Source organism: Dermacentor variabilis, chromosome 9 (assembly GCF_050947875.1).
Source record: "Dermacentor variabilis isolate Ectoservices chromosome 9, ASM5094787v1, whole genome shotgun sequence".
Taxonomy (NCBI): Eukaryota; Metazoa; Arthropoda; class Arachnida; order Ixodida; family Ixodidae; genus Dermacentor; species Dermacentor variabilis.
The window spans coordinates 73,846,394-73,918,482 of NC_134576.1; the positions used below are offsets into that span (position 1 = coordinate 73,846,394).

The 72,089-nt window shown below is 45.6% G+C and overlaps 2 protein-coding genes across 3 annotated transcripts; both read right to left on the reverse strand.

Moving 5' to 3' along the window:
* Positions 1-7,458: 7,458 nt before the first annotated feature.
* On the reverse strand, positions 7,459-9,018 carry LOC142558407 (major centromere autoantigen B-like). Its single transcript, XM_075670543.1, has one exon. The coding sequence runs from the start codon at positions 9,016-9,018 to the stop codon at positions 7,459-7,461; it is 1,560 nt and encodes a 519-aa protein (XP_075526658.1).
* A 37,950-nt stretch (positions 9,019-46,968) lies between these two features.
* LOC142592801 (uncharacterized) lies at positions 46,969-55,454 on the reverse strand. Of its 2 annotated transcripts, none has more exons than XM_075704479.1 (13): positions 55,014-55,454; positions 53,807-53,909; positions 53,641-53,697; positions 53,444-53,539; positions 52,837-52,947; positions 52,618-52,725; positions 52,410-52,526; positions 52,204-52,305; positions 52,011-52,115; positions 51,864-51,917; positions 51,636-51,749; positions 51,077-51,327; positions 46,969-50,978 (listed from the first exon to the last, which is right to left on the reverse strand). In XM_075704479.1, the coding sequence occupies exons 1-13, from the start codon at positions 55,167-55,169 to the stop codon at positions 49,245-49,247; spliced, it is 3,108 nt and encodes a 1,035-aa protein (XP_075560594.1). In that variant the 5' UTR covers positions 55,170-55,454; the 3' UTR covers positions 46,969-49,244. The 2 variants fall into 2 exon arrangements, with proteins under 2 accessions (XP_075560594.1, XP_075560593.1); XM_075704478.1 differs by having other exon boundaries at positions 52,204-52,320.
* Positions 55,455-72,089: the final 16,635 nt, after the last annotated feature.

Below are 72,089 nucleotides of genomic sequence, written 5' to 3' on the forward strand. Positions count from 1 at the left end.
AGAACAAAAGCCAACATAAAACATTACTGTGATTACAGCTGTATGCACAGAGAAATACAAATGATATCAGCCTACATTTAAGGATTCTGCACCTCTGGTCCCAGAGTGGCACATACACATTGTAAAACGATTGGCCACGAATGGGCTACACACCTTGAGGTACATTCCGAATGGCTAAATCCAAGAAATATAAAATCAATCAATCGATTCACTGAATACAATGTGATATTTCATTAAGGGGTCAGTCTGCTTTATAAATACTTAGTATATGACAAGGTCTACGCAGAAATTTATTTTTTTCACTATGCAGAACAGAGGTACACTTACTCGCAAGGGTGTGTGGATAGTATTTTTTTAGACCAAATCGAATCTTACTATATGCAAATCAGATACTTTTTGAATAGGTTTCAAATAATGAAGAGCTGTTGTTGCTACGACTATAAAACAACATTTACATCCTATATTCACAACGTTAGCAAGTTTCTGTATTACATTGAACATGATGAAGCATTCTTTATTGAAAGCATAAATGACAGATTAGCAGCACATAAGCAGTTTGTTTCATACACAGTATTCTACAGAGAGTTAGAATAATTGCTGTATAGCCAGCAAAGTCTCGCTGCTTGAGAGATGTAGCCTGTTCCACTATACGCATGTTCTCATGTTTTATGTAAATACTATGCCCACAGAGATGAAATGTATTGTACATTTGCTTCAATTTTATGTTCACACAATGTTGGTGTCTTGGAATATTCTGCAGCTATATGAAAAAATATAGTACTCGTATTTGCTAATAGTGCCTATTCGATCCGAAGACTGAATCGAATAGGACACTATTCAATTGATTATTCAAACATTTCAAAGAGTCACACACCTCTACTTCCTCGCACTACATTGTCGGTCAGAATACAGAAGGGATAGTATGCCTATTTGCTGGTACTAGCACTCGGTGCACATACAAACTTCATGCATACTGTTCTGTGAGAAATAAACAAAAATATGATAATTGTGAATGACATCCCAGTTTCACAAACTATATGACCTGTAGTTCGTCTGATAATGCCTGTGCGGTGCACCCAATGGGTGGGCGTATGAGAACAATCCTCACACAATGCAGGAGCTACAAACAGCCACTGCCCAGCGCACTGCCCCGACAACTCCAGCAACCCTCCACCGAGTGCTTACCGATAGACAGCGTCACGTGCCGACGTGTCTTCCAAGATGGTGGCGGACATTTTCAGCAACTTGTGTAGTGACCACTCCACTACCATAAGTAAAACTCGAAATTTTAAGACCATCATTTCCACTGCAAAGTTACTTTTCGGACACCCAGTATATATCTGGAGGGTGTAGGATTGGCTTTGTTGACAGAATGCAGTCTATGCTCCTGATAGACGGCGCAACAAAAACAGAGAGGAAAGAGGAGCGAACATAGCGCTGAACTACACTTTGCTCACTTCTCTGTATCCTGCTTTTGCATAGGATTGCCTGGCACCAATGTTTGTGAACACAAGAATGACCTAATACAGCTACGCTTCTTTTATAAACAGTCAATATGTTCTTGGAAAACACAATCTTTTGGCACCAACATTCAGCACATCTCCAAACTGCGATCACACAATTTTCTACAGCTGCTAGATTCCGCGTGAACAAGAAATGGCACAAGACATGCGATCAAGAGCAGTAGGTGCCTGCATTACCCTTGCAACATTTCTGCAGTACTCGCCTGCTCATGTCAAGTGGAAACACCGACATGCACTCACTTTCCTCTTTCAGTGCAAGCAAACCTCCAAATCACCTTACGGGTCCTCACATTCACGCCAAACCCTGCTCCGATAAGCATGTTCACCTTCACAGCACATTGGCAGAGTGCCATTGCAAAGCGTACAGCATGCTTTCAATAGGCGATAACCCAAAAGTGCCGCCGCTCCTTGCAGCAGGCGACGCAAAGTGAGTGTCATGTTTCGCACTGGCGGCATCGTATTCTGCCGATGTCTACCAGCACAATTTTCCATCACAATCTTGAAATACTGTGCAATAGAAAAATGACAATGCACATCTCCACCAGCTTGCCGTGCATCAGCATCTCATGGTGTAACGATTCCCGCAATAATTCGCATTACGAAAATGCTATATCAAGGGTTGTAATACAAGGCATGACAACCACATATTAATCTGTCAATTTTTTTAGGGATTTCAGGCTGTATGGTTAGCCTGTTAATACGTTTTTATCGTGTTTTTCCACAAAACATACGTACGAGGTTCTACTTATATCTGCAGAGAAACCAGCCAACCTAGCATCAGTGCCCACATCAAAACCTGGAGAGAAGGCAAAGAAAGCTCTTCTTTACAACTAATGTTACTCCCACACACTGTGTGAATCGGCTGCAAAGCTTTGGCAAGCAGGCAAGTTGAAACAACATATCATGATCAGAGACCCACCGTGGACAAACGCAACTTGCAACTATCCTAAGCCACGGGGGCAGATCTTACAGAAACGGAATATAGCACAACCACCGACCACAGCACCTAAACATATTGGCACCTCAAAGAAAGCTCCACTAAACACAGCCTCCCAGCCACAGCCAGCTTTGTCCCACTGAAGTTGTAGAATTTGGATTCAGCAAATATGGTTGCGAATTAATGACAGTTCAACTTCATGGGCCTCTTTCTCTGATGTGTTCTACCTGAATTCTGTGCTAGCAGAACTGATGCTCTCACTTTTATAATTAAAATGTTGCTATGAAACGCAACTCACACGAGAATAGTCTAGCTAGCATGAGGAAAGTTGATTAGTGTGTTTAACTGTTAGCATGTCTATGCATGCGTCTGTAGTGTGATCGGCACACCATCAGGCTGGCACGCTTGGGGACCTGCGTTCAAAGCCCACCGTCGAATGCATAATTGTTTAGCGACACCTTTAGTGACAGTGAGCAAGACAGCCAACGACAACATGCAGAACCCCGGGGACATAGGAAAAGAAACCTTCACTTCAAAAATGGAATGCTTTACCACATGTAGGAAACTGCCTTTGAAGAAACCTGGTGGAGATGGTTTTCATGTCTGAGCGTTGAGTATTGGAGCCTATACTAAACACAAGTACAGCTGCCAGCAAACGGTTCTTAGTACAACGCCCTGGGTGAAGAGCTTCCTTCACGAATGTCAAAAGAGCACCGATCTTTGATGGGAAGGCCCTCTTTACGTTCAGAAGATATGAGAAAGTGAAGCAGTGTGGCTCAAGAAGACGCAGTCAGTTATTGCACGCGCAGTGCAATAACTGACTCTGCGCTCATATGACGTGCAGGCTGCGCACGTGCCCTCCCGGATTGCATCAAATGCCTTGGCTGAACACTGCACAACCACATCACATACGATTAACTGGGAGAAATCTCGCGTGATTTGCAAGGAATGAAATCATTCTTCGCATCTTTATCTTGAGTCCCTAGTCATCCAAACCACAGCACACACTCTTAATCGAAACAAAGGCAACCTGTTGCCCATGTATGCCAGATTCCTGAGTCATGTTTTGAGCCACACATAAGAAAGGGGCGCCAGCTCTGCCGCTTGTTTCATTGTGAACAAGGCTCTCGTGGAGGAGCTCAAACGTAAATAACTATTTTAAACCATTTTGGTCGGTGTCCAGACCTTTTCCTTTTAATTAGTCAGTTATTTCGTAATGATATCCATCACCCTGTCTGATTGCAAAACACCTAAGAAAACATTATGCATATGGGACTTTCATCCTATCTTGTACAAAGAAGGCATTGTTTGCATCAAAACTTGGCTCAACAATGCAACGACTTCAGAAAACGTGGAAAACTCTACACTGCCACCACCACATCAGCATTGCACAAACCCTAGTAAACAATGTAAGAAGTTATCAAGGCCTTCTTCAAGGTAGCTTTAGAGTTACTCTCACTGAGCTGCAAGAAGGGTTCTGGTTATTAGACGTCGCTGTTGTTGCAAGAAAATGCTTAGTAAATGTGGTGTGTGTGGTGTTTGTGCATGGTTCAAAGTTAGGGGGCTTAAGCTCCAATAGAGAGAGATAGCGTCCAGGTCCAATATGGTGCAAGTCACCACCACCGACTTTGCTGGCGCTGCGTTTGTGAAAGGATACTTTGTCGTGAAAGCCTATATTGTTTTACCATGCGTTGTCATGAGAGCACTACACATAGGTTTATGCAATGACATGACTGTTCATTCCTTTTCGTACAGGTTGCGAACGCAAGTCCATGTACCAGCTTCTATAAGACACAAAAAACCCGGGAACTCTCACACGACCAGCCATATAACATGAATATTCATTGGTAAGCGTGCTTCGTTGTGGGGAGGCTTTTGAGAAAGATTGATACATAGTGTTAAGAGCCACCTTAAAAGGATGTTTTAACTTTGAGGAACTTCGCAGGTTACTAGGAGAGATGGAAACAGTTGTAAACTCAGAACTATTAGCGTATGTTTCTGCCGACTCTGCCAAAATTAAAGTACTTATCCCTTCTCACTATTTGGAATTTAGCTTCCTCACAGCCTTTCCTCATTATGAAGTTCCAGGAATGCCAGGAGACTCGCACAGATACACTGCACCTTAGCAGGGACCTGCAACACAAGCCAACTGAGCTAACAAGTAATCTTGTTAGCTGTCAGAAGTGCACTCTTCAGGAAGGAGACACCAAACAGTAATAAATTAAAAAGTGATAGCATTGTAATCGTACACAATGACAAGGTGCCTGCAACATTCTAGAAACTGGGAAAGATTTCTAAGTTACAAGTAATAATAGACATGTTAGAGGATGCAGAGTGCGATTAGCAAACAATACTGAGGTCATGAGACTGGTACAACTTCCTCTGCTAGAACTGTGCGAGCGAAACGGTCAGGGCGGCAGATGTTGGAAATTGCCACGTGTCAGAGGCAGGACAATGAAGGAGGTGTAAGTACGCGCCTTCAGCTAGCAAGTCTTAGACTGTGGTGCTTGCCGTGCTTTAAGTTTCACACTTGTCGCCAATAAAGCCTGCAGAAGGAATTTCCCCCCACCATGGTCTACAGCCTCTGATTAGTCGTTGCCAAGAACCCTAGGTGCCCGGCTCATGCCTGTAACCATCAATACTACTTGCTACTGCACAGCCAATGGAAACGCTCACTCGTGTGGCCCTGCAACTCTGTCTGCAACAAGTGCCAGCTGTCCAGATTGGTTTCACCTTAACAATGTGCCACCCGCAGTAATACTACTCTCTCTGCACAGAACTCGATGAGCCCCTTCCTTTGAGTCTAAACTCAACAAAACAATGGCATTAAGGTTGCACGCAGATAGAACACTACCCAAAACATTGCCATTCCATCTGGACAGAACCAAAGCAGTTATCTTACTAGCTGCCTGAAGGGTGCAAACACGTGCACATGCGATGTGTAGCGCACAAAGAAAGGAGACAGAAAAACTGAGTGCTCCATTTGTCTCTCTTTTGTAAGCTATAGGGGCATTTGGGGCTGGTCAAGCTGCCATGAGCAGCATCTTCCCCCTGCAATACTGTTTTGTTTTGTGGAAATAAAGCATACGTACATATACGTCTGACCACCAGGATGGTGGTCAGATTGTTCTAGAGAAACTGGCCACCCTGTATACGCAATGCCTCATAACCTCGAGCGTACCGGAATCTTGGAAGAACGCTAACATAATCCTAATCCATAAGAAAGGGGACGCCAAAGACTTGAAAAATTATAGACCGATCAGCTTACTGTCCGTTGCCTACAAAGTATTTACTAAGGTAATCGCAAATAGAATCAGGAACACCTTAGACTTCTGTCAACCAAAGGACCAGGCAGGATTCCGTAAAGGCTACTCAACAATAGACCATATTCACACTGTCAATCAAGTGATAGAGAAATGTGCAGAATATAACCAACCCTTATATATAGCTTTCATTGATTACGAGAAAGCGTTTGATTCAGTCGAAACCTCAGCAGTCATGGAGGCATTACGGAATCAGGGTGTAGATGAGCCATATGTAAAAATACTGGAAGATATCTATAGCGGCTCCACAGCCACCGTAGTCCTCCACAAAGAAAGTAACAAAATCCCTATAAAGAAAGGCGTCAGACAGGGAGATACGATATCTCCAATGCTATTCACAGCATGTTTACAGGAGGTATTCAGAGGCCTGGAGTGGGAAGAATTGGGGATAAAAGTTGATGGAGAATACCTTAGCAACTTGCGATTCGCTGATGATATTGCCTTGCTTAGTAACTCAGGGGACCAATTGCAATGCATGCTCACTAACCTGAAGAGGCAAAGCAGAAGGGTGGGTCTAAAAATTAATCTTCAGAAAACTAAAGTAATATTTAACCGTCTCGGAAGAGAACAGCAGTTTACGATAGGTAGCGAGGCACTGGAAGTGATAAAGGAATGCATCTACTTAGGACAGGTAGTGACCGCGGATCCGGATCATGAGACTGCAATAATCAGAAGAATAAGAATGGGCTGGGGTGCGTTTGGCAGGCATTCTCAGGACATGAACAGCAGGTTTCCATTATCCGTCAAGGGAAAAGTGTATAACAGCTTTGTCTTACCAGCCCTCACATACGGGGCAGAAACCTGGAGGCTTACGAAAAGGGTTCTACTTAAATTGAGGACGACGCAACGAGCTATGGAAAGAAGAATGATGGGTGTAACGTTAAGGGACAAGAAAGAGCAGAGTGGGTGAGGGAACAAACGCGAGTTAATGACATCTTAGTTGAAAATCAAGAAAAACAAATGGGCATGGGCAGGACGCGTAATGAGGAGGGAAGATAACCGATGATCATTAAGGTTTACGAACTGAATTCCAAGGGAAGGGACGCGTAGCAGGGGACGGCAGAAAGTTAGGTGGGCGGATGAAATTAAGATGTTTGCAGGGACACCATGGCCACAATTAGTCCATGACCGGGGTAGTTGGAGAAGTATGGGAGAGGCCTTTGCCCTGCAGTGGGCGTAACTAGGCTGATGATGATGATGATGATGACATATACGTTATATGTCATTTCACCCTTCAGGATGTCATTAAGATGTATCAACTTCCCCAAGACTATAGCAGTTTTGTTCTGTCAAATGAAACGCTAGAAAGATATTACCTACTAGTAATTTTTTTAGCACCACCACCTTGCACTTACATGGCTAATGCTGCAAATTTTTCTCTTTAGTCATGCACTTTGGCAAGTGCATGTGCTGCAATATCTACATCCAGCCCTACAACCTACCACAGCTGCTGCGATTACTGCTAATGGCCACACACAAAGAAATGAATATTTTTTCTAAGAAGCTTTGTGGCCTAAGATATTTATTTTATTATTTTGAATCTTCTTACATATTGAAGCAATATGCTCTAAACTATTAGAGCCTAAAAGTCCCACATGGCTTAGAATGATGCTGTCCTTCAATTGCAACATGTGTTTTGACAAAAACAATGTTTCAGGTTTTTGCTGCTCACAACTCACTTGAAGAGGGTGTTGTAGAATGTGCACTCAAGAGCACGATATGCTTTCAACGCCTGTTCACCACACTCATTTTGGCAGAGAAAGAGGCGGATAGTGTCGAGTGCTTTCAGAGCATCGCGCTCTGTGACAACCCTTTGTGTTTCGCCTTCGTCGCCAACCTGTGGCTCATCCAAGGCAGAGGTCTCGTCCACAGCTTCGGCAGGCTCGATTTTCACTTCCACACCACCGTACATAAGCTCTTCATCTGCCTGGACATACACAGCATCGCATGGCTCGCTTTTGACTTCTACCTCATCGAACACAAGCTCTTCATCTGCTTGGACATAGTTATCTGGGGGCCCGTTGTCAGCGTCCGCATCCCTTTCCGGTTCGCCGGTGGCCAAGTGTGACAGAATGCACCCTCGGAACCCGCAAGCCTTGAACGCAGCTCGAACGACATCTTGCTCGAGTGAGTCCCAGGACGTTGCGACAAGCGACATGGCGACAAGGAGCGTGGGCCTCGCTTCCTCTGGCTGATCGGCCAGTATCGTCAGCCTCTTGAGCAGGAACGTTCGGTAAAGCTCCTTGAATCGCCTCAGTATTCCCACGTGCAGTGGATTCTGGTCGCTGGTGGCCAAGTCTCCGCGGGCGAGTGAGTACAAGCGAATGTTCGTGAAGTCGCACCTGACGGCGGCCGCTTCGGCCAGGTCCCGGGCCAGGAAGACGGCGACGATGCGTTTCTCGGACCGCATGCGGCTGTCCACGCTGACTAGGTACTGCTCCAACGCGTCGATGGGGAACCGCGACAGATCCTCCGCACTGGCAAGGTAATTGCAGGGCGGGTTGCAAACGCCTCGCAGGTTCCTGGGATTCAAGCGGCGGCCGACGACCCACGGTGCTAGTTTGTCTGTGCAGTCTTCGTTTACGCCCAGAATGACGCCAACTCGGTTCTCACGGCGTGGAACTGTCGCGTGGTTCGTGTCGAGGCCCAGCAGCGCGCCGCCCGTCTCCGGCTGCGCAAGGTCTGAAGGCAGGAGTGCGTAGTAGAGTTGCGACCAGCCGACGACGTAGACGTTGCGCGGGTGGTACTGCTCTCTGACATGGAGAAACGCGACGAGGTCGTCTGGTTCGCCCCTCTGCCTAGAGGAAGAGGCACGACGCTGGGCTGACGGCCTCTTTTTGCAGCGCGCAAAGCCGTGGCGCTTTTTGAAGCGGCACAGCCAGCCAGTACTGGCCGTGAAGCCGTCGATGCCCATGCTGCTTGCCACCGCTTCGGCCATCTCTCGCATTTCTTCGAGGCTCGGTCTCGCTCCTGCGTCGGACACCTCACTCATCCAGGAGAACATGAAGTCGTCGAGCTTCTTGTGTCGTCCCGACCTTGTCGCGCGGCACGAAGGATCGAAGCGCTGGACATTGGCCTCGATGCTCTCCCGCCTTTCGACGAGGGTGCATAGCGTCGACATGGGGATGTCGAGTTCCCGGGCGAGTACTCTGCGCTTGGCTGTCGGGTTCTCATCGACGAACTTTAGTATCTTGATCTTTTCGTCGAGGGTCAGGGAACGTCGCTTGCGCGACATTGTGGATCCTTCGTGGCGAACGATGCAAGTTGCGATAGCGAACTTCCCAAATCGCGCGCAACAACGTTTCTACAGCCCCTTGCTGGCTTCTTCTAATGGATTGCCTTGGATTGGTTTTACCTTTATTTTTGTCACTGGATTGCAGTGTGTTTTCAGCCAAGTCGTTCGCCGGTTCAGTTCATGGATTCAAGTTTCGGCGGTTCGCTGCTCATTCTACGCTCGTGGAAAATTCCAGGGTAATGATTTCTCTTTAAAAACCTGCGATTGCTTCAGCGCACGCATACAGTGACAGAGAGGGGATGTGTTATTAGAATCCGTGTTATGTACGTGTAGTTGTTGCACGCGAGGATAGACACTGAAGAGGTTTGTTTGACATTTCTGGTACAAACAGCGTGCGTTCCGCGCTTCAGCTATTCGCAAGCGCAGTGTATCGCCTACCGCTCACATTCTCGTCTTAACGCTTGTTGACTCATCTTTCCCCGACACTAGTTGCTGTGCGACACGGGTGTCAGAGACATCGTAGTGTTTAGGGCACTGTTTCGACGCATTGGGGAAGAACAAAAACTAAAAATAGATTACCAGACACTAGTGCAATGAAAGTGCACCGAGCAAATCTGGGCCGAAAGAACAAAAGCATATATTTGTTGTTGCCTTTTGTATTCATGGACGAGCATTTTTTATCTTACAGACGTACAAAAATGATTTTGCGCTTACCGCTGCTCTTTTCTTACTGAAATTTTGCAGAGAAATTCCATCTTTTGGTTCGGATTGTTCAGTATAATGGCACAGTTACATGTCTTGTTTTTCGGAAGAATAAATTTCAAAGTTGCTTCCGACTACAGGAAAGCTTGCGGCTGCGATGCCGGCGCAAGCATTACTTTAGCATACTTAAGCCAACATTAAAACTGGATGTATGGATATATGCTCTGAGCGTCCCCATTGAAAAGGCTAGTTGGTTTTTTTTTTCTTTCTGTTTATTTGATTCATTGCATACACACAATACTGTTTGCACCCATAGCCTTGGCTGCTAGTTTGGGGTCCAGTAACAAAATAGACATAAGAAGAACAGCGCACTTGTTGTATGAGACAACTTAAACACGTTACTAAAGCATTTTTACAGGGAAAATATAGGATAAACAAAAAACGATGTTATGACAACAGGGGATACAAATGGAAAGACGCTGTCAGCATTCATGAAAGAAGATTTTTAAACATTGTTCAAAGTTCTGGCTAGTCTTTACACTGTGTGGGAGTGTGTTCCATATTATAGCACCGTTGAACACCACGAGTCTCTGTCAGTATACATTGTGACACGGTTGGTTGGTTGCACTACCAAGCACTCTTTCTTATTTTACTAAACGTCTTGCCTATCCTATTATTTATTTATTTTTTCACTGTCAGGAAGTGCCCAGCATAAGTTTTTCTGAACCACTGTTGCGAACTTTATTTGCAGTGTCCCTACTTTTCTGCCTCCAATCATCATTTACTAATCTGTTACGAACATGTAATCCCTGCCATCCCTGAACCCATAGAGTTTCGTACAATAATTACTAGAGGGAACTCAGGCACTGGTGTCTACTGGAGCAAGGGAATGATAGGTAGTACACGGATTTACCTAAACTTCGTCCCTCTGGCTTCAAACAAATTTGCGACTGTGTAAACTCATTATTTTCAACAAAGTACTGTGTAATAAACGATTAAATATCTTTATTAAAAATTGTCCACTGACAGGATTCGAATGCAGGACCTCTAGCACAGAAGCCCAATATTGAAACCATTACGGCATGGACGCATACATCGAAAAGCAGCATAAGACGCCTTTATGAATTTCTTGTGGGCAAGCCAGTGCCTTGAGGTGTTTGTCGTGTTTTGACTTGGCCATCCCGACAAGCTGAACTATTGCAATTAGTAGGGATTGTGCATGTTTGCAGTCTTCTGCAAACATGCACATATAAATTGCTCAGAAATTTACAACAATAAAGGCAGATAAAGCAAAATAAACCAAGCCACAAGAACGTCTGAATCCACAAGTACGAATATCAGACAAATCCATCATTCCTATGGTGGCTGAACGATTGCAGTGCCAAAGTTCCGTCTAGTAACTATTGCAGGAAACTATATATGCCTGCACCAAAGGGCTTCAAGGAGGCCAGCGGAGCCTAAACTGACAGCTGGGCAAATATCTTCACGTTCCAATAAAGCATGCTCCATAATTTCCCTAGCTTTACCGCAGCAAACACATGCTTCTTCTTTCTTTGTGTACGTCACTTTATAACTATGCATTTTAAGGCAATCTGATCTCGCTGCGAAAAGTGAAGAGCTTCCCTAAAAGTTATCATAAATTGTTTCTTTCCCGATTTCATTTTTACCTCACTCATAGCTGCCATTTGATTGCCATCAAGTCCTGATTGTGCCTCTGACTTCAAGCAAGCATCCACATTTCCATATGTAAGTCCTGGAACCATTACACCTTTCCACATACCCTGGAGCACCTTGTACCTATTGTATACCCATAGTGCTCTGTGTTTCATTATGGCTGCATATCTCTTCCCCTTTGCCATAATTGTTTTTCCCTGTGGTTCTATGTATCCATTTTCCTCGTTTGTCCATACACCAAGGTATTTCCTTGCCTTGTATTTACACTGTCTGCTCGCTGTTTTTATTGAATACCATAGGACCTGGCTTTCTGACGCTAAATTTCAGTCCTAAATTCTCGCGTTCCTGTCCAGAAGTATTATCTAGATGTTGCATACTGCTTCGGCCTGGGAGCTGCTGCTCAACTATCATGTTCGCCAGAGATTAAACCTGATACTGATTCCTTCTAGCACCCTTTCCATCTTTACCATGTACATCACAAACAAAGGAGATAAACAGTACCCCTGCCTCAGTCCCTTCATGATATCAACTTTCTCCTTGCTCCTCATCCCTTCCCATTCAATGCAGACGGTATTTTCTAGGTGAATCTTCCTCAAAAGCTCTATACCGTCATTGCCTAAGCCTTCCCCTTCCAGAATATCCCACAGAAATGTTGCAGTTCACATTGTGATACACTACAGTAATGTCTAAAATCCACATATGATAGTCTCCTTTCTTCATCGTCATTATCATTTATTGTCTCAATCGCCACTTCCGATTATGTGTTCTAGGTGCCTCCCTCCCCAAAAAAAAGCTCCTGGCTGCCAACTGCAAAAATCAAGTTCTCATGCCATGTATCCGAGGCATCACAAACCACCTGTACTAAGTGGCTGCTATAGGAAAAGGTGATGAAGAGCCTGTCGTCAGCATGTGGAGGGGTCCCTTCAACCAAGTGTGTGACAAACACGACAGCCACAATGGTCTTGAGGATAGGGAACGGATGAAGTCAAGTAAGCATTACTGTAAATTTTATACGTCCCCTCCGCAGCATTTCTTAGAAGATCACATCTTTAGATAAAATAGCTGAACAAAAATGATAAATGTCAAATTTATCTGTTCCAGCATCACCTGCATTTGTTCAGCTAAAGACCATTATAAACAGTCCAAAGTTCCAAGGCAAAGATGACTCCACTGCACATCAGTATAGGGGTGTTGTCCTTGCCTTGTTCTCCATTCAGTACGCACAGTTTTTTTTTTTTTTTTTCCCATAATGATGCACCGACAAGCCCAGTTTGACAGTGATTTTGGCAATTTGGAACAGATACTGAATCAGCGTAGCTTCCACGTGCAATGATCTTGTATTTGGCCAAACATAAGGGAGAAAGGCAGGAAAAATGAACAACCTTTAACACTTAGTTGTGTATTTGTACATAGTGTTGTATGCAGCCTACAGTTAATTATAGTACTATGCACAATGCATAGTGTTTAAAATGCGATAAGTGGTCCACATGGCAGGTAGTGCAATTGCACCACTGGTGGGCACTGGAGACACCGAGATGATGTGGTGTACTATACTATGAAAGTGAGGGCCTTTGTGATGCATTATGACTCTGCTTAGTCCCCCAGCGATCCCCCCACATTCACTGATGGGGCACAAAATGCCGACCGCCATGTGGGCTGATTGTCACGTTTGTATCTCTGAGGACTGTACGTGTGTAAATACATTTTTCTGTTATTGCTTTTTTCACCCAGATTTGGCTTGCTCATTGCTTAGTGAGGAATTAGACCCCCGCAATCTTTATGTCTTCATGTGGCGTGTGAGGGCGTCGGCCAAGTTGCCTGCTCCTAACGGCGCATCCTTGCGCTTCACTTGTCATGTGTTCTTTGTCTTCCACTAACTTTGTGCGTCGCTGCGCCTGTCACAGTGCAACAGAACGATGAAGCTACACCAGCTAGGTCCTTTTCAAGCGCTGCTTACTTTCCTAAAATAACATCTTACAGGAGCACCTGGACTTGTCAGAGTGCAGAAAGTCCCACCCATGGCAACCTTTTTTCATCTACTTTCGTTTCTCTTTACCTTTTCATTTCCACATTTCAATGAAAACAAGTAATTTTCCCTATGCTTTCCTTGGTTTCATTGTCTGTCGGCTTCGTATGATTGTGACTAACAGAAATTAAGCCCCTTGGTTTCCCTTCTCGTTTATTACACAGCAACGACTCCGGCAGCATTGATGCATTTAGCTAGTGTACGAGTGTTTACTGGCCAGCTGCCTTCTCCCAAGTCTGTGCTGTGTCCCAGGATTGCACTAGAAAGGTTGCTCAGCATACCTCTTTTTCGGTGTGATTGGTGGCACTGGCTAACACTCCCAGTGCTATATCTAGTACACATGTAACAAAGAATGTAGACAAAGGAAGGAGGGGGCAGTTGCCTCTGCAGGTCAATTGGTGGATGAGCAAGGTATTGCCAATCAGAGTGAAAAGTACTTCTGGCAATTGGTGAGGCATCGCACCCATCTTGCAGAATGTGTAGATTCGGCTCCCATCAGCAGCAAGTTGCTTTTTCTTCTTTTCATTTTCCTTGATCATTTCTATGCTTCAATTTTAAGGCAAGAAATGTCCCAAAAAAAAGGTATTAAAGTATCACATGAAAGCAAAGCATTTTTTGATGCATTAAGTATAAACCCCATGCAAGCGATCTTGCACGCGAGAGCGACAAGCGATGCGATGGAGATAGCTGTCGCGTTCACTCGTCGCCTGCAAGTCGTACCCCATGCAAGCGACAACTTCGAGCGACGTCTCCCCAGTGTTTCCGGTATGAGGGCAGCAATATAGGCGCCGAAACTAGCGTGACGCATTGACGCATGCTTCATTAACTTAAGTTGATGTGTTTTACTGTACAAAGTGGCATAAAATATTTCTGAGGGTCTTCCAGTAGGTTCTTATCTTTGAATGTATAAAGATTCAATCGTTTGCGTGTCCAGTGCGACAATTGCAAGCACTTGAGTTATGTACATCAAGTTCCGGCTTCGCGCTATTGGCTAGTCGCTCATAGCACTTCCGGGCGATGAGCGACAAATTCTAGATTTGCAGGACCAAGCGATCACGCGACAAGACTGAGCGATCTGTTCACACGACGGCCCGTTCCGTCGCTCAAAGCCGTTGCTTGTCGCTGTCGCGCACAAAATCGCGCTCATGGGTTTTAGCCTTTAGAGAGTCAAAGCGCAAAAAAAGTGTATGTGCGTTTATATATATATATATATATATATATATATATATATATATATATATATATATATATATATATATATATATATATATATATATATTATAAGAAGTCAACAAACATTGACACCAAGGAGAACATAGGGGAAATTACTTGTACTTGCAAAATGAATTAAGGAAATTATAGATTAATGGAAATGAAAGTAGAAGAAAAAATTTCATTTCACTTTCATTTCCATTAATTTATAATTTCTTTAATTTATTTATTAAGCACGAGTAAATTCCCCTATGTTGTCCTTGGTATCAATGGCTGTTGGCTTCTTACGATATGACAATAAAAATCGGGCCCCTTGGTTAACCCCCTTACCTCTCGTTTATATACATAATGCAATTGATGGTGGTCTGTCCTAGACCACCATCAGTTGCACTTTGCACCTTAAAGAGGCAGGACGTGTGTCAAGTGAGCTTCTAAACAACACTTTGCAACGTGGTAAAAGCAGTTTAGATCGTGAACCTGAGACCTCAAAGAAGTGCAATGTAAGCGCTAACAAATTTCTGTTACATTTACTGCTAAATCACCACAAAGATATTTCTTTTTAATGGGCACTGCAGCTTTCTCACGCCAGGCACGGTGCGCCTCCGCAGTCTTGTCAGCGTTTTCACTCTGCCTCAGCCTCGTGTTCCCGCACTGCCGCATCTCGACACCTCCAGTGCTGAGCTGCTGCATTCATTGCACACAGGGCTGCTAGCGTTATGTCGCTTTGGCTCGCCTGCAAGTCATTGCATTGGGCTCACGTACAAGGAGGCTGTAACTTGAGAAAGAGTGCGGGCGGTGGGAAATGGGGTTCACTGCATGGCGCAAACATTATCACTCTTATTCTTTTTCGCACACCACCCGAAGCCGGGACATGACGCCAACGCCACGAATGCGACTGCAGTATTTGTATGATTGCCACCACCAGAAAGGTTGAGCACTTTCGTTCACTCGATTTGCCTCGCTCATAGCAGCAGATAGGCCCTTTAGGAAACATTAAATAGTCCAAAAACAAGTTCTGCTAATTAGTTTACATTTTGCAAAGTATTTCTGAAGGTCTGCAGTGGCTTGCAATAAAATTCAACTATATATCTGTGCTAAGTTTAATGTTGCAATCCTTGCTCTTTTGTTTACAGGTTGTGATAACAGGTGTCTCTGCTGCTGCAAACACCATTGGCACAGCAATGTTGCAGCTTGAGGTAAAGCAGGGAAGCAGTGGCTCTGGCAAGTGAGCCAGGGCTTGGACAGTTCCATAAGGTACACTTTCAAAATTGTTCTTTTTCCATAAGGCGTATTAGCGTTCATTGCATTACCCTCTCAATTCCTTTTGTGTCTCCCGTATCTGTTCTGGCACTTCAAATTTTCACCATAGATCTGTGTCCCTCATGCCTTTGCAATGTTTGTTCCTCACCAAACCGTTATTTTTTGTATCGTTGCTGCTTTAGTCTCTTTGTCGACTTTGTGATGTGTTCAAATTGCCATATTTACCCTATCCTAATGCCCCCCTGAATCTAAGATGCCCCAGTTTTTGCAGGCGTAAAATAAATAAAAAGAAAGGAGTGCACGTTAACGTAACATTGCCCCAATTTGTAAAAGAAAAATCAAACATATAGATCGCTACATTCACGATGAGAAAAAAAAAATGAGACATGCAGAACTTCGTTCACAGAAGGGAATACTTTATTTTAAATGACATTTCATAATGAAAATGGTGCATTGTCGTCACCAATATTGCTTTACTGGCCATAGATACCATGCACACAAGAGCAATATTCTCTAGCGGTCACTTTTGTGAGATTTTACGTGACTGCATTGAACTCATCAAAGTATGCGGCTGACTGCGTTCTTGGAACTGTGCACAGATAGCGAGCTCGGTACAGAATCAGAATCACTGGCAGCTGTATACGCTAACGCATTCGGTGCCAAATTGCGCAGAACCTCACAAAAGTGATTCATCGAGAATGCTGCTGCAGATCGTAGTAAGCACAATACTATAAACCCACAGAAACCTTCGCTGAAGACCTTTTTTTTTTCGTATTTGCCCGAGTGTTGTGCGCATGTAGGAGTTTATGAGAGGCATCTGGGGTCTTTCGCTTTTCGGAATCTGCCCTTCCCTAGGTGCTACAGTACCACGGAGGAGACTGCACCTTTGCTCCATTTGTCCCTATACGAGAAAAAAGAGAAAAACTGTCATGAAGTTTCACTAGCTTCATGAAAATATGGTGGCTAGATGGGGAGGTGTGCGAAACTGCGCGCCAGAGAGGAAGCAGTACTTAAGCCAGCGGTGCTTCTGTCGGCACCGACATGCGAAAGGGGCGCGCACAGTCGCCTCCGCTGTGAGAATCTCAAGACGGATATGGAGAATTACTGTAGAGTAATTCTCGAGAATGATTGTGTGTAAGCCACAGAGTTTACCTGCTACTACATACACTTTCACTAGTTAAGATGTTCGCGCGCATCTAATACTATCTCGACATCGAGATTATATGATGGGTATAAAACACATATTCTGGTATTTACACGCGGCCCCTTTTTCTCTCCGTCTGTTGACTTTATGCACCAGGGCTGTGGCCTCACGGTAGTATTTTAAGGGGGCAAGAATGCACGTTAGCTATTAAAAGCTGACTGTGTGCAAGTTATCAGAAAATTGAGTTTTAGACTGGCTGCCTTAGCATTCTGTCTGAAAAACACAGTGAGCAGCATATCCACGCACAAGAACTCAGGGCAGTGCCATGCTCAAAACGAATATTTATTCAAGAAAGTTGATTAATTTTTTTACAAAGTACAAATATGTGCAATAAAAAATTATGTACAAGTATACAAAACATGCTAATCAATGCAGCTAGACAATTAACTGTAGCAAAACATCATAACTGTACATTTGAACCAGGTGAGAGAATTGAAATGCATAGTATGGAATGGCGAGTGTCCCTGAGCAACAAAAAGTTTAGGTGATTAGCTCTTCCAGCTGATTTGAGATAAGACAGAAAGCTTACGCAGCTTCCATTAGTAGTTCAAGGCTGGAGTCAACAGCAGAACTGTGATAACCTAGCTTTTACGTGGCGTAGGTTGTAGGCTTGTAGGTTTTGCGAGGTTATGCTAGGTTTTGCTAAGTTGTTGGTAGGCTTGGCTAAGTCATTTCTAGGTTTTACGGGGTTATGCTAGGTTTGACTGATTTGTTGTCTCTGCAGGCTTGATGCTGCAAGTTTTCGAGCAGTCGCAGACCGGGATCACTTTCTTGGCGACGTTCGAGTGTTCAAGAGCCTACTCTCCCATTCTCTGGACTGAAACTTGGGATCCTCGACTCCCATCGCCTCATCGCGGCCGCAGCTTCGGCGCAGTGTTCCAGATCAGCTCGGCAGCGACGCATCGCTTCTCGCTTGGCAGTAGGGCGCTCTTCCTGGTAAGCCACTTCTTCTTCAGGCATCTGGACTTTCTTCGGTCTTCCCATGGCAGCAGCACGTACACACAAAGTAGAGGAGGCGAGAGGTGCGTCGCCGCGCCGGCTGTTCCGAGCTTTTACTTGCCTGTGACGTCACAACTCGTCTTACGCGCGTGGGGTGCGAGGAGGGTACATGGCTCGGTGCTCTCACAGGTGATTGCTAGGCAACACGAGGCGGCGCACAGCTGGGCTGAGTTTTCTGGTAATGCTCCACGGCAGCACTGAAGCTTAAACGGCTCCACTGTTAAAAGTTTCACAAGATGAAAGTTCACAAAATAACTGCAGGGTACTTATGTTGTTTGCCTCATTTTAAGGTGCTTCATCTTGTCTCTTTTACCCTGTCGTGATGCATTCTCACCCATTACAAGAAAATGAAGCCTAGTTAGCACATAAAATCTGAGCACTTCATTTGTAATCTGTACATTGTGCTGTCTACAGCCAACCGTGTTGAGCTTGTTGATAGAGAGGCAGGAGATTAGATCTCTGATACTGTTGCTTTTCAGTTTGTTAAAGCTGAAGCAGTGCCTAAAAGCACCTTCTATTTTTGAAACCAGCTCCTTCAATGTTTGTAATTGGTACAGAAGTCCTCCTCTATCTATGTGACGTATCAAGCAAGTCTCTTTTAGATGCAGGCCCACCTCACAGCAGCAACTCGGCACAGTCACCGCACATCGTTTTCTTTGGCATTTTTCACGCTACATACTCACAAACATAGGTCACACGAGAGTCACTTTTTGCCCCAACATTTGATATTCACCTCGATGTCGGTGAGGGAAACTTGAAAGTGTTGTGGATGTCGCGAAGTCACATTACAGTAGGCAAGGCTGTGACGCTCATTGCAAGGGGTTAACTGTTTATTAAGGTAGAATAGGCTAGCGATAGAATGGAAACTACTTACACAGACATCAGACTACGAGTCAAAAGTTACAATTTTGGTCATCCTTCTCTTAGCCAAATCTCCACCGAATCTCGGGGATTTGCAGTGTTTCAAAGAGAGTGTCCACACTTTTAAACCATGCAGTCACTGTGGGATCCACCTCTGCCTCCTCCTTCTCATCGAGCTCTGCTCTGGACCCTCTGCTGGCCAATCTGCAGCCGCATTATCTGTGGTGATAAACACTCACTTAAAAGTGGCTCTATCCTGCGCTTCTTCATTCAGCTCCTTTTTTGCGCATTCCAGACGTTCATGCACCTCTGGTGTTAACAATGCACCTATCCCTTGTGACAACGCCTTGGTGACTGCACACAGAGTCAACACCTGTTGGTGGCTGCATCCATCCTTTCCAGCTAGAGATAGTGGTACGTAAAGCAAGTCAGCATCAACAACATGACCAAGTATGCCTTTTAACTTCATTTTACCTGAAATCTTGCCCTTACAATCCTCTTGTACCGTCTCTGTCCTTAACACAGTTATCTCTGCACCTGAATCCAGACAAGCCCTGACAGAATTCCCCCCAACTATTAAATCGACCCACTTTAACAGCTCCGACACTGCTTGCTGGTTTCCCTTATCACCTGGCTCCACCTAAGGCCAAAAACTGTCCGATACTATTACAGTAGAACCCGACTATATCAAACCCGTTTACATCAAATTATTCTATGTATCGAACAATTTCTGGTCATGGTATAGTTACAATGAGTATATATAGCAAAAATTACGCTTACATCGAACAAATATTGAAGTGACTCCCGATATATCAAACGTCAAGCAGCGGAAAAGTGCCCCCAGAAGTTGGCTTTCTCTCGCGGTAGCGGCGAAACCCGGAGGCGCGGCTCCATCCAACCGCTCTCCCTACCGTGACCGCGCTGCCTCGGGCTGTTCGGGCGAGCCGTCGACACTCCCCCTGTCGCGCATAGTGGAGTCTATTAGGCCACATCCTCCCTCTTTATCATCTTTAACTTCCCATTCCCTCTCCCCTGACGACACTTCGCCGTGCTCCCTCACGGGTTGCAGAATCAAGCGTCCTTCCTTTCTTTATATCACTATCTATCGACACTCCCCAGCAAAAAATTATCCTGGCCCGCCTCAGCGCTTGCTCAGACAGCCAATCAGAGGCTCTTGTGCTCTCTTCATGCAAGATGGCGAAAGTGCGAATTGTCTGGCTGCTTTTCTGGTTAATCGTGCTTGCGCCTTGTGGGCCTTCTCCCGCAGTGTTGCCATGATGAAGCGGCAAAATTTGCCTTTCGTCGTGAAGCTCCAAATCATGAATCGCGTCGAACGCGATGAGAATTTGGATGTCCCCGCAGCGTGCAAGATTCCGAGGAGCACTCTCGGCACGATCAGAGCTAAAGTGGCCAGACTCGCAACCCGGTGCCCATGGCGCCCGACCCGTATGCACGGCCGTGTACGAGGGGTTCTTCATACGTTCCGGTTTCTGCGTGCTCGGCGATGACTGTAAATGCTGATGAATGCGATGAAGCCGTTGCCGGTGTTGCCGAAGTTTGGAGCGAGCTGTCAAAATTTCCGGGACATTCGAATCAACAGTGGACGAGTTTGTGAGTGCAGATGATGGTGTCATGACCACGGTAGAGCCCAGAAACGAAGACTACATCGCCGACATCGTACCGAGCACAAATGAAAGTAGGCACACTGAGGAAAGCAACTACGGTTCTTTGCCCACATCCTCCGAAGTGATTGGTACACTCGCATTAGTCCAGTGCTTCTGCGCGAATGCGGAAGGTTGCAGCCTCAGCTGCTCCGACTCCTTAGACAACGTGGGGTAGTGCGTGCGTCGCAGACAGCGAAATTGCCCAAGCAGAAGAAAATGCAGGACTAATTTATGCGAAACTAAGCTAGTTTCGTCAATAAAGTGACTTTATAAATGGTATGTGCTTTTATGACATCCAATTATTTCGCAGACTTATATCGAATTGTGCTCTATATCGAACTGATAGGCGTTTTTTTGCGAGTTCGATTAGCTGAGTTTGACTGTATCTCCACCCTTGCTATGAATTTGCTGCTCTGCTGCAGGCACTGGTGTGGAAGGGTAAAATGTACCTATTGGACAGCATGAGCAGTTGCTTGCAAAAGAAGTATTTGTGCTTGAGAAGCTCAGACTCGTGGTAGGGATGGAAAAATTTAACTTGCTCAAGTGCGGGCAAAGGCTTTTTTCGGGTATCAAGCTGGGGGAGTATGCGAAAGAACTAAAGGCAGTTCTTGCTCCAATGCCAGAGGTGGATCCCACAGTGCCCACATGGTTTAAAAGCGTGGACACTCTCTTTGAAACACTGCAAATCCCTGAGGATTTCGTGAAGATTCGGCTAAGAAAAAGAAGACCAAAATTGTAACATCGCTGCAACTTTTGACTCGTAGTCTGATGTCTGTGTAAATAGGCTCCATTCTATCGCTTGCCTATTCTATCTTGATAAACAGTTAACCCCTTGCAATCAGCGTCACAGCCTTGCATACTGTAATGTGACTTTGTGACATTCACAACACATTAAAGTTTCCCTCAGCGACATGGAAGCGAACATCAACTCCAACCAAATCACCGTGGTCTGGTAGGGCGTCGCATGTGCTTATAATCTAATTTATCTAATTGAGATGTCCGACATCTAACATGTCATCGAGCTTATTTTGCACAAACTCTAGGTCACAACTGTTGTGGGGATCAAGAAGGCTGTTTAAGGGGGGACACGAGTCTTAGAGGTCAAAAAATTGCGGAAAATCACCTTTTTGAAAACATTACTTTTGGATTCTACAGTATCTTATGCATCATCTCAGAAATTTTCACACATCGTGGACCAATATTTTGGTCATAATGACGTTTTATATCACTTTAACGAGTTGTATTTTTACTGACAAACACACAAAGACGGCCTTTTTCTGTGATGTGCAGTTGCCCTTCTAAGTTTCCGATCGCAGCCATCTTGGTCTTGTTTGAAAGAGCCACTATTCTCGTTTAGTTTTTGCGCCACCATTACTCTGTGTCATAAATGGCCATGAGGAACCTCTTAAGCACTGCCACATGAAGGTGAACGTGCCAAGCTTTGAAAACTGAGGCAGTTAGTGTAGATTAGGAATTGTGTTAGTGTTGGATGGTCATTACATCCTGACATCTGTCTCAATATGCCGAACAAGTTTTCAATCGGGTCTTGGCTTAATCATGCTGTCAAAAGGTACATGAAGCCTAAAACCGCTGTCACATACTCAAGGAGTGGCAGCGTGCTTGCAAGAGTTGCATGCAAACTTTCAGCTGTAGATGTACTCAAGAACCACAGTTTCACTCCTGAGGATTCCCAACTATCTAGAAATTCTCTAAACTTAATTATGCATTTCACCTGCTCATTACCAGACCTCAGACCCTCTCGGCACTGCTTTTATGTCACTGCAGCAATCAGGTCTCTCATCATTGTAACAAACAGAGAAGTGGCTACCGTGCTCCCAGAGCCAAACTTCCACTCTAATTCCTCTTTATGGAAATAAACCCCTCACAAGACTTCATCACTAAAAAACCTGAAGGCTAGGTTCAAGCGCTGCTTTTCAGCTCCATTTGGGCTACAGACTGCCATGGATACGTGAGGCATCGCTCTCAATGTGACAGTGCTTTGGCTGCCACAGTGTTATGCCTCACTCACATACTCACTACCAATCCTCCTCTCTGGTGTTACGAGTCCTGTAGATGTGACAGCATTTTGAAGAAATTTTGCAAGGTGAGGAAAGTCAGAAACAAAATGGAGATAATGGCTTGAGTCCACTGGGTGTTTCATTTTAATCACGAGCTTTACCAATTTGCCAATGATGCTAAAGATTTGCCACATACTCCTGTTCCAGGAGGCACCATCAGATGTGACAAAGTCCATGAAAAGTCCACAGTTTTCTGCACAAATCACAGCATCCAGGATAATTTTTTACAGCACGTCAGCTTTTGCATTGCTGCAGGAACCAGAAACTCCAAGAATCTGTTGCCATTTGCCAGTTAGTGGCTGAAAAGGGAAGCCAAGGCCATGATCACACACAACACCTTCTTGCTCTAGAGAGGTGTAGGCTCCGAGGTCAACAAAGCCATCAATTAGACCCTTCTTGTTGACAGCCAAGCTTTCCGAAAGTTTTATTTCATCAACAAGTATACCACCACTTTGATGGCAAGGTTCAATGTCTTTGGCCTTCTCGCAAGTGCAGCAAGTAAATTTTCGAAAATGGAAAGCCACCTTTGTACTTCGTGACATATGTCTGCAGACACAATGGGCTTGGCACTACCGTGAGTTTGTGTGCATGAATATGCTGGTACAGCTGCAGACTCTTCGTGTCCGTGATAATACATTCAAGAATCCACCATTTGTCAAACTTCATTCCGTTGGTCGCTTTCCTCTTGGAGGCTTCAAAACATGCCCGCACTTGCATTTGCTGCTTAGTCGTGAGAATTTTCAGTTTGTCCTCAAAGTGTACAGCACTCATGACTTCGTTGTTGCCTTTAATCTTCTCTAGATTTTCTTCAATTTTGATAATGCTGCGCCTGTGCCGTCGAAGTTGGGCTTGCCTTAAGAGGCAGCACAGTAAAGTTGCATCTTGGCGGGAGAAGTTCGATGAAATCTGCAGCTTCAGTGTACGATCCAACCAGTGGAGACGGCAGTTGGAGAAAATCGGTGTGTTCCACAAAGCTTCAGTCTTGGTTTGAGCAAGTAAATGAAGACTCCTCGCAGCATCTGTCCTTGATAAGAGTATAGGAAGTGTCAGGGTTTCTTTATGGGCTCACCGGGCGGCATCATCAGCAAGGTCATTTCCGACGATTCCACAGTGCCCCGGAAGCTATTGGAAGATGATGTCACGTCTGTTTATGAGGGCTTGATGGAGAACCTCTCTGGTCTCAAACACTGGTTGGTCAGGGGTCTTGCATCGTAAGGCTGACTGCAGACTCTGAAGGGCAGTTTTGGAGTTACAAAAAACGACCCACCTTCGAGGTTTGACTTGTGCGATGTAATTAAACAGCAGCACGTAGAGCAGCAAATTCTGTTGCTCTAGAAGTCGTTATATGGGACACTTTGAAAGTAATTGTAATTTGTAAGGCCGGGATGATAACAGCACCCATGGAGCAGGCACGGAGCAAGAAACATTTAGGAGAGGAAACTCCGCTGTTTGCGGCGACCAGAAAGTCACAAGCCCGCGGAGCCGTTATCGTGCTGGCGGCCTGGAAAGAAATTAGCACCGTTGAGAGCGCGCCAGAGCAGCCTGCCCGGGCGCTGTATTTTTTATTTTTTTTTTCGCTGCGGCTTCTACGACACGCCGCATGGCGCCGCCACTGTATATGGCCCCGTCGGCGCATACAACAATTGTGACCTTATCTGGTCGCCCGCGCTCGCCCGCGCTAACGGGAGTTTCACCTCCTAAATGTCTTACTCCGTGGGAGCAGGTGACTGAGACAGATCCATCAGTGTAAATGTGTGTTCTTTGTTCATGTGCCTCGTTCAGTAATGACAGTGTGAACTGACGTAGAGCCACTGTTGAATGACGGGTCTTCTTCGTTATTCCCAGAATCATGAGGTATACTTGTGATTGTCAATAGAGGCCAAGATAGAGGATAGAGGCCAAGGATGACATTGCAAATGGTCGTACCCTGCGTGAGTCGAAGCTAATTTTGAACACCTTCCATGTTTTTTCGCAGATTGTCGAGTAGCCTGAACATGTTGCCACATCCTGTATGGTCGCCGCAGTTATGTGCCAGGCAATGAAAGCGATGCTGAAGTTGCGCGTGGGTAGAAAAACAGAGATGACAACGACATCGCATTGAGTGCTCTGATGAAGTGCTTTTATATGTCCTCTACACTGGCTCTCTCGTATCCTACTAGGCCGTGACATTGGTGGAGGTTGCTGAGTAGGATTGCCTCATGCTTGGCACCCCTTCACGGAGCCATACATAGAATGCGGAATCACCTTCGTTCGTCGAAACTCCTGTTCACCATTACAGTCACTGCCTGCTAGGCCTGATGCCCAAGTTCAACCCTTTGCAGGGCCCTGCAGGAATGTGTCTACCTACTTTCGCCATGGCCACTGCAATTACATCGCAGGTAGTGCTGCAAAATCCCAAGATCCCAGAAAGTTTTCCATGGTGACGCTTTTGAAGACATCCAAGATTGGCGGGACCAATTCGAGCGTGTCGCCAGTTATAATGACTGGGGCTTCCAGCAAAAGCTGGCTAATGTCTATTTTGCTCTTTAAGACAGTGCGCAGACGTGGTTTGTGAACCGGGAGAAGCGTTTTACCACATGGGACGCCTTCTGCACCCAGCTGCTAGACACATTCACTAGTAGCGACAGAAAAGACAACGTGCAGCGCCTTCTCGAATCTCGTACTCAAAAACCAAATGAGAGCGTTGCCATGTTTGCAGAAGATATGGCCCGCCTTTTCCGCAGAGCAGATCCTGAGATGACCGAAGAAAATAAGTTGCACTATCTCTTGCGCGGAGTGAAGGAAGAACTGTTTGCCGGACTCGTGAGGAATCCACCGACGACAGTGGCCGAATTTGCCAAGGAGACTACCGGTATCGAACGGGCGCTACAGCAGCGGTACCGCCAGTGTGACCACAAGAACTCACCGGTGAATGCTTCAATTCTACCTGACAGCTGCGGCACGTCTCTGCGTGAAGTCATCCGAGAGATTGTGCAAGAGGAGATCCGGCAGCTCAGGATTTCTCCCATGGCACCAGCGGTGGCTTCTGTCGCTGATATTGTTTGGGAGGAAGTTCAACAGGCCTTTTCGTCAGCCGACTAGCAGGCGGTGCCGCGACGATTAACCTATGCGGAAGCTGTTTGTCGCCAACCTCCCACCACTTTGATGCTGCTGACACCATCAACCACTACGATCCAGCCATCACCGCCACCCTTGACGCCCTATGTTCGATAGTCACCGCCGCTGCCAGCTACGCTGTATCACCGACAGCCGATCGCTGTGCCTTGGTCTTATGGCAAATCCCCTACCGGTTACCCGCTTCGAAAGACCGATTTGTGGCGCACCGCTGACCGCCAGCTGCTATGCTTTCATTGCGGCGAAGCAGGACATGTTTACTCTGTGTGCCACTACCACACAGCTGGGTATCCAAGATTTCCTAACGGCAATTACCCTTTGTTTGATGCTGCATGTACCTGCGACAGCAATTCTACAAACTTCCATCCGGAAGATTCAGTGGCGCCTTGATCGCGTTCCCCATCTCCAGCTCATTACACCCCACCAACCCATCGCGATTTTCCTGATGCCTCTAGGAGCAGGTCCCCTAGCCCGCGCCGGGGAAACTAGAGGTAGCGACCTCCGGCAGTGAGGTTGCAAACTGTCTAGCTTACCAGGAGCCCCCATCACCGACGATCGACTCTGAAACTCCAATGACTCCAACCACAGCCCCTGTAGCAGACGCCGTCAGCGCCGATATTGTCGTTCGCATTGACAGCCACCAAGTGGCCGCTCTCGTTCACATTTTTCGATAATTCTAAAGCTGGCCGACAGGTAAAGAAAAGTTAAAACGCCATGGGCCGGGCCCAAGATCAGAACTGCCAGCGGGCAGTTGACGCCGATTGGAAAATGTACTGCCAGAATAGTAATCACCGGTTCAGCCTTCGTCGCCACCCCCGTCATTCTCTTTGAGTGCTGCAAAGAACTTATATTGGGCATGGATTTGTTGAAAGAGTGCAGTGCAGTGATTAACGTCCACGACCTCATCGTTACATTTTCTACGAGCTCAGACGACGTTGACCCTGCGGAACACCAGTGACCCCACCTGTGTATTGCCAACGACGACGTCACGCTTCCGCCGTGAAGCTGTTCCCTCGTGCCCGTAATCTGCGACAACTTGCACACCGGGACTGGCGTCGCTGAACACATTGATGCACTGGTACTGAGTCGAGGTGTTTCCATCACCAGGGCTGTAATTAATGTGCTTGACGGACATGCTGAACTCTTACTGACAAATTTTAGCAGGGAACATCAACACATTGTTAAAGGCACGGCTGTTGCTTACTTCGACGAATTTACCCCAATACAAGACCGCATCTCAGTGCAGCACGCGGCATCCATGGTGGCTATGCCTGCCCCTGTGGTTGAAGTCAGTCCCACCTTATTGCTCGTCGAATGCAACAGCCTTCTTGAGCTCATTGATCAGTTTCTGATGAGCTGCTTCTCATCTACGTCACGAGTTAGCCAGACGCCGCTCACTAAGCACCGTATTGTCACCAAAGCCGACGCCAGACCAATTCGGCAGAATCCTTATCGTGTAGCACCGAAAGAGCGCGAAGCAATACAAACGCAAGTGAAGACAATGCTTGAGGACAGGATTATTCGGCCATCTAAGTGTCCTTGGGCATCGCCTGCGTATTGGTGAAAAAGAAGGACGATAGCCTGTGCTTCTGCGTCGACTATCGAAAACTCAGCCAGATCACAAAGAAAGATGTTTATCCGCTACCGCGTATCGATGATTCATTGGACAGACTACAAAACGTGCGTTACTTTTTATCGATGGACTTGAAAAGCGGCTACTGGAAATAGAAGTTGGTGAGAGAGCGTGAGAAAACCACTTTTGTGGTGCCTGACGGACTTTATGAATTTCAGGTGCAACTTCCTTTCCTTTCCCTTCGGTTTGTGTTCTGCGCCAGCAACTTTTCAACGACTGATGGACATGGTATTCTCAGACCTGAAATGACAAACCTGCCTTGTGTACCTCGACGACGTGATTGTCTTCTCCACCACGTTCGAGGAACACTTACAGAGACTAAAGATGGTTTTTGAAGCAATACACTCAGCTGGTGTAGCTTTAAAACCTGAAAAGTGCCATTTTCGTTTTGAAGAGCATCAATTCCTTGGTCACGTTGTTAGCCATGGAGGTGTTTAACCTGACTCTGATAAAATCTCTGCCATCACTAATTTCCCAACGCCATCTGATAAAAAGGCTGTGCGACATTTTCTGGGCCTTCACGCCTACTGCCGACGGTTTATTGCGCAATCACATGGTCATTCAAACGTCGCCCTTCGTGTGGGGCGAAGACCAGCAACAGGCATTTCACAGCTTATGGCTATGGCTGCAGACGCTTCCTGTGCTTGCATGCTTTGATGAAGACACTCCGACGATTCTTCATACCGATGCGAGTAATGTCGGCCTTGGCGCAGTGCTTGTACAGCGGTAGGACGGCACCGAAAGAGTGATTGCTTACACCAGCAGGATGCTATCAAGAACGGAGGCTAACTACTCCACTTCATAAAAAGAATGTCTTGTACTGGTATGAGCCATCCTGAAATTTCGGCCATATTTGTATGGTCGGTGTTTCACCATTGTCAGTGATCATCATGCACTTGCTTGCGCGCTGGAGTCTTCGGCTCCAAGAGTTCGACTTCACGGTTCTCTACAAATCAGGGGAACGACACACCGACGCCGACTGCCTTTCTCGGTCTCCTTTTGAGACTACAGTGCACGACGATGATGACGTGGCTTCTGTAGGCATACTAGATACTGTCGCCGCTTCACGCCAGCAATTTGAAGATGCAGAACTGGTTCCTCTTATCGATTACTTAGAGGGAAGAACCAGCAGTGTGCCGAGGCTATTCGCCAGAGGGCTGCCTTCATTTTGCTTGCACCGTGACGTTCTCTTTAAAAAAAAATTTCTTTACCTAGTGGCAGCAGCTACCTACTCGTCATTCCCGCATCTCTTCGCGACGAACTCCTACATGCCTGTCACAATGAGCCAACCGCTGGTCACTTGGGCTACACCCACACATTGGCAAGAATTAGGCTAAAGTACTATTGGCTGAGACTTGTGGTGCTCGTGAAACGTTACATCCAGACATGCCTGGATTGCCAGTGCCACAAAGCCCTACCCTGCAAGCCAGCTGGAGTGCTGCATCCTGTTTAGATACCGCAAGCGCCGTTCAAACAAACAGGCATGAACCTTTTAGGTCCGTTTCCTCTGTCTACTGCTGGCAATAGATGAATGATCGTCGTCAGAGATTTTACATCGAAGCCGTCATCCTAAAGCATGGCACTCCTGCAGTGATCATAACAGATAGAGGTACTGCGTTCATAGCTGCGCCTCTGGATACCGTTTTGCGACTAAGTGGTACCACTCACCGAAGGACCACGGCTTATCGTCCCCAAACCAATAGGCTGACCGAACATTTTAATAAGGCTGGCAGGCATGACGAGTACCTACATCGTCGTCAACCACAAGAACAGGGATGAAATATTACCGTATGTTACATTTGCATATAACATGGCTCGCCAAGAGACAACACAATGTGACACCTTTCAACCTCATTTACGGCTGGGAAGTGACAACAGTGTTGGACGCAATGCTGCCACACGAGTGCGGTGACAACGAGACCGGTGCCGTGGAGTTTATGCAACATGCAGAGGAAGCCAGGCAGCTTGCGCATTTGAGAATCCAAGAACAACAGGACTGTGATGCCAGACACTACAATCTTCGGCACAGACCCGTCACGTGCAATGTCTGTGACCAGGTGTGGGTCTGGACTCCTGTTTGTCAGCGGGGGCTATGTGAGAAGCTTCTGCGAAGATGCTTCGGGCCGTACACTTCTTCTGTGCTGCATCAGCGATTTGAATTGTGAAGTTGTCTCCGATGGTCATAGCTGCCCCAAACGCAGGCGGCATCTACCCGAGGTGGTGCGCTTGCTTCGTGTAAAGCCATACTTTTCCTAATGACCTCAACTTTGCACCATCTGTGCACTGCTTTCGGAGGTTAGTGCATCGGGATGATGCCTTTCTTTTTCCAAAGGTGGGGCAAATGCCACATCCTATATGGTTGCTGTGGGTATGTTCCAGGCGATGAAAACGACGCTCAAGTAGCACATGGGTAGAAAAACAGACGACAATGACATCACGTTGAGTGCTTTGATAAAGTGCTTTTATACGTCCTCTACACCGGCTTTCCCGTCTTGTACTAGGCCGTGACAATATGATAACAGAAGGTCAGAGATGTCCTTGAATAAATGGAGCCCATTAATATGTCATTAATATGAAACAAAATGTATTGCCCTGCAAGACATGTCAATGCGTATCGCTTTTATGTTAAGGGGGGACACAGGGCAAATAATTGCGATTTTGCGCCAAAAAAGAACTAGTTTCCAGATTATAGCAGTTTCAGGTTCCTTTACTATCTGGATGTGTACTATCTGGCCTGAAATAACTTCACTACTGCCTCTGTGAGTGGTGACATTTTTTGAGGAATCAGGAGTTAAGTTCATGTCTAGAGAGCTTAACAATGCACGCCTTAAGCTGCTTGCCATTTGCTGCTATACTTTAAATATTTCAGTTGTTTTTGTACCTGTGTGCACAGTGTTCAATAGACAGGTGACCATGGGAAAAAATGAGCTGTAGAATGGCATCCATAATGGTTGATACTTTGTAAGAACAGCAGGCTGTGTGTTGGATAACTTGTTTGTGCTGTTTATGTACACGGGATCCTTTCGTTTGTCCAGGAGGAAACCAGCATCAAGGATAAGCTTGCTGACCTACCATCAACGCCTAATCAACAACCACTGGGTAGGTACCCATGAAGATATTAATATCCATTGATCCTTAAGTAAGAATGTTAAATAACCTACAAATCTTTGTTACACAGTGTAATTTATGTGCGAGCTTAACTCCAGGGGGAAAGTGCAGCCCTAGGAGAAATTCCAATAGAAATTTCTCTTAGTACTATAGAAGAATTATGTGCACAATAGAAGAATGTACAGGTCCCATCAGTACAGAATTGCCAGAGATATTCAGCAGTCTTGTAGCTTCTACTAGGCAATAAAATATTCTATGAGACACATAAAATTCTTTATACCCGCCATGGTTGCTCAGTGACTTTAGTGTTGCGCTGCTAAGCACAATGTTGCACAAATTAAATCCCGGTCACGGTGGCCGCATTTCGATGGGGGTGAAGTGCAAAAACGCCCACGTGGGTGCACGTTAAAGAAACCCGGGTGGTCAAAATTAATCCAGAGTCTTCCACTATGGCAGGCCTCATAACCAGATTGTCGTTTTGGCGCGTAGAACCGCAGAATTTTAAAAAATGCCCTATGGGTCCCATTTGAAGAAATAAAAGTAGTACTCATAATATCAACTTGTATTTGACAAAGAAATTGCTTTATAGGTCTCAATAGATGTAACAGAAGTAGTGATCATGATATAAAGTTGTATTGGTAGTATTGCTCGGCAAGAAGCCAAGAGAGCGGATGCACCAGACATTGAGAATAAAGGCACCGAAGGCTTTGTCTTAATAAAGGAATTGTGCATTCTAAGCTGTATATGTGTTGCACTGAGAATACTTAAGTACCATTTGTTGTTTCACTGTGCAATCTCGTAGAGAACAGAGGTGGCCACTCGCACATCTGTAGGGGTAGTACAGATGGGGGGCTTTATATAGGCCATGATAATATGAATGCCATCCTGCATTTGAGCTATTTGGCGAGTCAGCAGCAGGAATCATGATCAGCAAAGTGCGGGACAGTTCAGATAGAAAGCTTTGCATTGAAATTGACAATTAGTGTACCTTCGTAGAACAAATCGCTTTGGTATCGTGCTTCTATATACACCAATACATTTCTAAGCTAATAGACCAGTACAGGCTATCAGTGTATCAGGTCTGTTGTTTCATAGACCAATACCCACTGTCTGTTTTATTGGTGTATCAGGTCTATTTCATAACGTAATAAACTAATACAGGCTATTAGTTTTACCAGTGTATCAGGTCTACTGTTTCGTAATCGAATAAGATTACGAAAAAGAAAATTTATTTGTTGGAAATTTTTTCCTAGGGAGCAGAGACATAAGCCTGTAGGTATGTCGAGTGCTGGGAAAATAAAAACAACTGTCATACTATCACTTGTACCTTACCATGTTCTGCTGTTGTGAGTGAATCCCTGTAAAGCGGCGGCAGCTCGGGAATATTTATGGACAGCATTCTAGCTTTATATAGCAATTCTGCAATGTATGTAAACCTTACACATTAAGGAAATATGTAGGTGTCCCCAATCTGCATTTCTCTGTCTGTGCCAACTGTAACCAAGGCTTCCTCTTAGTGCTTACAAACTTGAAAATCATAGTGGCTGCAATTGATTCATGTGAAAAGGGAATATGAAGCCTGTGTATATGCTTTTACAGCTTCAGAAAAAAAAACTGCAAAATTTCTTGTGAAACAGATATTACTGGATGTATATGCCCCAGTTTTGTAGCAACATTAATGTTTTTTGTCCTCTATGGGATCACAACCTGAGGTCATTGCAGCTGCTTGTGCCATAGTGCATGGAGGACACTTAGTTCGTTAGCTGAAATACTATTTTACTGCAACAACAGTCAAGCGTTAGAAACTAGGTTTACCTTGTCTGTCTGTCCATGATGAAAATTAGAGAACGCCAACCAAGGAAGTAAGAAACATTTAGTGAAGTATTAAAAGACATTTCGGCTCCCACCCAGGAGCCTTGTTCACGAAACACCTTTTCATTTTTCACTAGTACGTACATGTTTTCTAGTTCTTTGTCGGCATTCTCTTTCTCCTTAATGCCTCTTCCCGACCAGAAAGGATTCTGTCCCATCCTGCATTTCATCTGTTAGTCTGTTCGTCCATTCTGTTACACTTATGAGGACCGGTGTCATCATCAACATTAATTTTTTCACATCAGGCCATTTTGTCATTCCCAACTTCACCATTTCCATAGCGCAAACAAAAGGAAAACTTTGTCAGTAACAGCTGCCACTAGGATTAGAACCCATGTCGCTGCAGGAATGTGCATTTCAATGTCGAACACTTTACCCACTACGCTGTTGAGAAACAACAGTGCTGGTCAGTTACTGCAAAGTATTACACTCCACACAGACTCTGTGTGGGGTCTGGGTGGTGCATGTGTTTCAGAGGCCAGAACAAGCAGCATTGTAGTGGAAAAGATGACATTATGTGCATTGCATAAAAATTGGCCTTGACAGCATGGTGATGTGTTGCCATGTGATTCTCCATTGCCATGCGATTCTCCATTGCCATGCTTGTGAAAACAGCGTTGGCAGCACAAAGTATGCATACACGATAATGACGATCAGCCTCAAACATGGCACATATACACGGTAGAGGATACACAGTCAATCTCGGAGGGTTGGTGAAAAATGTTGAAAGCATTGATGGTGTCAGTGCCAACAATGACATCGCAGCAGTAATGCTACATAGTTTTCTTCATACTAGCTCATGGAATTCACTGTCCCCAAGTGCCCAATATAGCAACACCAAGTTTTAGCCTCATAGTTGATTCATCCCTAAATGAGACCTTCAAAATGACTCATGGAGCCTGAAAACCAAAGAAGCCTTAAACACAGCAACTGCTTCGTGATCAGCGCATTTAAGAGTGATTTACACAAAAACTGAATTTCAGAAATAGTGTAAACTTTACATATAAATTTAACATCAAATGCCACGCTGCCAACACATTGGGATATTAAGCCACTTTGACATTCTCCTACTAAATAATGGAAACAGAAAATAACTTTTTTATGCAAGTTTTCAGAACTATTTACATTGACCACAAGGTAACGTTGCCATAAATAACACACAAAGGAGACTAAAATAATCATGATGCACCTTGCTGTTCTGAATCAAATATTTTGTTGTCTTGTCATGATGGCAAGCAATCAAACTGCCAAACACGCTTGCTTAGGATTTAACTCTTTATTGAGCAAACTTGTGTCTAGCAAAAAAGCACAACAGTAATGGCAGGCACAGTCGTCAACCATTGAAATCTCATTCAGAGGTCAAATGCGTCAGTTATTTATACATGACTCATCATACATTCCAGCGTAATCGCTGGTGCTTGTAGAAGTTCGACAACGTACACCATCATACGCTGCGTCCACACGATTTGATTCAGCAGATTCTTTCTCTGTAGAATTGGCGACAACATTCTAGAAAGGTCCGGTGCATGAAGCCGTGTCTTGCCTTGAGCAATAAGTTTGTAACAGCAGTTAGCCGGTGAAAAGCTGTCACTGGAAAAACAAAGAATGTAAACGTGTCAGTATTCAAATAGTTAAATGCCGAACCGCCTAAGAAAATATAGCGCAAGCCTTTGCCAAACAGCTACGATCATATGGTTCCCTAAAGCTATACATTTTAATTAAATAAATATAGCCTGCTTAGATATGGGGAGTATGAAACTGCTAAGGTCTGTCCATGTACAGTGTGGTCCACTGTTAAAGGGAACATCTTGAGCGTAGAGCACTTATACATTTTTCCCTGTAACAAGTTTGCAGCTCCTTGGTTTTGCAGCAGCATATGACTTGCATCTAGAGGCACTGGCACTTTTCTATACACAAATTCAATGCACTGGCATTCTTCAGCAGATACTTGCAGCTACAGCACCAGCAAGTGAGAGCTGTACATTAGACCGATCCCTTTAACAGTGGCCCACACTGTATTTCAAGTTCCACCTTGCCATACAGAAAGGAAGTTTCATACCTCATAAAGAAAATAAAGTCACAACTTATTTATCTAAGCAAAACATTTTGTTCTCGGTTGTAACAAAATCTATTATTATTGTTTGAAGACTATATCAAACGTGTCATTTTTTTTAATTCTCACTTGAACACGCTATTTTACGACTACACCCAGTCCAACTAGCTTCTTGTCTATGCCTCCCTAATGTGTGAGTGCAAATATATGAGGAAAAAGCAGGCAAGGGCAAAAATAAGGTAGTGGTTGTCACTGTTGGAGAATGCTGCTGTCCCAGTAAATAAGTTTGCAGCCAAACGAATCCCTGAAGTCTGCTTTCCTTTTTCTGGAGCGCAGCTGTGTGGATTTTAAAATGTCCATAGATGTTTCAAAAGAATATAATTGCGTGCTATCCTCATTCTATTACAGTCGACTTCCGTTAATTTGACTCTGACGGGATTGAAAGAACTGATCTGGCAGGTCAAATTGAACAGGATCCAAAGGAACGCCAGAACAGACCATTGATTCATTTAGCAGTATTTGCCAGATTTAAGCACCCCCACCCCAAATCAAACGTGCGCCCGCTGTCAATGTGGCCGAAGTGGAAAACTGATGTAGAAGTGGCACTAAAGCTCCTAAACAAAGTAGAAATCTAACGCGCACCCCATTTTTTAGCGAGAAAAATGGGCAAGGGTTTAATGCGTGTTGCTGCCAGTTTCTTAAAGTCAGCTTCGCCGCAGCATATCTTAACGTCACCTTTGCCGCAATACATTTGCGTTATGCGGTAAAGCATACACACGTCGGGAAGCTGGTTTTAAATTTGGGTATGTTTGTACGGCAGACAATTTTGGACTGAATTTTCTTAAAAGAAAAAGGAAGCTGCATATCGGAATCAGGTAAACACCACAATCAGACATTGTGACCTACAGTTATTGCTTCAAAGTATTCCTATGACAAGTCTAAAATAAGTGTTTCCAGTGGGAGGTGTTCAATGCGTTTACTGTCTTATAAGCTCTACTGAGGCAGAAGCTGCCACTAAAGGGGTCGCCATTGGTTTACCAAGAAGTCAAGTGCTTACTGACTCGTAAAGTTCAAGTTATCAGTGAGAGTCAATTCTAGTGTTGAAATAACAAAAGTTTGAGCTCATAAGAATGCATGGGCACTGGCCAGGATCCAGGATCAACATACCCGAAAAATTTAATTAACTGGAGTCGAATTAACAGAATTCTGTATTGCAGGAAGCATCTTAATGAAATAGTGCTGCGTAGCATCTGAGCAGCATATTCCTTGTACAGATCCAGTTGATTTCGCAGATGCAATGTGCATGTTATTTTTGGCCTATTATGTAGTTAACTTTTCTGTTAATGTGCCCATAAAAATCTATCAATTTGGTATACAGATTTTCTATGCATTGTTAAATGTTTCCATTAAAATTTTCCTACTAGCAACATCATGTCCCATCTGAAACAACGACTGAACATGAACTGTTTGTCAAATTTGACACTTTTTGGCAGATTGGTGAGCCTGGAAAAAGAAACTTCGACTGGAGGTATCGTCAAAAATAGCTTCCAGTGCTCCTCGCATTTCTTCACTAAAAAGACGCAAAATTTGCACTTTGATCGACTCGGCAACACAGTTTTAAATGACAGCAGCAGTGAACATGTAAAAGCTTCTTTCACGTTGTCAGTTTTCTAATTTGCATATAGGCTTTTTTTTTACGGTGTTTTAAACAACAGTAGATGCTCGCGAGTGTGTTATTTCGATAATTGTGTTCAACTAATCTAAAGTGCAACTTTATTTTGCCCACCGTGGGTTTGCGTTTATCCACCAGCACTTCGACAGTGTATGCACAAATTACTATGAGCAATCCTTCCCATCATGTAAGGTTTTCACTCGCACAAGAGCATGGAGTCTATTTCAGACCACCCTTTGACCGTAGCTTGGCTAGCTGTCTCTCTTACATTTTGAACACTGCCTGCATAAGTGCCCTTATTCATTACTGTACAGTATTGTGCAACACTCCATGTTACTGTACAGCACAGTACAGGAACTGAACAAAGCACGTGAACGCTCTAGTGCCAGTTGAATGCACGCTACACAATCTTACTTCCCCAGAAAAAGCTGATCGAACGCAATGATCAAGTATGGGGAAGCCTCTGCGTGCTACCTGGCCTGAAAACCATTACCTTGTGAGCCTAAAGAATGCAGTAAAGAGCAAACCAAGCGCCTGCTGCACTGAGTAAAAACAAATGCTTCCTGTTCTATAGGAACCTACCCATTTTCACATTTGCAAAGCCACTGCTTTTCTGCATAGTGTGGATGTCACTGTGGCTAGTAGTGACGCCAACAAATCTTAATAAAAATATTTTTTTTTTTAGATCTGATTTGCAAAAGTTCGAATCTTGGAACTAGGTACGTATTTTGTATACTTCATATTTTTTAAACTCTCAGTACTTATAACAAAAATAACAAATTATTGCTTTCATTCGTGTTCCTTGAGGTACTTCTTTGAAGTTCCACATAATTCTCAATGATTGTCTGAGCAATTATTACTGCCATACATCCTTTCAACGCACCAGCGATCAGGCTGTTATTTTCTGTATCGCAGTACACATTGCAACTACTAGCCGGGGTCACCTGTTAACCCACATGTGCCCACATTAACCGACATTATGTTAACCCACGTTAACCCACATGTGCAGGTTACCCCTGATGGTGCATCCAGGACGCCGAGAGTGGGGGGAAAAACAGTGCATCATCAGCACATCATTCATTGGCACAGTCGGCAGGGCGGCTTCGTTGGACTGAGTGAGATGAGCTGAAGAAATCAAGGAAGGCACCGCCTCAGGCAAAGACGGAACTTCAAGAAAATTGGTAGCACCTCCAATGACCACCAGTGGCCAAGCCATGGGGGAGGAACCCAAGCTGCAAGGCAACGAGCCCCTTTCAGCAAGGAGCCGACTGCGAGATGAAGACAAGTACTCTGCAAAGAGGTCTTTTGTGACTGACAGCACCATACCAAGCTCACCTGTCTACAGAACCGTTAGTTCACTCAACCTCTTCACTTTTGCCATTGTTGTGTTTGAGAGGCAGCAAAAAAAAAGGGTGCGGAGGAAAAAAAAATGGCGGCAGGGTGAGTGAGAGCTGCGCAAGTGGAGATGGTCGAAGGGACAAGGTAGAATTTCATTTGTCACGGGAACAAATGCAATATAGCCTGAAGATGGCTGAAGAGCACCGCCAAACTCGGGAACTTGAGCTGTAATTGGCAAGGCTGCCTTACGAGGTTCCATGGCAAGGGCAGGCCTTAGGCAGTAATGTCTTGACATCAGAAAAGAATTCTAAATGGTGTGTGTATTCTAAATAATTATCTGGGACATTTACTAAGTTTTCTACTGATGCAGAAGTACCTATATAGTCTGAATCATTGAAGCGCACCCTAGACACCTACAATGTGCCACAGCAGTTTTGAGGACTGGTTGCGTTCCCTGTGATCTCAGCGGATTCACTAGGCTAACTGTAGTGTAGCATTACAGTTGCCAGAGTGCAAGGGAGGTAGTGCTTGCAGAGCTGAAATTGTCACCCACGGAATATGAAGGCAGATTCCTTGGTACACGAAAGCGCAATACGGAAACTTGGAAAAATTTCACTACCTTACTGTGCAGCCACCCCAATTTTTATGTTAACTCCAGAAACGTGCATACGTATGAGGAGCTAGTAGAGCTTTTCGTAGCCGATCAGCTGAAAACAGGCCTGTCAGGAGAGGTGTTGAAATATGTCACCTTGTGCGAGGGGGACAACTTGGTTCAAGTCATTAGAATTGGCCAGATTGTTGCAAACATTGGATGACGCTGCGGGTGATGCAGGAGGGCCTGATGCACAAAAAGGTGGCACGAGTCTGAAGGTACCACCAAGATGGTTCACTAGGTATGCCCACAGAATGCAGCATTCCACAGGCACTTTGAGCATCGGACTGACACAGCTGTATCGGCGAGGGACAGAAAGCTGGCCACAAGCACGCTTTGAATGCAGCTTCCAGGGACACATTCACGTTAACTGATCTCATTTGTGTGATAAATGGCCCCAAAACATGGCCAATACCAAATGCGATGAAAGACTTACAGCCAGGGTAGCTACAGCGCACGGCAACTAGAGCAAGGAGAACTTTTTGAATGTCACTTTGCGTTGCATAGGGCAAAGAAGTAGCAGCAATTGTTGACAGTGGGGCCAAAATCGTTGTTCAAAAAAGCGCCGTTCCAGATGAATTAGCATGTAGTCACATGGCAAAATTAGGCTAATATCAGTGTTCAACAACAAAGTAAAATTGATGGTGCTCCCTTTGGCAATCAGGCAAGGTCACCCATCATTTGCAGGCGTGAGGGAACAGACGCCAGTGTTGTGTGCCCTCATAAATAAATTGCACTCACACACAGACTGTCTTATTTCCACACAGGTTTGGCACATTTTGCAGCAACAAAACAACAAGCATGTTGAAGGTCATGGCCTGTGATAGTGCCAAAGCTAGTGACAGCCGTAGACACAGTAAAAAAACAAACGCTTGACTCCAATTGGCTTTTCCAAGAGTAATCAACTCGAACCAGCAGGAACCAATTGGAAAATCTGTACTTCCAACTGGTTGCAATTGGGTCAGAGATGAAACCAACTGGAGGTGTGTCAATTGTAATCAACTTGACCCAATTGGAACCAATTGGAGGATCCCTATTCCCAACTGGTTACAAATGAGTCAAAGTGAAACCAACTCAGTCTAATTGGACTTGCCAATTGGGATCAACTGGGCCCAATTGGGAAATCGTAACCTCCAATTGGTTTTGATAGAGTCAGGTACGCAACCAACTGACCTCAGTTGGCCTCGCCAGTTTGAACCAGCTAGGCCCACCTTACATTACCAAGAGAGTCTAATTGGAGTACCAACTACAACATACGGAACTGGGAAATCGTGCTTCCAGTTTATGAACCCATTCAGAGAAACTGCAATGAGGTACTATAGCTATATATGCATGCAGTACTAAGGCTAGCAAACCTGTTTCTGATGGCTGGAACCCTATTAAGGTTTGCTTTTTGGGGTATGTATGTGTGTCCTGAAAGATAACTTATTGTGCTGTGAGGGACCCCATGCATGCACCATGCATGTGGGTTTGGTCAACATGCATACATTATTCCTAATTTATAAAGTAAATATAAGAAGCGAAACTCAGATTTATTCATGAAACACAAAATCCAATAAGAACACCAATTTCACAAAGTGAGCATGATGCCTAAAAGCAAACAGTTTCATGATTGTTACATATAAAATGTATACAATCTGCTATATAGACTTTTACAGGAAAATAAAATGTGAAGGCTATGCACGAAAGCTGCAAATGTAAACATTTCCAACTGAAGCTCATGAACACATCACACATCCCTAATGTGCAAAAAGCAAAAGCCAAAATTACCATCACACTGATTTGGTGTCCCTTCTGGACATTGCGTGCAAGTGCACAATAAACTCGGGTTTTACTAAAAGTGTTTTATAGCTAGCAATGGCTTATTTGTTATGGACAAATTTCGTAGTACTCGCATCACAAGCTTTTCTTTCATGTTAGGTAGCAGCGAGAGAAAACATTTCACAATATAGTGTGCTTGGGTGCAAATTGTTTGACGCAGCTTCGTGAACAGGTTTTCTTCTGATTCCAAAAATGTTTCATGCTTTATAGTGTAACTAAAATCGTATAGAAATATGATGTCGAGATAACCATAGCAGTTATCTAATGCGATTAAGTTATAAAATTTCAACCACTTACGTTTTCTATAAAATGTTTAGATTTTCCATTGCGAAACTGTCTAACTGGGTTTCTTAAGGTGAGCACTATTATGGTGAATAAAAATTCCATAGTACTCTCAAGCACTGCCCAGAGAGGTGGAGAAAGGGTAAGCCAGAACTAATCCAACGACATTAATTACAGTGTCCAGCATGTGCCCAACTTTAATGCAGTAACAGGCACTTTTCTGCAACCAGGGGCACAGTAAAAAAAAATCGACAGTTGAAACTGAACTGAAAAACCAATATTCCGAATAAGCGATATAGTGAGGAATGCAACTGCTACTCTTTATCATATTGGCTACATTGTGAACAAGCTTGGTACTGGTGAGAAGTAGGTATCTCCTTGTATCTTTAAACACAAACGGTCACGATCTTTGCAGCTGGAATTACAATCTCCATTGGTGGTGCTTCTATAGCCTATAACATGGGTCGCATTGTCACTAGAGTACTTCAAGGGCTTGCACTTCAAGGCCTTAACAATAACAGAAGCTTCCGATTGGTTCTTGCAAATTATGTTCACAATAATTGCATGTGTATTGTCAACAAGTTGCACTACAGAACTATTAGTCCTTTTTCCTGCAGAATGCTCTCTCCCTGTGAAAGCAACACTTCCCTTAAGCATTCGGAGATTCTGCACACTGTTTGGGAGCTCACTTACACTTTTAGGCAGCCACCTTGATACAGAGAATGGAACACCCCTTCCAAACATACGGACATTTCCCATCACTTTGAGAGTTTTCTGGGTTTCCTTGGCGTCCAGTGAGTTGCAGTAAGCAAGAACTCTTGGTTCAGCAGCTGGGGCCAATAGAAGCTCAACAGTTTCCTCCATTTGCAGCACACGGCAGATTTGGTGTGGGATCCCATTTGCTGACTTCACTGCCTTTTTTAGGCAGCCGTTACCTGCTTCAAATGGAGACATAGTGTGTGCCCAGAGAGGACCCCACTGGTGCACATTCTTCCCAATATGGAACTCTAGTAAGAGTTTTTCACAGACAGTAAGCTGTCATGATGTGATTTCTCTCTGAAGCCTCAACCAGGCAGGCCCAATGTTGTACAGATGAGCAATCAGCTGTGCCCTCTAAAACTGGCAAGCTATAATACAGGAGCCAATTTTCCCATTCCTTCGCTTTCCAGCATTTTCGTACTCTTGTTGGCCTTGGCATTCTTTTCACTTTTGCTGAGGGAGTGATCGCCATTATTCTTGAGTCAGCGACACCTCACTGTGGTCTTATATAAAACTTGCAGTTAGTATCATCCAACCGCAGTTCTATGAACTGGCTTGCAACCCCAAGCAATATGAAATGCATATAGTCGGGAACGAACCACGACACTATACTGTATTAATGTCCTCCAACCTGACCGGTGGTGACACAGTTCTGACACCATTTACGGATCTACCTCCAGCAACAGCTTCTTGCATATCCTGCATCATTTGTAGCTCAGTTCTTTCCTGTACTGTTTGTTGTACTGGGTACTTTGTGGAATGTAAAACTCTTTCGCTCTTTTGAAGGCACCAACTGCACCCGTGATAGGCATTAAACTGCATTACACCCTGCATTCATGCCCTGGCGACTGAATCTACAGCGTAACAAATGCTGAAGGCCTTGAAAATTTCTGTACCGCCATGGTGCTCAAGATTGAATCCTTTCTCAGAAAGGTCATTTTCAGCACCAACAAATGCATACTGAAAGAGCACTATGTCAGGCTTTTTCTTACCAAACCACAAAGCAGCTAAAGTCACTTTTTACGTTCTTTGTGTGATTGGTAGTTCATTGACAAGCAACTGAATCGGCCAAATTGCAGTACCACTTGATTTAAAAAGGGGTGCGCCATCTGTATTTAACACAAAACTAATTCTATGCCCAGCATTTGCTGTTGAGGCCACGAATGCACGTTACTGGTCTCCATCACAAATATCTGAAAAACGCATTTCGTTCAAGAGGCTCTGTCAGGTTTAAGAAGTCGCATCCCTTCAGAATTTTTTGGAGGGGTGAAGGTATGTCAAAAAGCACAAAGAAAGATACATTGTTGACCGATGAAACGCATGTTGCGGTTGCATTGCGAGCACTGAAAGGGTGAACTTGGATCAACGTTACCTTTGTAGAAGCAACATTCTAGACAAAAGAAGTGGAAATTCATTGGTGTGCCGAGTCCTTCAAAGTTATTTTCTTAAGCATGTGCTGAGAATAGGCAAGAACTGGTCTTTCAAAAAACGAATTAATCATTTCCACCAAATCCATGAGTGCTGGAAATGTCAAGCTGTGCTGGACAGCAAATTTTAACACCACGAGCAGAATATCACCTTTTGAGGCAACAACATTGTCTTGAACAATTTCACCAAACAGTTCACTTAGCACACCGCAGGCAGTATCCAAAAAACAGGGAACTTCTAGCTCTGAGACTTCCTCCTGTGGATATGGCTGGCTTAAGTCCTGGTGGTGGTGGTGAAACATTATTTCCCAAAGTAGGGGTCCTGAAGGACACTCGGCTAGACACCAGGTGTAGAGGGCACCTCCCATGTCGACACAGAGAGCCCGAAGCTCTCCGCCGCCACGTGGGCCTCCTGCACAGCCCAAAGTTGGTTGTTTAGTGAAGTACTTTTTATAACTTTGTCCCAATGTTCCTTGTTCTTGGCGTAAGCGTCACTCAGTGCACAACCACACAGCATATGGTTCAAGTCTACACGTTCATTGCAATGTTCACACACACATATTTTCTGTCGTAGTCTGGGTCGATGTGCTTGATGCGCCAGGGGTTGGGGCATGAGTTCATTTGGAGCAAGCATAACATGACAGCCTGGCTACGCGTTAATTTCTTGTCTTGGAGGGGGAACTCCTGTCAGCCTAGATAAAAGTGCTTAGTGAGCTCGTTGCAAGTGAATAATTGATCCCTGTACTCGATATGTGGGGTAGCAGGGGTAACCGGAGAGACGCGGTCAATGAGTCCTCGCGCTGCCTCATGTGCGATCTCGTTGAGATTCTGCATGCCGTCCCCTAAGCTGCCCTTGTGTGCCGGGAACCATGCGATGAGTGATCGGTGATGCTACTTCTATCTAAGATTCGTAGCATCGTCTTGTCTATCCCGCCCTTGCCGACAGCTCGAGTGTGCCCTAGAGCAGTGCTCTAGAGTCGCTGTATACAGCTGTGAAGCTCGAGTCTTTGAGAGCTAGTGCTAATGCTGGTTGTTCAGCTAACTCTGGCTTCTTGGTATAAAGCGTGATTGAGTTGCGCATTTGCTCGTGTCCATCGATTACTGCTACCGAGTAGGTGTGCTTTCCCGGTATGTACACTGCATCCACGAAAGCTGTCTGGTCGGGAAACCTTGCCTCGTCTGCTGCAAGGGCTCTATGCGCACGAGTCTCCTTCCTTGATTGTGGATTGAGCGTACGTTTCTTGGGAAGGGGAGCACTTTAATTACTTCTTGCATGACTTTCGATAACTGCAGGACGTTGTCCCTTTCCGCTATGGTGTTCAGGCCGAGCTTGACGAGAATCTCTCTGCCCGCTTTGGTGCTTGATAGGCATGCGATCTGTGTCGTGTGCTGAGCTTCGATGATTTCGGCAAGGGGATTGTGCACTCCTAGCTGTAAGGGTAGATTAGTGGAGACATTATCGGCGAGCCCCAACGCTGTCTTGAAAGCTCGGCATATGTGTACTTCGAGCCTTTGCCGATGTTCTTTTTTCCACTTGAGCATCGCAGCCACGTGTATGATGTCAAAGAGTACAAAAGCGTGAACCATTCTAATGGCATTGTACTCGCTCAGTCCTCTGTGCCTATTCATGATGCGCCAAAACATTCGGATCGCGTTCACAATCTTGATTGTGATGCTGTCCAGCATCACCCAGTTGGACCAGTACTTTGGATGATTAGTCCTAGAATTCGTGTTTTTGTCAACCGTAGGTATGCGATTTCCATCCCTCTCATGTAGCTCTATGCATGGAGTTTGGTGTCTGCACCAGTCATTGGACGGGCGCCCTGGTCTTGGGGCATGGTAGATGAGCAGCTCGGATTTTGTGGAAGAGCAGCGAAGTGCCATTAGGCTGAGATGGGCTTTGGTAACCGAGATGGCTTCTTGCATGCGAGCTTCCAATTCCGCTTCGCTGCCACCGGTGCTCCAGATGGTGACATCGTCTGCGTATAAGGTGTGCTCCACATCGGCAATTTCACTCAGTGCGCGAGAGAGGTTATCATCGCCAAGTTAAGTAAGAATGGCGAAAGTACTGATCCTTGCGGTGTTCCCTTATCGCCCAGTTCAAAGCTCTCTGAGACGTACTCGCCTATCCGAAGAGTGGCCGTTCGATCCTCCAGAAATGCCTTGACATAGCGGTAGAAATGTGTTCCGAGATTGTGGTGAGATATGGCTTTGAGAATGGCTTGATGTTGGATGTTGTCAAACGCTTGCTCCACGTCGAGTCCTAGTAGAGCCTTGGTGTCTTGTGTGGGGCGATCTAAAGCCCCTGCATCTACGCGCCACCGCCGGCCAGGTTAAGTACCGCCAACCTACCCTCCTCCTCCACGCTCCTCTCCTTCTCACCCCCTTAGCTTCCGGCGTAAAGCGGAACTTACGTAGCTTCAGCTTCCTGTTCCGAGTGGAAGTGACGCTATGTTTTTTAGCGTTGTTTACTTTCGCGTCGATAGAGAGCTGCGGTTGAAACTGCTAATGCGATTCCATCCAAGAACCACCGCCTATCGTAATCGGCGATCTGGCCGTGTTCGCTGCTTCGCGTCAACCTGCGACGGCTTGTGCCACGAGAGACAACGTACAGTGGAATGTAGTGCCTGGGTGCTTGGAGACCGCTCCCGTTTTTCGTGCATTTGGAAAACAGCGACCGCAAACTACTACTTCAGCGGAATACAACAGCTTGTCCCCTTTGAATTCTTGTTTTGAAGCATAAATCGCCTCCAGCCAGTGCGTATGGCTGGAGGGGATTTTAGCGAAGGAGTTCGCGACGCCAATTTGTACGGCAGACGCATAGAGTTTATGCTGTTGATTCTGAGTTCGAACTTGTCTCGTACGGCAGATCGAAGGTAACGAACGTCTCAAGTGCGTGCACTACGTGAACTGCAATGACGTGAAGCTATGAAATATAACAAGTTCAAATTTGCGTGGAGGGCATTCAGTGACATGGTGAAAACAAGTGTGCTTTTCTTGTGTGATATGAGCGGAGGTGTGCAGTGAATTGGTACGTGCGCACGTGTTGTAACGCGTGCAAAGGTGTACGACGAATTGTGTGGATGACGCCAGCAGATGCGCACTGCGAATTGTGTTAGTGTTGTGACGCGAGCAGATGTGTACGGCGAATTATGTTCGTGGTTTGTGGCGTGAGCAAAGGTGTACGGCGAATTGTGTGTTGCAACATGAAATTACGATGGCTATATATTTTTTTTTTATTGCGAGTGTTCAGGAGGCGAACACGGCAGTATTTCGGGCGGTAGGTGTGTTATACTTCTGTTGTCGCGCTTGTATCCGTCCCTGGCCTAAGCGCTAAAGCACTTCCATCCACGCGCCACCGAAGTTTTATTCCGGCAGGAGCGAGGATGGAGGGGCTTTTAGCCTTACTTACTCAACTTTACTCAAAGCGTTCAAATTTTGATGTACGGCAGTTTAGTTATTGGTCGAAATTACATCTACTTGTTTGGTGAAGTGAAGCAGCGTTGATTTGCTGAATGCTTTAAGAGCTACCCAAGCTTTGTGAAATGTGAAATTGGCTTATACCTACTGCTATTGTATGAACAAATACTGTGCGTTGCATGTACCACTATGTCAACATTTCATATGCCTACATTTTGTATATATTCTGTTTGTAATGGCTAACTGTCCTCCACCTTGCAGTAAAAAGAAAGTTCATACAGGATATACCAATATGGGCTTCTTTCATAACTGATGCCTTTAGCATACAGGACTTGGACGAGAAGTAGATATGAAGCACACAAGTGCCGACTTACAAGTTTATTTTGAAGCATAGGACCATATATAGAGACAAAACCCTATTTTACATCACGTATGCACAACCTGCAGACATTTTTTGTCATCATGCAAGTCCAATGGCCCCTTGCGAGATAGAGCAATAGACTGGTTTGCCGCACATGGAAATTATCAAGGCAGAATCTATCGACCGGTTAGGCAATACCTGTGTGGCAAAACCGTCTATCGCTCTATCTCTAAAAGAGCTGTCGTACTTGCATGAAGTGGAACAGGGTTGTGCCTATACATATGGCCCCGTGCTTCAAATTGGTCTACATGTTGGGCCCGTGCTTCAAACTAAACTGTTCCAATAAGATATACCTATACAGGTTTCTTTCGTCATTGAAGCTTTTCACGCACGACAGGACAAGAAAGTCAGTACCCATGTGCTTCATGCCTACTTCTCGTCCTAGTCTTGTGTGCTAAAAGCTTCAATCATGTCATATTAACATGCCCAAGCAGCCACGTCAGTCAGCATTTTTTGTTGCTTCGGCTACTCTTGGGTGGATGACAAACTTTCCCTTTCACAATTCTTCCTCTACCTTGTGGGCTTCCACAGAACTAATTTCCAAGTGCTCTGTTCTGCAGTGCAGGGCCTTAAAATCAAATATGTTCTGCAGAAATCATCTAGCTAAACGAAGTCTTATCACAAGGACCATTGCTCTCCGCCTGACATAGCAGAACAGTACAGAGGTTTCCTTAGTAAGCAGACCTCGCAGTTGAAAAATTTGTCCCTCTCTAGAAATCGGAACTTCGGTCCCGCACCCTGGTCAAATGCGTACAAAGTAAAGCAGAACTGTGTGCAAAATTATTGCAAGACCAGTACAAAATTTTGCATTTATTTCACTTTTCAGTTCACAGCATACAGCTTGTAGAGCAATCCATAAGACCACTGATCTCATGTATGTCACTTTGTAACATAAATCTACAGTTGTGCATTTTGAAGAGTTCCTGCAACAAGTGTTGAGAATGCTAAAGTGCATGTCATCTGCTAGATAATGCTGACAAATGTCTATCGAACATCATTACTATATTACTTTTCCTTCCCTGCGTTTTTTTTTACAATTGCCAGTATTTCATAAAGCATTTTCAAGATATTGCATATAGCCCACTTAGGTACTAGACTAGATAGCAACAAACCGACAGATTTCGCATATTGCCATACCGGCCAGTTAATTTTTTTGAAGTGCGCTCCCGCATTCTTTTCTGGCCATTGTTTTGCAATACCTTGTGAAGGCTCGATCACAGACAACAAGGCGCCCCATTCATAAGCTCTGAAATAATAGAAGTGAGGTGATACCAAGTGCTTTCCTCTCCAGAACTGCATGTCACGATTGGCGTGCGTTTATATTGAGTAATGCCGCTCGGTGTTACAAAGGCCGTCTTCTCGCGGTCCATGTCTGCAGCCATCGGCCAGCATCCAAGTGAGGGACAGTGGAAGAAAAATACTTTGCGCTGTGAAGGTAGTCAAGGATGTCATTGATGCGTGGGATAGGGTAAACATCTTTTTACTATGTTGTTCAAGTGCCGGTAATCCACACAGAAGCACCAGGCTCTGTCCTTTTTAACTAGGGCTACAGGTGATGCCCACAGGCTGGAATATGGCTTAATGATTCCTTGAGGAAGCATCTTTTCTGCTTCTGTTTCAATCACTTGAGGCTCATCCAAGGCCAGACGGTATGGTCTCCGGTGAATTGAATTGGCATCCCAAATGTCAATGATATGCTTCTCGATGGAAGTCGGACCTAAAGGGCAACCATTCAGGTCAAACATTTCGCTGAACGAGGCAAGGAACCGACATAACTGGTCGGCGTGCTGAGGCGGACGATTAGTACAGATCATATTTGGGAAGTTTGGTAAGACAGTTGGTGAACAAGACGAAAAATTACTGCGAGACGACGACATTCCGATAGTCAAGGTCGATAGGTGGTAGTGAAGGCGAACGACCCTGGTGTGTAAATAGCCTAGGGGCAGACGTCTGGGAGCTAACCAGCAATGCAATGTCCATCTCTCTGCAGACAATGCGAACAATGCTCTCGGATGTGGTCAGCTGAGGTGCGGAATGGTCTTCACACAATGATGTAGCGGCTATATTTGGAAGACGGGTATACAGATGCACAATTCGACAGCTTTTAGCTTCTTTGAAACACTGGCATTCACTTTATGTCGTCGCTGCTGGTAAGTTCTTGTATGCGAGAAGGTTAAATGTGTCGTCTGTTATGCCCTTCAGTACATGGTTCATCTTTTCTTTGGCATTCGCTCGTCCACCTTGCAGCAAAGGGCAAGAAGATCCTGAATATACAAGGAGCAAAAAACAGGGAAATGTATTTAGAGGTTATATACAAGTGAATGGCAGAGCAGGCAAGTCCATAACATCATCTTTAACTGCAAGCTTGCACTCTCCTTCAACCTTGCACTCTCCTTCCGTTCAGCATTGTAACAACATAGTTCCTTGGTCTTCTAATGGCTTTTGCAGCTTGATGCATTCTGATGCTTTTTCCTGCTATAATTAGGTCTTGAGGCATCTTTTGATACGCCATTTTTGGTGGTCACAAGAGTATATTCTAGTCTTTACGACGTTGCAGATGGTCCACTCAGTTAAACCCAATGTATAACTTGAACCTCAAAGTAAAGCATGTGACCTCACAATGTGCTAGCTGAATACTTGAGACATAGGAACAACTTCGCTGTATCTTGAAATGCCCAATGAACTACCACGTAAAAAAAATGCCAGTTGAATATTTAAATATCACATTCCCAACTGTCTGAATAATCTGACTAGAGTGTGATGACTAGCTTGATTTCATGCACTGGTCTCCCGGCCATATATATTTCTCTTACGTGCAGTCCTGTATTATTTTTAGACTGTCATTTCACAATCGCTTCTGAAAACTAAATCACATACAGCAACGAAAAGTGCCACATGCATAAACACTTAATTTCAGGAGAAAGGTGACAGTCGGCACATTTTTTTTCTAAAACTGCATGTCACCATTCTTCAGTCATCGAATGGCTTGAGCAGCTTGATGCATTCCAATGCTTCTGCTGCTGCATTTGACTGTTGCAGCATCCTTCTTGATTGTCTCATTTCGGTGGTTGCAGAATATGTGCATCCTCATCTTCAGAAAACAATTCACTAGTTTGCGGGGTACATCATGGCATGTCGGTATTGCATTTACTGTGTTCTTCAGAATTTCATCTGTGAGATGCTGCAGCTGAATCCTGCCATCTAAAAAGCTCTGCTCATGCATCTTAAATGAGGCCTCGCAATACTTCAGCAAACCTTGTGCTGCTTTTGATGCCGATTCAAGCGGAATTTTTTCGGGCAAATACGACTTTAGCCGCAGCCACTTGTTTTCTGCGGCATCAAGAGCTTCACCTGTGATAGCATCTGCACATATTTGACATGTGCTGCAGTTTTTTTTTACATTTCTTACAGCATAGCCGCACACATAGAGGAAGGCGTCATCTAACTCCATGTTTTCCACTGTCTGTGGTGCTGGGTGATATATAATACCAGAACAAGGCTGCTGTATTTTGTCAGGAAATCCAATTAGTTCCTCTGCGTCTGAACGTTCATAGTTCCCTCTGGGGTTCCACCGAAGAAACTGAGCAAGAGAGGCAGTGCGCAGTGCAGACTTGAATTCGCGAGGAGATGGAATGGGGTTCTTCATTCTTATTGTTGAGAAGAAGTTTTCCAATGCATCCTGCCCTAGCCTGGAAAGCAGCACAAAGTGGAACCCCTCTTTCACTACAAGGTGTTCCTGCAGTTCCATGGCTGCCATTGTGGTCAGGATGGTTCCTGTCTGCACTGGCTTCCATCCATGGCTGCCTCCTTCAATTTTCATTGCTTCAATGAGGCCAATTATTTCTTGAAGAAAGGCATCGCCTCTCGCACCAAGATGTCTCTCAGCCTGTTTCCGGGTTCTGGATGTTATTAGTGTAAACCAAGTGTGCATCTTGTCAAAGAACCATGCAGTTGTTTGAGCGTCCCTCTCAAGATTGCCCTTTTCGACGTGGCAGTACAAAGCAGCAGCGGTGTCATGATGTATTAGCGAATATGCAGGGCCTACCTTCATTTTTTCATAATGCCCTGGGCTCAGACAGGTTTTGGTTAATTTGGGGGCCAGGCGGAACTCATTGTCTTCCTCCAATTCAAGTAGTTGCTCGACATGGTCTGTGGAGACCACTGCCGTTGGTAGTTTATTCCTTTCCACAATATCTTCTGGAAGGTGAATTTTGTGTCCTCTCGTGAAATGCCCTCTCAAGTTCTTCAACACATGTGGCGCGTCGGCAATAAAATATAGCCGCCTGTTACTATCACATGGGTGTGGAGCATGGCACTTTCGAGCTTTTTTTGTGACAGTGATGCCAAATAGCCTCCAGAGTGCCTGATTGCATGGCCCCATGTCAGTCACAACAGCATGTATTATAACGCCAGCATTTTCACAGGCACTTATAATTGTACTGACTTTTTCCTTTACTACGTCAGCTCGGAAAGAATGACCAGTAAACTCATAAGCTGCCGTCTGTTTCCACCGAGTAGAAATTCCTCCTAACATAAAGACGAGGGCATGCGTGGCATAGCAAGATTCCGGAATTATGTTGCTGGTCAAGGGTATTGTTGGCTTTCCCAGCAGGGTCCCAGTAGATGAGTCGAAGTCCAGACCCTTGCTAATCTGCATTTCATCTAACATCAGAACTGCGTGACGCTCCTTGAGTGACAGCTGGGCCATCTGTACAATAGAACAGCGAAAGGTGCTAGAGGTATAGTGAGTCTATATGAATAGAGTGAGTGATAGGAAGAGAGTGAATAACTAGGAACAGTACACACCTTAATTTTCAGCAAATCTATCACTTCAAACAGCAGTCCAGGAGCAAACTTGAACCCTTGTAATTTTCTCTGTAGAGTTCGTTCTGATGGTAGAGGCATACCCAGTTCACGGGCCACGTTGTATCCTTGAGAGCGGCATGACAGCTTTAGTTTCAGTGCCTTTACAACAGTTTCCGTGCTCCATGCTGTACCCCGCATTGTACCTTTCTGCAGGCAAAGTGCCTGGTCGCTGCCTAGGTAGCCTGCAATACCTGTATGTGCAATGCATCACAATGAAATTCACAAGAATTGCTTGGTGCACAAGTTTGAACATGGTATAACTGTGATGGAATTGGTGAAATGGCACAGAAAAAGAATTTCGACCCCATCAAAATCGGTCGCTGAGCCGGGATTTGTTTGCGGGACCTCATGCTTAACAGCGCAACACCATAGCTACTAAGCTACCATGGGGGGGTTGTGCTACTACTTCTGTCCATTTTTCCCTTTTACCTGTTCCACCATAGTCATCCCAATCAAGGTTCAATTCACAAAGGGGTGTCACAGGAATAGCACTGTATACCTGCTTTGAGATTCCTGTTTTCGGTTTCCAATGCACTGACTCTCCGCTGTGATGCAGAGAGCCTCCTTTTCAGGTTCAATATATCAGCTGCTGCCTCTGTTTCAGCATTTGTTTCTGAAAATAATCCTGCATATGATCCATTGCAGTCCACATTCTCAGTCACATACACAAATGAAGTACCACTCTGCACGCATGAACTTCACATTCCATGTTTTTATCTATCCTCACCTGCTCGTGACTTTAACAATGATTGACCTTGGCCTATGCTTGTGGTGCTGGACTCTGAAAGTTGTAAATGCCAAATACATACTTGCAGCGGTATTCAAAAGCAGACTCGAGCCCTATAGTTGCGCAGGGCTATTCATCTACACTAACCTCTTGTGATCCCACCAGGAACAATTGACTGTGAATCCATTGGATTTAGGTCACAAGGTTCCTGCTTGCGCTTTAGCAGTGACTGGCCAGTACCAATTTTAAGTCCTGGAAGTTTGAATGGCTGTTGCATACTGACCAAACGCACATGTCATGCCCAGTAGTCTAGTATGATAACTTGTCAGATTTAACTTACCACGTTTGCCTAAAGTGCTAGCAGGTGGTTGTGCGTTCTGCTTTGGACTTTGCACACAATTTACTTGCTGCTGTCGTAGTACTGATTGGCCAGGTAGTATTTCTGGAAGAATTGCCTCTAAAAGTTGGATAGGCACTTATGCAATATATATCTGCAGCATAACTTAAGCAAAACATAGCACATATAGCAGCCTTGTTAGCACTTACCAGTTTTTCCCAGAGCACGAGTTGCTGGCTGCCTATTTAGCTTCATGTTGGGTGCATGAACTGCCCAGTGTTCTTTCAGGAGTGACTGCCCAGGTTGTATGTGATGAAAACTGGCCACTGAATATCACAAATACAAACACATTTGCACTACCTGTCATGAACTTGTAGAGCACATCGATGTGTCAATGACACTACACTTTATACTCACTGGCAGTGTGCATGCTGCAAGTCACTGGCTGCCCATCCTGCTGCAGGTTCGATGCCTGGTGTCGTTTCAACAGCGATTGCCCAGGATTTGCACAGACAAGGTCAAATCCTGAAGGTTATAAATGAGAATAAGCATTCAATTGTATAATACACATTGAAGATATGCCTGCAATTAAGTCATAAAGCACATCCAATAGCAATAATATGAGCAGACTTGTACCATTTTTGCTCACACTTCTGCCTGGTAGCTGTGGCACCTGCCCGAGGCTCAATCTAGATGCACACACTTTTGGCTTCAGTAGAGATTGCCCTGGCTTTGTTGCACTGGAAACTGAATTGGAAACAAAACACCTGCTCATAAGCTCGCGGGTGTACAAAGCACATCAATGAACAAATGCACTTCACTAGATTAAAAATGCATCAATAAGAGTGGCTGCACAAAAAGGCCAGTATTGTGATGTGTTCCTAGTTTCCCTCGTCAGTGCAGCATCTCAATACCTCTTGTATTCAAAGGGTATTCAGATTAAGGATCAGGAAGTACAGGACGAGGTTTCTTGCACAAGGATGGACAACTGGGCTTATTATTTATGGTATAGAAGTCTACACATTCAGACTGGCATGCAACAAGCGCATGTGTCAGCCTCCATGTGAACCTTTTTGTGCTTCACTGCCAAAAATATATGTTTACTGAATTCAGTTCAAAGAATTGGGTAAGTTCCTATATTACACATTGCTGAAGCACATCAATGGCATTTTGCCATGTAACACAAAAATGTTATCGGCCTGGAGAGTTCCTAAATTAATATGCATTGGAGGAGCATACATACCTTGCATTGTGGCCAAAGAAGTTAGTGGCTCACGACTGCACAATCCTTTGAAGCACTGTGATGTAACTTTAATGTGTGCATTATTTTGAGAGCCATCTGCAATTTGAGCGTGTTACATGGATTAGTAGTAAAATTTGAAGCTCGTAAATGATTTCCACCTATAGGCAGCTGCGTTACAACTTGCTTTGATAACATACCTTGCGGCGGCATGTTTTCTTTTTCAGATGAGGCATGGTCAATGCCTTGCTTTGCACCTGCATTTGAGTGCAATTAATTTTGATGATTATTTACATCAAAAAGAGTATGAGATACTACATGTGTATGCAGTTGAGTGAATGCATCTGTACACTGATGGCTTCTTACCTTGCTCTTGAGCCATGTGGCAGAAGACTGAGGGGGTGGCAGTGCATTTAGCATCACAGTTGTGCATTGTCAGTGGGTAAAACTGATTCTCAGTGAAGTGGGCCTGCGAGTTTCAATAGTACCAATAATCATCAGTGCACACACACATATTTATAGCTAGCCCGTACAACAATGTTTGCAAATTTTCTTCTGCGCAAAAAACACCCGGACGTAGAAGAAGACACACGGTGCCTGTGTGTGTCTTCGTTCTTCTATGTCCATGTTTTTTCCACACAAAAAAATAATCTGCAAACATGTTACAACAACAAGCCCAAATGTCTACACTGAGGTACAACAATGTCCTTATATCTGCAAAACCATGTGTACGCAATGCTGCTGCTATCTTGCTGTCCCTGTAACATATGGTAAACAAATGTATGGTCTGAACCAGTAAACACACGCAAAGTTATTTGATTATGAGACATCCGAAGTGTTTACTGCACTCGACTGTGAACATAAATGTGGGAGGTCATCATCATCATCAGCCTATTTTTTATGACCACTGTAGGACGAAGGCCTCTCCCTGCGATCTCCAATTGCCCCTGTCTTGCACTAGTTTATTCCAATTTGCGCCTCAGATGTCATGAGGGAGGTTGTGGCCGAATACTGCACTACCTCTTTCATGACCTAGCGTGGCAGGCAGCATTTATTTTTAATAGCGGTGTAAATGAGAGCCATGTATAACACATTAATGTGTTGAACTTTAGATGTACTATTAGGTGCAATTTACATAACTGCGATTATTATTATTTATTACTTTTATTCCAAATATGAAATATTTATTTTTCAATATACCCTTATTTCAAGCATGAATAAACTGCTCCCAAACTCAAGGCGCTTTGCATAACTTCTTCAGGAAATATGGCACATGTTCTGCTTGTGCAACAAACATGATGGTGCAGAATAGAATTTAGTACATCGCCATGAATGTCACTTTGGGTATTAATATTGCTTAGTGATGAATGGTGCTGCTAAGGCCCATCCATCCCTGAACGACAATGTAAATGTGGTCGCGTTTACTGCACACAAAATAAATGCCTAGTAAAAGTTACACTATGGTGACACTCTATAGTTTCGGTTATAGCACCGGCAACAAAGCGACTGATTTTGGGAAGCAGGATATACACCCTCGCCTAAGCATGTTACATGAGCAGCGAAATACACATACCTCGCAAAGCGTAGTGGAATTCGCCGTCGCGGGAATCTCCTCAATTTGCTCCGGACAGGTGATACATTCCAGGTCGTTATCGCCGAGAGGCGCCGGGGCGGGTGATTTCCAACATACCGGACACATGCAGCAGCCGATGATGCAGCCGCAGCCCATGGCTCTCCGCACTTTGTCAGCGAAAGAGGACGACAGGCAAAGCGTGCGGGCGCAGCGTACGCAAACAAGCGCGTAGATGCACACGAATGACGCTTGGTGGAATGGCTAGTGCGAGCAACTCAGATTTGCACCGGTTGCTAAGCGCGGGCGTCTCACCATCGTCTGCAATCGGAGCGGAAATTATCGCAGCGCAGGAAGCGAAAACGCCGGAACCGGAAATCTTAAAACCGGAAATGCCGGAAGCGGAAATGCCGGAAGCGGAAATGCCGGAAGCGGAAATGCCGGAACCGGAAATGCCGGAACCGGATTTGGTGTGAGGGGAGCACAACAAAGGTTGTCGCTACTTAAGAAAGCGGCGGTGGCGCGTAGATGCAGGGGCTTTAGGGCGATCCAGCAGACTTTTCTTGATTCGTAGCATAGCGTCTTGCGTTGAGAGACCCGACCTATAGCCAATCATATTGTAGGGGAAGTACTCCTTTTCTGCTATGTATTCCGATAGTCGGTTCAGGATGACGTGTTCAGCTAGCTTTCCGAGGCAGGATGTTATTGATATCGGCCTCAGATAAGGTAGCCCCAGCGGCTTGCCTGGTTTTGGGATGAGGACTGTGTTGGCATGCTTCCACTCTGCAGGTAGGTTGCCGGTTTTCCAGGCTTCGTTGATTTGTTGCGTTAGGAACATGATCGAGTTGTCCTCTAAATTTCGGAGAGCCCGATTTGTGATACCGTCGGGGCCTGCTGCACAGTTACTGTTGAGTTCGTGAATTATGAAACATACTTCGCTTTCTGTGAAGTCTGTATCTAGCTCTGAGTTTGGGGCACCGTCATAGTTCTTCATTTGTGAGGTACTGGGTTGCCCCTGTTTAAGTGGTAAGTACCGTTTGGCATGGTCTTCTACAAGTGATTCGGCAGTGCTGCTTTGCTTCTTGCGATGTAGTACTAATTTGCTTAGCCTGATCCATTGCATAGTATTGGACTTTGTTCCATTTTCGTCGAGGAGGTGTTATGAGCCTCCACCCACTACCTCTGCATATTTGCCCGTTGAGGGAGTTACAAACTTTGTCCCATTGTTGTCAGGAGAGAACCACGCAGTATTCTTCAATGGTTTTGTTGAGTTTGGCAAGTTTCCTTCGTAGTCTTCTGTTGAAACATTGACCCTTCCACCTGGCTAGTACGGAATGTTTGGCTTTGAAAAGATTCGCTAGCCTACTGTCCATTCTCTCTACCTTCACGTCCACGGTAACTGTTTGTTCCGAGGCTACAATGTCTGGTTTGAGCTGTTCGGTCCAGCTCGTTATCGTGTGCTTTGTGTTTGCTCCTGATGAGTTGGATGGCTGTGTCTGTATTGCATGAAATTTGTCCCAATCGATTAGTTTGTACTCTTTGCTTCTTTCCCGGGAGCTCTGCATCAATTCGGAGTATATAGTGGTCACTGCCAAGGTCTATGCCCGAGTTGTGCCAGGCACATTTCCCTAGGCCCCGGACAAAAATGAGGTCCGGTGTGGTGTCCCGACATGTGGAAGTGCTACATCTAGTTGGAGTTTCCGGGTCTATGATCAGCGTGAAGTCGAGATCGGAGGCTGTCCTGTGAAGACGATCTCCATTGATAGAGGAACACGCGTAGCCATGGCCATGCCTGGTGTGGGGTGTTAAAATCTCCACCTACAATCGGCTAACTATCTTTGGCAATGTGCACAATCTTGCCCAGAATGCCTCTGAATCTTTGCCTTGTATCCTTAGGGCTGCTGTACAGATTTGTGAGGAAGATGCTTCGCTTGTTCCCTACGTGGTCGTTCGGTATGTGTCATGGATCTCCTCCGAAGAACCCTCTGACCAAAAGAATGGAGTAGGCAACAGGTGTACCTACACTGACGCACATTTAATACAACCTACACGACACAAACACTAGCACACAAACCTAACAAAACTAACACAAGATACAAAGGCTATCAGTACACACAACCCGGTAACACTGCTACTAGCGTTCTACTGTTAGTGGTTGGCGTTTGTGCTCACATTTGGTTTGGTGCGGATGTGGCGTGGTATGGGTCCCGTAGCCGGCGCCGAAGTGGCATTCGACGTTCTAGAGCTGGCGTCGCTGGCGGCGTCGTTGGCTGCGTCGTACACGCTCCCGGTCCAAACGCCCGTGGAGGTGTTGCCGAGGATGTTGGCGTTGGGGCACCACCCGGATGAGTGGCAACAGCGCTGGAGACACCCCTGGCCGCAGCAGGTGGTAGCGTCCTCCGTGGACTCCCCGGAACAGGCTCTGGACTCCCCGGAACAGGCTCAGGAACAGCAGGAAATCTGCGGTGCGAATCCGTAGAATGCGAGCTCACCGGACCAGTAGCCTGCGTCGCTCTCTTCCGGCCGAACCGTCCCTGACCCGCCAAGCCTCCGCTGCTTTGTTCTTCCCCCTTTGCCTCACCTTTCCTCGCCCTTTTATAGCTTTGACATTAGTCACGATTGCTTTATTGGCCTACAGCTCCTTGAGTATTGTAAGTGGACCTCTAACGGTTCTCTCATACAACATCTTGAAGGGCGAGAAATCAAGACTCATTAGCTGCACTTTGCGGTAAGCGAACGAAAGAGCTGGGAGATATCTATCCCAATCCTGAGGTCTTTCCTGGCACATTTTCTTAATCATACTTTTGAGGGTACCATTGAACCGCTTTACAAGCCCATTACACATGGTATGGTAAGGCATTGTCAGTAACTGCCTCACTGACAAAAGGCGATTAACCTTCTTCATCACCTCCGACATGAAGTTCGAGCCCCGGTCACTCAAAATTTCCCTCGGGAACCCATAACGCGAGAGCAAATCCACACGACCCTCCGCCACTTGGATACTGTCAATAAATAGTTTTCAGTGGAATGGCGTCAGGATAACAAGTGGTCATATCAACCAGAGTAAGCACATATCTATTGCCTCTGCCGGATACTGGAGAGATTGGCCCCACAATGTCAACGGCCACTCTTTGAAATGGCAGGTCGATGGCTGGCATCTTGCCCAGAGATATGGGACCAGCTCTACCCATCGGAACTGTGCGCTGGCGCACATCACATGAGCGAACAAAGCGTTTCACATCACTCTGGACACCTGGCCAGAACTCCTCGGTGATTCTAGACACCGTCTTTTGGACACCCTGGTGTCCAGCCATAATGTCGTCATGTCCTAAGCGTAACACTGTCTCTCTCATATCTTTCGGTAACACCAGCTGTTGGACCCGCCTTCCTGAGCTAAATATATGCATTCCCTGTGCAGAAGACCACTTACCAATAGATATTTGAATGACGTACGGCTCCTCTTCCTTTCCACTTTTTCCCTGATTCTTTCGAAGCAGGTTTTCAAGCTCGGGTCTTCTCTTTTCCTAGTTGCAATTTAACCCGGTGTTATGCTCAGAGACATTGTAACAGGAGTAGAGAGCGGACGCTGCGTTGCTCTGGCTGTCGCTTGAGCTCTTGTCTCCACTGCTGATGAGAAACTGACTGCCCCATCACCCGCCTGAGCTGTCGTGGGCCTTTCCTCCTTTGGGTGTTCTTCAACGTCGAGCATCCTCCACTTGGGATCGGGGCCCTTGACACTTCTTGCACCCGTAATGTTTCCCAAGATGAGATCGTAGATGGGTTGCTCTACGCATTTTGCCACTACCTGTCCGGTATAATATGGCGTGGACACTAGAATCCCGGCTTCAGGAAGGTGCCTTACTGTGCTATCTACAAGAGTGACGGCCAACGTTTCCCCTGTAAGATCCTCGTTCTTCACCAGGCTTCTCCAAACCAAAACTGTGTTGGCTCCGCTGTCTCTAAGCACCAATACAGGACGGTCCCCTATTTGCCCAACCACCACCGGCATTGCTGCTTTTGGCTTGGGAGCTCCACTCACCACCTCATTTCCCAGCAGCATTTGTTCCCCTTTCAGCTGTGGAACTTCAGGTGGCATGTCAAGTTCTGCCCGAGAGTCGACAACGAATGCAGCTGGGTCTTTCGTTCTATACCGGCACTCATCCACAGTGTGTCCTCTCCTCTTACAACCCTGACACACAGCCTGTGTCTCTTAAGCAACGTTACTGGTCCGACAGTCCACTGCATGGTGTCCCACCTTGCCGCAGAGAAAACACCTTACTGGCGCCTTAGATGCACTGCCATATGCTCTTGGTTTTGTCGCATCTGTCTCTAGGACCTTCTGTGTCTCCTCCCTCCCCTTACTCATATTTCTCAGCCCCTGAGCCTCGAGGAATTGGTCTGCAGTGTCGGCAAACTCTTCTAATGAACACAACTTCCTTTCTTTCAAGCGCTGGCTTTGAGCTGAAACATGCTAAATATTGCTCTGTGACCAGCTTGTCACACACCCCTTCAAACCTGTTTTCTGTGTTGGACATATCGATCCACCTATCGAAATAGTTGGTCAGCCTGCAGGAAAATTGCTTAGCGGTTTCAGAATCCTCGGGCTTCGCAGTGCGAAATCTCTCCCGAAAACCTTCTGCCGTAGGCCTGAATCTTTGGAGGAGTGCCTTCTTAACTTTCTCGTAGTCCATGGACTCAACAGCCGGCATCCTTCCAAACACATTCAGCGCCTCCCCGACTAAGCACATACTCAATACCATGGCCCATTCACTATCCTCCCAGCCTTGCCCCAAAGCTATCCATTTGAATCGTTGCAGATATGCGTCCAAATAATCTCTTTTGTCATCAAAAGGAGCCATCAACTTTCTTAGACAAACTCTGGCCGGTCTAGGAGATTCGGTACCCGCTAAGGAACGCTGATCATTGTCCATGATCCCCTCATAGCCTCCTGCGATATGCGCCTGTTTTCACAAAAGAAACTCCTTCTCCCGTTCTATCCTTCTTTTCTCCTGTTCTTCTGCCTCACGAGCTCTTCTAGCCTCCCTCTTTTCTACTTCGCGAGCATCTGCATGTGCTTGCGCCCTTTCCTCTCTCTGCCTTTTTGCCTCTTCTTTCTCCTCGTCGCAGAGACGCATCGCCTCTTCCTTGCTTAACCCTAGCTTGAGCGCAAGTTCTAGCATTTTTGCCAAATCCATACTTTCTGCCGTCGAGAGATCGGAAAGATCCGAGACAACGCGAAAAGAAACAAGGAAATTAATCCTTGCAGGCTCGCCACTTATCTTTGTCACGGATCTCCTCCGGAGAACCCTCTTACTGAAAGAATGGACTAGGTGACAGGTGTACCCACACAGATGCGCATTTAATACAACCTACGTGACACAAACACCAGCACACAAACCTAACAAAACTAACAAAATACAAAGGCTATCAGTACACACAACCCGGTAACACTGCTACTAGCGTTCTACTATTAGTGGTTGGCGTTCGTGCTCCCGTTTGGTTCGGTGCGGATGGGGCGTGCTATAGGTCCCATAGCAGGCGTCGAAGTGGCGTTCGACGTTCTAGAGCTGGCGTCGTTGGCTGTGTCGTACACGTTCCCGGTCCAAACGCCTGTGGAGGTGTTGCCAACGATGTTGGCATTGGGGCACCACCCGGATGAGTGGCAACAGAGCTGGAGACACCCCTGGCCGTAGCAGGTGGTAGCGTCCTCCGTGAACTCCCCGGAACGGGCTCAGGAACGGCAGGAAATCTGCAGTGCGTAGCCGTAGAATGCGAGCTCACTAGGGCAGTAGCCGACATCGCTCTCTTCCGGCCGAACCATCCCTGACCCGCCGAGCCTCCGCTGCTTTGTTCTTCCCCCCTTTGCCTCGCCCTTCCTCACCCTTTTATAGCCTTGACGTTAGTTCATGTCATCCTTCTCTTCGTCTTCTTCTTCTCTTCTCCTCCACTCATTGCTTTCCACTTCACCGGATACTTCTTCTTCATTTCTCCACCAATCATCTCTTGCCACCGAACTGAGTACTTTTTCTTTATCTTCTTTAGTCTTCGGTTAATCCACGTCATCCTTAACGCCATCCTCGTCGTCTTCTTGAAACCTTTCTTCGTTTATAATTTTATTTTAGCCTCCCTCTTATATGTGACACACACACACAGCAGAACAACAAGAACTTCCTGAATGCATGCAATAATACGACAGGAAAATGCTTATTTCACTTGGATTACACACACTTCATCTATATTTCTACAGTTCCGCACGTCGCTCTCTTCCGCGCAAGTGTTCACTAAGTGCCTAGTCCTCCCATATCTTAACTGCCTCGGAAGCACCGCTGGCTTTATCCAAGCATGCCTTCAACTATTCAATTCAATTTCAATTCAATTTATTTCCTAGAAGCATCTGGACGCCCTTCCTGGCTAAAAGCTCAGCTTGACAAAAGGCGCAGGAAGCTGTTACAAGGTATAGCGGACAAGACACATAAAAAACAGGTATAATCGCAAACAATGGAATCAAACAAAATTTCAGTTTAAGAAATCAGTTTTACAAGATACGCCAAAGATCAGCAAATTCAGTATTGAAAGAAAGAAACAAAGTTGAGAACAGGTAACGAAAAGACACAATGTTGCAGTTCATTCTCAAATAACAATTTCAAGTGCACTGTACGCTATCAGTAGGCATGAAAACACGAAATAAAAAACAATATGACTTACAACACGATACATACATAAGCAATCGCAAACACTCTGTACATAAACAATACACACTAGGCCAGAAACACGGTATCAAACTGAAAGGTCACTCACAATATGCTGGATCTTTTATTTAGTTACAATTGCGCAACATATGTTCGAAGCTGCCTTCTACTATATCCAGCAATATTTTGGTGCTTATTAAGTGTTGGGGGAACATTCTGAGCCAGTGACTGAAATTTGTAATTAGTACGAAAATGTGGTATCGCCCACATATCAGTGCAGCGGGTTTTAACAGTCGACGTGTAACGTTGTACCGATGCTAGAGAGGAAAGGCAATTAACGATTTTAGTTCATAAAAAATTAAACAGCTGCAATAACCGAAATTCATACATTTTATCCACGCCAAGTAAATTATGCTCTACAAATGCTTCTTTCATGGTATCTGTGCGTTCAAGATTTGAAATTCACCGTCGTGGTTGCTTAGTGGCTATGGTGTTGGGCTGCTGAGCACGAGGTCGAGGGATCGAATCCCGGCCACTGCAGCCACATTTCAATGGGGGCGAAAGGCGAAAACACCCGTGTACTTAGATTTAGGTGCACGTTAAAGAACCCCAGGTGGTCGAAATTTCCGGAGTCCCCCACTAGGCGTGCCTCATAATCAGAAAGTGGTTTTGGCACGTAAAACCCCATAATTTAAGATTTGAAATTTGTCGTATAATTCTTTTCTGTATGGTAACAAAACAACGTTTTCTTCGTGTGACGATTGCTTCGAAAAACTCGTGCTCCCCTGTGGGCCAAGCGCACATTGAGCCACCACTACGATAGGAACTGCGAGACCAGCCCTGCACGCTCGCCCCTTTGGAGGCATCGAGAATTGAGCCGGGACCTCGGTTGGAAGATGCATGGGGTCCTCGTCTGCTTTTATCAACACTGCAGTTGTTGCCACGGGGACAGTGACATCAGCACTTAACTTCAGCATGGCTGTCGCTTGTGTCTCGCGACTGGGAGCATAACCCTCGCTTGCTTCAGTTATGAATTGAGGATCTTTGAGCGGGGCTTCATTTAGCTCTACTCCCCGAGAGCTCACCGTGATCCCATCACTTCTCTGGCCACCACGCGCCTCACAAAGACGCTCCATAACGTCACCATCAGCAAAAGCCACGTCACCCGCGGTCTTCCATTCTTTTGGGACATCTGGCACTTTCACCAGACTGACGTCGGCCATTGCCAGAACCTGATCGACCACCGATGAGCCCACAGACGCTGAAGCTGCCGGCTGCTGCTTTTCTGCAACTTCAGTGCATGCTTACATCGCAACCGCAGCGCCGCTGCACTCCCTGTCAACACAGCCATCAGCCCCACATTTGGAGACACTTGATCCACCTGGTTCTCCCTCCACGGTCTCCTGACTGGATTTCTGTTCATCAGGTGGGCCACTTTGTGACACTTCAGGATTAACCCCCTCACCCTCTGTCGCCAACTCATCTGAAACCAACCGTCGCTGCTGTGCCTCCGCAAGTGAAGCTGAAACGGTGGTCTGTGCGGCCCTGTCGCATTTCCCAGAAAGGCACGCCACTGGTTTCTCGCGGAACACATCGGACACACACTTCTCGTTTTCCCTCACAGCTGGTTGTTCCTTAGTCAATTCGCTGTTCCTGCTTTCTATCACCTAGGCGACCATCGCCTCCGCTGCCGCGCCTTCCCTTTCAGCCTCTGGTGTACCGCGTCTGGGTTCTAGACACCGCACAGCTCCTGTGTCCGATGAAACTCCTTCGGGTTCTGGCTGTGCACCGTCTGCCTCTTGCTCTTTCACTGGTCCATGGAGAACGCCCTCGATTTTAAGCAATTGCCATGCTTCCTCTGACAGGAGGCAATTGGTCTGTGCTATGAGCTTGTCAGTTAAAGCACACAGCACTGGAACCGACTCCTTGGCGTCTGCGAAAACGCCATAATCGCGGGACATTGTCAGCGGAACCACCGCGAGGTTCGCCTTCACCTTTCCTCCGAAGGCAGAGGCTAGGTTGATCGTTTGGTGTGACCTCACTGCCTCTGGTGGGACGACGCTCTTGCACAACACTGTAATCTCCGCTCCCATGTCCAGAACTGCATCAGACATGAGAACGAGGTCGCTGTGTACACCTACTGGCTCTGCTATTGAAACGTGCGCCGACAAGCTGTCGCTCTCCGCACTGGGATTGTTCTATGTTTGCTGCCCCTGGCCTAGGGGGCAATTCCACTTCATATGCCCACTAGAACCGCACGAGAAGCAGCCTCTAAACTTGGGTTTTGTTTCCGTGACTCAACCTTTCCCACTGCCGCGACTACTTTGCGGTACGCCTGGCTTAACACTTGGGCCTTGCGACTCTGCCGTCTTTTGTTTCAGATGCCTTCCTGCGCATCTTGCCTTGCGCCTCCTTGAATGTCCTCAGTAGCGCGGCTAGGTCTGGTGCTTTTAGCCACGTTTTTCCTTCCTGCAGCATGACGTACCGGAGGGCATCGTCTGACAGGTTTTTCTTCAGTTGGTCTGCAACCAATAGTTCAACCAGCTCCTCATACATTGACACGTCTCTCGAGTCAAGGTAAAAGTGCAGGTAGCTTTGAAGGCGAGTTGCATAAGGTCTGCATCCATACACTTTCCTGACCCCAAGAACCTTTTCAGGTATTCCCCTGCGGGAAGTTTGAACTCCTCAAGTACCGTTTCCTTGATTTTCGAATACTCCTTGTGTTCCACCGGGCTAAGTCTTGTGGACGAAAACGGAACCTTCTCCACCACCAATGGAAAAGTAATCTGTCCCCAAAACCCCCTCAGCACTTCATACACCTTCAGGGCGGTCTCAACTGACCCAAACCACACCGGAGCTTCAGCCTCTGACGGAAATTTGGGAAGCACTCCAGCAAGACGGTTAGAATAGCGTCTCAGCTCACTGCAGTCATCCTGCACACTGAATGCGTGCCCGCTCTCCTGTGAACTCCCGCTCCTAAGTCTCGCAAGCTCCACCTCCAACTCAAGCACTCGGTGCTGATCCGTAAGGCTTCTGAGGTCCATTTCCCTCTGGCTCTCTGATGCGACAGACCCAGCTGAGAGTTGTCCTCGACATTCTCGGCTCCCAATTCACTCATCATGGGCCGATTTCTCCTATCAGGGTTCAAGTGAGCAAACCTCATATTCATACGTTATGGTACGACTAGGCAGCGGTACCCCCGAGGTGTAAGAAAGAGAGGACCCACCACTTACTGAGATGCTGCTGGTCACCGCTGCCATGCCTTGCCACCCCGCTGGTCGCCGCTGCCACGCCTACCCGTTGCAGACTCGCCACCATCGGTCGCACGCAAAGTTTCAACGTCGTCACGGGACTTCGCTTGAAGTGTAGATGGCCAGGAACCGTTGATGCCCTTGAATCAATGGCTTGCTCCGCCTCAGCTGCGGGTCCGAGTTGCTGCTTGCAGTCTTCGGCGAAACTTCCCCGCTGTCTGCGACGCATCAGTCGGAATGCAGAGCGTTCCTTGTCGTCAACTGTTTTGATCCTGTTCAGAGTGCACCACAAACTTTCCACCTTCCTACACTCGTAGCACAGAGTGCTCCGAGCTGACGTAATGAGCTTACTTGGTAGAGAAACCTTTTTTTAGCTGCCGTCATCGTCGCTTCTCCTCTTGCATCAGAGATGGGACACCATAGACGTTTCCACTTGGATAATAGACTTTATGTGCACAATATTTACATCGACAGCTATTTACAGTGGGTCTGACGTATCAACTCGACATAGCCGATAGTGCATAACACCGTTCGTACGTCAAGACCCTTCGGTTACACTGGGACTGGCACCTTAACTCGGCAGAGCCGAAAGTGCAGAGCACCTTTCCTGCGCCCGGAACCCCCGTGAGAGGTCGGGTGCCAGGTTTTAACCCTTCAGGCGCTCCTCCCGAATATTCTCACGGCAAATCACAACACCCCAGTGACTTCATTGGGTCAACTGGGCTGTCTCTCATTGGACACTGTCTCTCTTTCACCCTCTCCCTGCCCCTTTGTCCCCCAGGCATGCCTATTAATGCCCTAATGACGCTTTGCCCATGGTCCGTCCCAGGCAGGGCGCGTCCGTCCGTGTTTCGGGCCAAAGAGCCCCCAACGTCACACCCCTTCCCACGTTTCCAGACCGCACGTGCGACAGGCTAAGATGTCCCGAGGTGGTGACGCAGGCTCTCTACAATCAATGAGCGCCTCCTGACTCGCTAACCAAGCACCCAGCTGGTTTTGCTCTCGGCGAAGCCCGAAAACGGCGATCTTCCACCATTCTGGGGTGAAATTAATTCTCGGCCCCCAGGCCGTTTATCAACATCCTTTACTAAGCAGGTATCTCCTTGTATCTTTAAAGGCACACAAACGGTCGTGATCTTCACAGCTGGAATTACAATCTTCATTGATGGTGCTTCTATAGCTTATAACATGTGTCGCATTGTCACTAGAGTACTTCAAGGGCTTGCACTTCAAGGCCTTAACAATAACAAAAGCTTCCGATTGGCTCTTGCAAATTATGTTCACAATAATTGCACGTGTATTGTCAACAAATTGCACTACAGAACTATTAGTCCTTTTTCTTCCAGAATACTCTTTCCCTGTGAAAGCAACATTTCCTTTAAGCATTTGGGGATTCTGCACACTGTTGGGAAGCTCACTTACACCTTTAGGCAGCCACCTTGGTACAGAGAGCGGAACGCCCCTTCCAAACATACGGATATTTCCCATCACTTTGAGAGTTTTCTGGGTTTCCTTGGCGTCCAGTGAGTTGCAGTAAGCAAGAACTCTTGGTTCAGCAGCTGGGGCCAATAGAAGCTCAACAGTTTCCTCCATTTGCAGCACACGGCAGATTTGGTGTGGGATCCCATTCGCTGACTTCACTGCCTTTTTTAGGCAACCGTTACCTGCTTCAAATGGAGACATAGAGTGTGCCCAGAGAGGACCCCACTGGTGCACATTGTTCCCAATATGAGTTGGTTCATGTTAAAGCTCATGGAACTCTAGTAAGAGTTTTTCACAGACAGTAAGCTGTCATGATGTGATTTCTCTCTGAAGCCTCAACCAGGCAGGCCCAATGTTGTACAGATGAGCAATCAGCTGTGCCCTCTAAAACTGGCAAGCTATAATACAGGAGCCAATTTTCCCATTCCTTCGCTTTCCAGCATTTTCGTACTCTTGTTGGCCTTGGCATTCTTTTCACTTTTGCTGAGGGAGTGATCGCCATTATTCTTGAGTCAGCGACACCTCACTGTGGTCTTATATAAAACTTGCAGTTAGTATCATCCAACCGCAGTTCCATGGACTGGCTTGCAACCCCAAGCAATATGAAATGCATATAGTCGGGAACGAACCTCGACACTATACTGTATAAATGTCCTCCAACCTGGCCGGTGGTGACACAGTTCTGACACCATTTACGGATCTACCTCCAGCAACAGCTTCTTGCATATCCTGCATCATTTGTAGCTCAGTTCTTTCCTGTACTGTTTGTTGTACTGGGTACTTTGTGGAATGTAAAACTCTTTTGCTCTTTTGAAGGCACCAACTGCACCCGTGATAGGCATTAAACTGCATTACACCCTGCATTCATGCTCTGGCGACTGAATCTACAGCGTAACAAATGCTGAAGGCCTTGAAAATTTCTGTACCGCCATGGTGCTCAAGATTGAATCCTTTCTCAGAAAGGTCATTTTCAGCACCAACAAATGCATACTGAAAGAGCACTATGTCAGGCTTGTTTTTACCAAACCACAAAGCAGCTGAAGTCACTTTTTACATTCTTTGTGTGATTGGTAGTTCATTGACAAGCAACTGAATCGGCCAAATTGCAGTACCACTTGATTTAAAAAGGGGTGTGCCATCTGTATTTAACACAAAACTAATTCTATGCCCAGCATTTGCTGTTGAGGCCACGAATGCACGTTACTGGTCTCCATCACAAATATCTGAAAAACGCATTTCGTTCAAGAGGCTCTGTCAGGTTTAAGAAGTCGCATCCCTTCAGAACTTTTCGGAGTTGTGAAGGTATGTCAAAAAGCACGAAGAAAGATACATTGTTGACCGATGAAACACATGTTGCGGTTTCATTGCGAGCACTGAAAGGGTGAACTTGGATCAACGTTACCTTTGTAGAACCAACATTCTAGACAAAAGAAGTGGAAATTGATTGGTGTGCCAGGTTCTTCAGTTATTTTCTTAAGCATGTGCTGAGAATGGGCAAGAACTGGTCTTTCGAAATACAAGTTAATAATTTCCACCAAATCCATGAGTGCTGAAAATGTCAAGCTGTGCTGGACAGCAAATTTTAACACGATGAGCAGAATATCACCTTTTGAGACTGCAACATTCTCTTGAACAATTTCACCAAGTAGTTCACTTAGCACACCGCAGGCGTAATCCAAAAAACAGGGAACTCATAGCTCTGAGACTTCCTCTTGTGCATATGGCTGGCTCAAGTCCTCATTTTGTCCATATTCTTCGTGTTGTGCATCTGCCAAATCTGGCTGGCTGAAGTCCTCTTTTTTTTTCAGAGGCTTTCTCTTGTGCATCTTGGTTATGCCCTACCTGTAAATATATTGTTGTTAACATGCACTAATATTAAGTAAATCTCAAGCTTATTTAAATATGAGTGAGCAGTATGATAATTTGATTTGTTCAGTGCCTTAGAGAAAATTTAAAATGCAGAACTGGTTGTCTGTTTGCTTATCGGCAACTAATATAGTAAATTTAGTAAGAAATACATCAAATAGGAAAGCCATTCACACTAAGAAGTATCGCAGGAATGCATTTGACCAATTATAGATAGAATGGAGTGGGAACATCGTGTAGGCTTTCCAAATCGACATTTCCTGGAAGGTCACATTTGGGTACTATAATGCTGTGAATCCAAGATTTATGACATACGCTGCACAATCTTCCCGGGATTCCATGCAATGGGCACCGAATGGTGCAGTCGACGCCTCGGCGCTACAGTCTCAGTGCGTCATTATGCTGTCATCCAGGTTAAGATTGCAGGAAACGCTGCCCAGCTGGGATTTCTGCAGACGGCACGCCACATTTGGTGGTTACATATCGGCACTCGATCATTCGAAGCTGAAGTGCTGCTTATAATCCCTGAATCAATTGAGAAAGTAGAAAGTGGGCAGGAGATAGCAGTGATGTTTGAAGTTGGCTTCAAACATCGTAGTAAGTTTCAGTGCCAGCGACGACGACGGCATTGCAAATAGTGATACCAAGTCGTTCAGAAAAGGCACGCAGGTGATGAGATTCTCAAGAAGCCATGGCAGGGCATGCTTTCCCGCCTCCCAAACCAGTCTTAGGATCAAAGGCGAGAAATCTTAAACACCAAGTGGCATTGGCTAGAGACGAGAGAGCCACATGGAAAGTGACTTTTTTGTAAGTTTGACCGAACCGACAAGACTAAGAGAGAAATAACTCTTTGCGTCTATGTGACTATGTGGCATTGTTTCTGGTTATTCTACTGGCCTGTTATTTTGGTTCTGCACATGTCATGTGCTATGTGTACTTTTTGGGATGTGTGCAAATGAAGTATGGCATGACCTGTCTCGCAAAACTACTGTTCTCTTGTTTCATTTTGACAAGACATCTGATGTGTCGTTAACTTTTTAATAGGTTTAGTGTCTGTGTCAGCTACACTACTGCCTACAACCTGAACGGTGGTAAAACAACTGAAACGTGCGGAACAAGCCATGTGGGCATCTTTCATCTCGACGTGCTTGTTGCGCACCGATGCCACTTGAGTAATCGCTGTCGATGGCGCACACAAAGCGGGATCTTCCACACAAGTAGAATAAGCATGCAGCTGGCACTCCTAACTACCACAGAGCTCAGAGAGCAGAGAGAACCACTGGGGCCACATTAGCAATTGCGCTTGACAGTGACGAAGGGCCTCGAAGCTCCTTGTGCAGTGCACTTTCCTGGAACCACCGCAGGCATTCTCCTCATGCATGCTGCAAGCAGGCGGGTGTGAACAGATTCACACCTTGAAGTTGCACCGATTGGTTTAACGGGTGACCTCCCCTAATGAGCTACAAACGACCCTGTTCCACATGTGACTTCCATACCAGTGCTCTGGCATGTACGTGTCGTGTACGGGGCATGTACGACATGTGGCATGTGGAATACGGATATTTCGGGCATAGGCATGGGCAATAACTTGTGAACAGGGTGGATGCGCTGCCACCATTACTTTTTATGCTTGCACCATTGCATGATGGGCAGGCGTGCAGTTTCTTGAAGCTGCTTGAAAAACAGTTAGTTTTGATTCGAATCGGAGGCGTCTCAGAGAACTTTTTCTTCATTGTACAGTCTATTCACAGGATCGACATTTAGCTAGGGGACAGTTACCCTGTGTGCCTTACTATAATAGGTTTCATAATGTGCTGGGCCACCGTGCTGTTTCTTAGAGCCACTTGAAAGGCAGTCAGTTTCGATTCGGTTCTGACGGATCTTTGGGAATGTTTTCTTCTTCATACAGTACAGACACGAACTTGACGTTTGGCTAGGGAACAGTTACCCTGTGCACATCACTAATAGGTTTAGTCGTAGGCCCATGTTTGCTTTTCGCACATAACCTTTGGCTCCTGGGAATTAAGTCGCTTCACACACGAGTTTGAGGACCAGTAGCATAATTCTGACATTTTCCAGCGTCTACGTGCTGTGCTTGCATTCTGCCTGCCAGAATTTTACTACACGAACTGCATGTGCATGCTGTTTCTTTTAACTTCTAATAAATATAGGTAGCATGACCCTCGCCCCTTTGTTGTATGTTGCATATTTTGGGTGAGGCTTCTACACTGTGAACTGTGTAAAAAAAGTGTTCTTAGATGGTTAATTGATCGACTGACCAATCACACAATAAAGTTCGAACAAGCTTAATGATTGGTGAGCTGATTGTCCAGTGACAAGACAAACCAACAATAATTCATCAGCAAGCATTTGGGGAAAGCATTTGGTCTAAAAAAACATGGCTCAAGTGTTCTGACTGTCGTTGTAGACCTGACTTTGGGTGGTAAGCACCATCGTCTCTGCCTAGATACGGTTTCTCTAAGTTGTCTAAACCAATGTTGTAAGCGTTTGTGACTGATGTAACATTGCAACGAGACAACCTTGTAATGAAGTTTTGTAAAATATTTGTAAATATATGTTTTCTTCGTCCATATATCAGCTTCTGTATCCTTCAAGCCGGACCTAATCCTAATCCATAGCCCAATTTGGCAAATGTGGCTTGAACCTATACGCTTAGCACTTCCATTTTAAACTGTTTTAGATAATTGGAGATTGCACTTAGAGCTGCCATGTGCTGTTATCGCACCTATGCATGTGTATGTGTACATAGTGTTGTTTTCACTGCGCAGAATCATGGTGACTGCTCACACTTTTCAGAGAGTTGTTTGTGTATTCTATCCTGAACATATCTGCATTTCATTTTGTCCTGTATTTTAATATGCGTGGCATTGATAATGATTTATGATGTGCAGTATAAATTCTAGTCAGTGCAGATGGTGTGCCCTCTGCTCTTGATACGGTGCTTCTAAAGCTATGTACTAATTGTTCCTCTGTTACTGTGCTCTGATAAAGTCTGGTCGACCAGCTGAAAACGTTAAGTAAATCTGTCTTATTTCCAAAAATTTTGTTGTCTAATTCTTGTGCACACGCACGCACACACACACACATATACCGTAAAATTATGAGCAAGCGCCCCCACCCGTGCCAGAGCGCCCCCCGCCGCCTTTCACTGCTAATTGCAAATTTTCTGCACCAGCAATGTTTTGTTACTGTTGTTGCCTCTTTACCCTCTCCTCGCAATAATTTCACACAAAGAAAACATGCTGATAGTGGCGGTGGCGCCAGCTGCAATGCGAGCATGACCGAGCCGTGGTTCGCTGTCTTCATTCGGTAGCCACGCACTGCAGCTGAGCTTGTGTCAAAACTCTCATTAGTGCTAAATGTTTGACCATGGACTTCAAGCGGAATGCTGCGAACTTTTGGGGGGACCGACTCGGAGGATTCTCTCGACAGGACAGCACTAACAAATTTTTGGTTTAATAAAGTTCGTGTTAAATAAAGTTTAAAATCAATAACCTCTGCGTTTCTTTTTCTGGCGGGAAAATTTTGTCGTCGCCATCTTGAATTTTGGTGCCGTTCCGGCTGATGGTGGGAAATACATTGTGTGGGCAGATGACACATTTGTGCAATGCAAAGGTGAGTTAGAATGAGAGGAAAATCGTATACTGAGGGGAAGCCTTGGGAGGGAGGGAAGGAGAAATTACGTATTGAGGGTAATATGTATATGACGTGTAAATTTCGCAACGTGAGGACGATGCTCATACGTTGAGGGGAACGGAGGAAAGCTTAAG

Excerpts from the sequence above, each read along its gene's own strand:
- LOC142558407 (XM_075670543.1), bottom strand. The coding sequence starts at position 9,018 with ATGTCGCGCAAGCGACGTTCCCTGACCCTCGACGAAAAGATCAAGATA.
- LOC142592801 (XM_075704478.1), bottom strand. The coding sequence starts at position 55,169 with ATGGGCTGCGGCTGCATCATCGGCTGCTGCATGTGTCCGGTATGTTGG. Across the intron at positions 52,527-52,617 it reads TTGCAGCATGCACACTGCCA|TGGCCAGTTTTCATCACATA; the intron begins GTGAGTATAAAG and ends TGTGATATTCAG. Across the intron at positions 51,750-51,863 it reads ATTGTTAAAGTCACGAGCAG|AAACAAATGCTGAAACAGAG; the intron begins GTGAGGATAGAT and ends GATTATTTTCAG.